This window comes from Salvia splendens, chromosome 3 (assembly GCF_004379255.2).
Source record: "Salvia splendens isolate huo1 chromosome 3, SspV2, whole genome shotgun sequence".
Lineage (NCBI taxonomy): Eukaryota > Viridiplantae > Streptophyta > Magnoliopsida > Lamiales > Lamiaceae > Salvia > Salvia splendens.
The window spans coordinates 41,836,506-41,907,768 of NC_056034.1; the positions used below are offsets into that span (position 1 = coordinate 41,836,506).

Genomic DNA, 71,263 nt, shown 5'->3' on the forward strand with positions numbered 1-71,263 from the left:
CGGTAATTTCAATAATTATAATGGGAACCGTCCTCATCCTAACCTCTCGTACTCTAATAATAATTTCTTGCAACTCCACGCAGGATTTAATGTTAGCAAAGATGGAGTAGTTGACCCTATCAAGAAGGAGGAAAAGTATGACCAATGCATCGTGAAGATTTTGGAGGTGCTAGTGCAAGATATGAAAGCCAGCGATACCAAGATTGGGGTCGTGGAAGCAAGGTTGAACAACCTCGAGGCCGGAATAACCACAATTGCCACTGCCGTCTCGAACATTAAAACTCAAATGGACCAAGTCCACAAGAAAATTGAAGAGGACAAGGAAAAGGCAGCAGCACGAGCGGCGGACATAAACAAGAAGTGGGTCGCCAAACAAAAGAAGGACGATAACAGCACCACCGGAGTGAAATCTGGGGACTGCGCGACATCCGGCGGATCTGCCCAACGCCTGGCGAACCGCCGCATACCCCGCAGCGGTCCGCCACTGAAGAGCAATTCAAGCATTTTCTAAATATGTTTTGCAAGTTGAGTTTATGGTGAGATCAAGAAACTCCAGTTTCTTGAACTCGCCAAACTGGTCCGTCAAGTGACCAGACAGTTTATTTTCCCTCATGAGCAATGTTACGACTGCTTCCAAGAAGCATTGAGATATATTTTCAAATAGATCAGATATATTCCCTTCTAGATTGTTACCAGACAAGACCAATATTCGTATCGCGCACAAGCTAGTGATCACTCGGTATTTCCCCAGAGATTTGGTTATAGCTTAAACCGAAAGTGTCTAGAGATGTTAGATTTCCTACCCTTTTGGAGATAGTACCATTCAAGAAGTTGTTGTCCAAATACACAAACTTCAAATCTTGGCATGAGTAAATCCAATCTGGGATTACCGAGCTGAGTTTATTCCAAGAGAGATCAGTGTGTTGCAGTTTCGTTGTATTGCTTGTATAAGGAACATGGCCTTCGATATAGTTTTGACTCATATCAAGAAACCCTAGGCTACCTTGTCTGAAAATCCAACCTGCAACAGAGAAAGAGGCGAGCTCGTTTCTAGAGAGATCAAGAAATGTTAGAGAAGTGGCATTAACATGATCAAGTGTGGAGAGAGGTGAGAGAAGCTTGCAGCCACGAAGATGGAGCTCAGTCAAACGAGGAAGAGCGTTGATGATTCCCAACCAGTTGGTTTCGTTTCCGAGGTCGATGAAGTTCGTGTTCAGATACTTCAAACTGACTAAACCAGACAGCCATCCAAGCCCATGCACTTTCTGGCCAGAACCTTCTAGAACCAAAGTGCGTAGGCTTGAGAGATTCCCAATCGACCGAGGAATCTCTCCATGGAATCCGGCGTTGGAGAGATTCAGATACTCTTGATTTTTTAGCATCGCTATGGGTGGAGGGATTGCTCCTTGGAATTGGTTGTGGCTGAGATCAAGATAGGTGAGGTGCTTGGAGAGTGGACAGATTGATCTTGCCGTGTAAGGAGTGAGAACTGAGATGGAGGAGGTGGACATGGCCGGTTGGAACGCTGCAAACGACGCCGTTCCATGTGCAGCAGTTGGAGTTGGTGGTGTTCCATGAGGAGAGGGTGGAGTTGTTTAAGTTTGAGGATTGCTTCAAGGTTAGGAGGGCTTGTTTTTCGATTTTGTGGCAGAGAGTGGTGTTGTTGGCATAAGTTGATGTGAAGGAATTGGAATTGGAATTGGAATTGGAATTGGAATTGGAATTGGAGGAGTCTTCCCAACATTAATGTAGTTTTTCACACACTGTTTTATGAGTTTTTTGTAGAAAATAATTATAACTATTTAATACTCCCTAAGTACCAATCTTTTACACCTATACATTTACAATTCTTTAACTACTTTTTCAATTATATTCGGTTTCCAGTATTATCTCCACAGATATGATTCTCTTTAAAAAGCTTCATCTGAATCAGTTAGTGTTCGCCCTCTCATAAAAATAACTAGGCCATTTGGACAAGAAAGTATAATTGTAAGGAAATTTTATTTTATGAAAATATGTTAGGATTCTAAAACTATAATTTTCCTATACTTGAAATAATCTAATAAATTGAAAAATACATAAAATACATAATAACATTATAAATTGTTTATATTTATTAAATTAGGGGGAAAATACAAATATAAAAATAGGCATTAAATAATCTATGTAGCTCATAACACGAAATAAAAAAAGTATCTTTTGACAAAAACTATTTAAACTAATTTATTCCAAGTGATTCTAATTATAAAAAAATTATCTCTCACGTGAAGAGAGAAAATGACCTTACAAATTAGGTTGTTGTCATCGCCACATGAAAATCTACTTTTTCTAGGGTTTAAAGACTAAAATCCTACTTTTTCAAAGGTCTACTATTTTCTTTTTTCTTCAACGATCAGTTTTTTGGTATTTAATTCAATTTCAAAATTGGTATTCGTTAGAGATGCACTATTTTCAACCCATATTAGAATAAACTCATATCGATCCATCTACCAAATGAAACAAGCAATCGAGGCTGAGAAAGTTGAAAGCTCGGCATAAACAAGAAACCATAAAATAAAGCTCAAGGAAACACCTCTAAATCAAGCTAATAAGAATTTTAATTCCCTTTGGAGCTGAACTTACACAGTCAAGAGATACAGATCAGTCTATGTTGTTGATATTTCTCTTCGATATTCCTATCCCTTCCTGTAATCTCTCCAATGTCAAAGTTGGCACCGACCTCACCCCTCTATTCTTTTGAAGTAATGACCAGCAACCCCAAGGCGCCTATCAATATATACTGCACCAAGCCAAATCAAATACAAACTTGCCTTTAGATAACGTAATGGCAAGCAACCTCATGACATAATATCCAAACAAATAAACAATAAGCATGAAAGAGTTCATTTGGTATTTCAAGAACTCATGGTTTGTATAGAGAGCTAACCTTGATGATCGGTTTCTCAGTCATGATAATCGTAACCCAGCCTACATATGGCAAGAATCTGCAAAAAGCAGTATTGAAAGTGTTGATCCTCTCATCAAATCTCAGAACATACAGTGTTGTTGGTAATCGGAATGCAATGGGACAAAATAAGCAAATTTAGTTAAGAAAGTAACAAGAACTCGCAGTAATTCAAGAGCGTCAAAGCAAATACTACCATATAACATGCCATTAACATGTAGTAGTATTGACTGAAGATCATAAATGTAAAGTGCTAGTAGTGTTCCACGGGATTGTGAAGGGGAAGATGAATAATTGGGAGAATATAATGAGTATGCGTTTATCGATGAAAGAAAACTATGACAAAAAATAAAGACTGGTTTATGCTGATAAGAATAATGCAAAATATAATTGAGCATTTAAGAAACTCCAAAATGTACAAACATCATTAGAAATTTAGCTGCAGAGTCCAAGAGGACCAGAATTCTCGAACTTCATACAGGGGACAAAGAAAGAAAGAAAGTGTGCAACAAAGTTAGGAATGGTAATTTATACATCTGTACAGCTCAAGAGTTCAACATGCACCCAGTCAAAGGAATTGGCGGACCTAATTCATGAAGGCCAAATAAGGCTCCAAAAGCCAGCATAATAGAAGAATTTGAAGCTAAGGAATCTCAGAACTGATTATATAGATTTATTATTCCACCAACAATTTTTGCAGATTCTCAATCCTTGGATTCAGAGAAGAACAAGGTAAATAAAGCTGTCCTTAGTCAGGCATATAATAACTCTAACAACGAGCCATGCCAAAGCGTATCACAAGTTATATAAATAATTCTGGAATTTAATTTTAACTAGGAACTCACCCAACAGCTCTTCCCATAATATGGTGCCTCTGCAACCAGAGCTGACCCTGAGCATAGAGAAGTCTGTCGTCTCCGAAATTGTTATCTCCTGGAAAGCAAAGAGCAGACTAACATGAATAACATCATTTTCTTGAGAAATATTGGCTCGTGTCTGTTTCTAGAAGAAGATAGAGTCATAAAATTATTTATGCAACTCCTGCTTAATCCCAATCATAAACATTTAGCAGATGCTTCAAAACTCAAACGTACTATAAGACACTAACATTTCAACTCAGTACTTACATATATTATTTTTATTATGACAAACAATAGTTCAAACAACATACCTTTCGTAAGGACATCAACTTCCCCAGTATCTTCACGTTCATGAACCTAAATAGCAACTTCTGGTTAATAAGAGAGCACAAGGAACAAGAGCATATAAAGATGAAGTTTTGTATATAAAGCAAGCACAACTGCACACACATCGTATGGACTTAGTTCTTTTGGCGCATGTACTACTTATACTGAAGCACAGAGTAGGATGAGATTTCCCAATACAAGTACTTTTTTAAGCTTGACAGGGACATGCAACTGTTTTTGAGCTACAGTAAAACTTGCATGCAATTGTTTTTGAGCTTTAAGGGACAGTAAAACGTACATGCAACTGTTTTTGAGCTAGAAAGGGACAGTAAAACGTACATGCATCTCCCAAGCTTAATCACAATAATTATTTCTATAGATACTACAGAAGACAATAAATCCTCCTATGCTGTACGAGGTAAAATAAGTACTACATATCACATATATCTCGTTCCCATTCAAATATATTCATGGTATAACATGAAATTGACTTTCCACCCTATCAATGCTCCCACTCCTACCTGAATTTTCAAGGTTCTCAGCTACCCAATGACTTGACAATTTCACCTTTTTTTTCCTTTTTTTTCTCCAATGTCCCAATGACAACAGGAATGCTACTTTCTTATTGATCTAGTTCCTCAGACCTCAGCTACTACTTAAGATGAAAACAAGTATTAACTTTCATACCTTAATAACTCGGTGGACAATAGGAATTTCACGCCCCTGTCAGAAAGTAAAGGAAACTAGTGAGCTTGGGACAAAATTACAACAATTTAATTTATATGCAAAGCCTGTGGCCTATACACCAAATTTGGAGACAAGACATGCTTCTCATTTTAGAAGCAAGAGCATGTCTCAAAATTCAAGAAATATATAAGTAATGAAATGAACATCTGCAATGTCTTTCCTTCATTGGATTTTTATAGATCTCAATGATCATGTACTACATTTCCATGAATCAATACAAATGCAAAGAAGACTACATCTTTAAATGATCACATATCTAAGAGGACATGCAAACTTTTGGGGTTAGATTTTAGTTAACACTGGCAGGGTAAAATTTAGTTTGGTGGACCAAAGACAAGCAAGGACAGCAACAATACTAAAATAACACATAATACTGATACCACGTACATCAACATTAAAGACAACAATTTCTCCAGCACGAATAGGGTCCTTGCTCATATGCAAGAACAATATGTCCCCCTGAAAAAGGTAAATGAACAAGTTAAAATCAAGGAAAATGGGAAGTAGAAAAGTACTATATTAATACGCTAGACATAATACAACACAGATACCAGGTTTGAGTAGCTCTCTGTGAACCAGACATGTAATAAGATATGATTCGTGCGAACCATGGAAAAAGTACTTAAGTTTATCAGATAGCTCAAGTGTAATTCAATTTGCTACTAGGATACATGAAATAGATATAGGAAAGGTTGCAGCACTACTATTTATGAGCATGCTAAAGTCTTAATATCTATCTTCTATCATCTAAAGCCCGTCCCTCCCTTGCTGAACCTTGAAGCCCCCGGAGCTTGAATAAAGATGTGTTTGGCAGCAAGGCAGAGTTGATAAAGGACCAAGAATTGGCTTAAGTGATACACACAATTCTAAACACCCTTTATTAGCAAGCTATAATACTTGTGCACAAGAAATAAATCCCATGGCCATGACACTAAGTAATGACATGGCGAATTCATCAACAATGTTGGTATTAACAACTGATGTAATGTAATCAAAGCACTCACCCTTTTAAAACCAGGCTCCATACTTCCAGAAAGCACAACAACTACCGGTGATTCACTGCCAGTAACACACATTAACCCTTTCCATATAATAAGTGCTGATGTGACGATCATACCTGGAGCAATTGGTTAAAATGAAAAACCAAATCAGACAAATTGCCCTTTAAAAACAAGAGAGAATAAAAATAAGGACACAAATAACAAAAGCCTAGCAACATTAGTATCAAACAATCTTCAGATGCGCGAATCATTGAATGTCATAACATCCAGACTTGGTACTCAAGCATAGAACATATATTACAAGGCCACAGCTAGTTTTAAATATGAACAGACAGCATATCCACATAAGCTTCATGTAACCAAGGAGAATAATCAGAGAACAAAAGAGGTACTAAATAGATAATCACCTCTAAAAATCCATTTGCATAAAATTGCAAACTTTAAATGAAGAAATTCCTCATATTAAGGTGTCAAAATTACATCTTAGTTGAAACAGTAATTCAGCTTTCATTCACTTTCTACAAGAATTATTCAATTAAATGAAGTGCACGATGAATAATCAACCAAAAATCACATCGAAATATACTCCGAATCTGAAGGGAAAGTTAACTAATAGAGAGCACAGACAGTCGAACATGAATTCACATATTCAAAAAAAAGTCAAGCACACAATCGAAAGCAACCAAAAAACCTCTTATCGTCATTCAGAAAATCACGAAGCAATTGTGCAATTATAAAAACTAAATTAAAAAGCAAGTCTATTGCTCGAACCTAGGCTGACGGCTTGAGTGAGAACTTGTCTGAAATTCAAGGATTTGATAGAATCGATCTGCTCTCCGATCCACCCCATCTTCGCGGCTGTGTGTGTGTGTGTGCGTGTGTGTTAGCAAATTAGCAATACAGCAGTTTAAGGTTCGGAGTCGAAACGCTCAATTTACTGAGAATTGGTAATGAAGGTCAAAGGGGAGTAACAGCAAAAGGGGAAAATGAATTTGCCTCAACATTAAATACAAATACTCCCAAATATTATCCTTTAATCAAATAATTTGTGAGTATTAGTACTAAATAAATAAATTAGAGAAATTATTAAAAAATCTTCTCTCTCGATTTGAAACGAAAATTTAGGAATTAGGATTTACTATGTAATGTGAGAATAGTAAATCCTATGATATACTATTAACCATTATATTCTTAATATTCAAATTATTTAGGGTTGACGAATCAAGCATCTACATCCAAAAATTGCCTCAACGGTTCATCCAATGATCCAAACCTAGTCTGATTTTTATTTCAGGTACCCGAATATCTGATGTTAGTATCCTTAGATTAATTGCTATAATCTTTTAATATTTTAATTTTGATAAAAAAAATTACTTCATAATTTTTAAATGAAAGAAAAATTATTAAGCCTTAAACCTGGGTAGGCTCGAATAGATGATAAAATAAAGGTTAAAGGTCAATTGGAATGAGACTTATAGATTATTCGAACATTTATCATTGAATTAATGAATTTTAAATAGCCGGATAGATTTCCAATTTGCCAGTTAGGCAAAACGAACTTAATTTTTCTAGCCAGGAGGACAAGGACATTATTAGGAAGTTCATGTAAAAGGTTAGAGCATCCACAGCCCCGGTCCGGATTCAGGTCCCAAGTCCTTTCTACGTCATCATTCTCCTAAATTTTTGCATTAGGCCACAACTCCTCTAACCCCTATCCAGACCACAACTATTAAATTGCAATATTCACAACTACAACAAATTTTACTCGTAAAATAGAAAACGTTGAACAATTAAAATACGGAAATTTCATTGTTCAGTCGAAAATAAAAAATTACAAACCCTAGAAATTGAAAAATACAAATCCTAGAAATAAAAATTACAAATTAGAGGATAGAAGTGATAAATTGGTGGAAGAATATTGAAGAAATGGGATATAAATAATCTAAAAAATCGAAAAGAAATACAATATAGGGGGTTCGGGTCCGGCCCCAGAGGCTCCAACACCGAGCCGAGCCGCAACGGGGCGCGGCCCCGGGCTGCTCCTCCGTCACTGGGCATGGCTCAGGCCGCGAAACGCCTCCCTCCAACACGTAGGCCGCGGGCCGGGACCCAAGTGCGGTCTGGCCTGCCTGCGTTCAGCGGCGGACCCAGGTGGGGTCGCGTGGGGTCGACCGACCCCACCGGCAGTCCACCGAGTGCTGCCGGAATACTTCATTTTCGACCTTTGACCCAGCGCAGCTCCGTCTCCGACCCCACGGCAATTTCAACTCCACCCGAAACCTTCTGCCTTTTTTTCTAAAAATAAGAGGAGAGATGAGAGGTATAGGAAAGGGGTTGCAGAAACTGTGTTGGAAGGCTGAAGGAGACGACCTTTGGGCCTATTTTGTGCAAATAAGTTGGGCCATTAGTGGGCAACTAATTAAATAGGTTGGCTCATTGTGGATTTATTAAGCATAACTATTTTTTATAATTTTCGTTTCAAGTTTCATTATATTTATATTTTATTTATTATTCCATAGGTTCCCAAAGAATATATATTTTGAGTTCACTATAGGTTTTAATATAAAGTTGGTAAAGTAAGAGAGATGTGGAAAAAAAATAATTAAAGGATTGTTAGTGGATAATGAATCTCACCTCATTAAAGAAAAATGATTTATCAAAATTAGAAAGTGCATATTCATATGGGACGGACTAAAAAAGAAAGAATGCATATTCTTGTGGGACGGGGGAGTAATATTTTAAAACTATTACTATTAAAATGTTTGGTTCTAAGAATTTTAAAATTGTTGTTTTACACTTTCACATACGGATATTCTGAAAATTAACTATTCCTCACAGAATATAACTATTAAAATATAATAATTTTAAATAATTATTTAAATATTATATTTATTATTAAATTTTTAACTATATCCGACCCCACTGGCTTCATTTTCTGGATTCTCCATTGCCTGCGTTAGTGATGCTCTTAGAGATATGATTGAATACAAATGTAAATATATGCAAACGTGAGAGTTAAATGGCTAAATATAGAATCACCTAGTACAATTTAATTATTTTAAATGAATATTGAGAAAATTACCGAATTAAATTGTTCTAACACTTGTAGGTTGTAGCTAGGGGCAAACTGTCCAACCAGCTCTAAACTAGAATCACCTTTAATTCAATCCTTTTTAATTAACATTAAGCATGTTTAAACCACATCCCAATTTAGCTGAGATCACCTATGCCATTTCCTACTTTATCTCCTACTACGTACGCACAAACATGATAAGTGATGGTGGGGTCTATCACTCGTATTTGTGTGTATGTAGTAGGAAATGGAGTAGGAAATGACATAGAAGATCCTCATTGTTCTTGGTAATAGTAATATAGGCGTGCCCGTGGCTAGTAGGGCTATGGGCAAAAAGTTTCCACACAAAGGCATTCACAATTGTGTGCTTAAAATGACCGTGTTAAATAAGTGAATGTGCACTTAGATGCTAAGCACGTAACAGTTGACACCCCACGTATATGCATGCTTGACTGCTTGAGCACGCAGTTTCACTAGCCAATGGGTCATGGGTGCCCGCCGACACATAGCCACCCACTTTCTCATTATAGACAAGTAGTCATAACAGAAATAAAGGAAGCGCGTCACTAGCTCCTCTACTTTTTTAAATAAAACATGTTTAGTTAATTTTACCCCTATGAAAATCATACTAATAAATTAAGAAGCCTGTTTTTAAATTGCTTTGTGTCATTCAACTTAATTTCTTTTTTCGTTATTTGGTTTAGTATAATTCAGAAATATTATTGTTTTCATAGCTTCCATATTTTTTTATTACTATATTTTTCAAAGAAAGTATTTTTGTAGAAGTTTTAACTCATAAAACTACATCAAAGCACAGACTAAAGCAAATATTTTTTTTTATCTTAAACATAAGACCATATACAAAATAATAAGTACTAGTACTCTATTATTTTTTTTTATCTTTTGCATGCTTTGATAATAACTCCATATATTTTGATACACTACATATTTAAATTTTGTTTTTGCCATCTTCCTTAAAGAAAAAATGTTGGGCTTGAAAATTCCATCCCTCCATTTGCCAATGGTGCAGCTGATGATATCCTCGGCGGCCTCAACTATGCCTCCGGTGGAGCTGGAATTCTTAATTAAAGTGGAACTCATTTTGTAAAATCTCTCTCTCTCTCAACAAAAGAATTCGAGAAAACTATGTAGCTTGGATTTATTTGCATGCAATTGATAAAAAAATATCATCTATTCATATAAAAACGACATTGTTTGGTTGAAAAATACTCCCCCGTCCCATTAATTACTATGAAACATTTACTATGAACCAGAAGCTTAGTCCTTACAGTCATACATCGGACGATCACCAGAAGTCTCGACAAGAGCATTCCCCATCCTTAAAATGATGGAACCTATTGACATCTCTTACAATGAGTTCCCTACCAACAACGTTGCTGATGAGCTTGAAGACAGTGTGGCAATCGCCACAAACACGAAGGTTCTTCATAATCCGTATGGATGCCCCAGGAGCTGATTTCAGCAGCCCGTAAGCAAGAGCCGATCTCTCACTATGCCAAAACAGCTGCCTTTCCTTCTCTTGGTGTTGCAAGTCGTGCAATACCAAGGAAGTGTCGGGTACATAGCCTCTCTTCCTAATCTCCGCATCCAACTCCTTCATAAGGGCAAAAATCTCATCCCTCATTGGATGTTCCGTCTCACCAGCATAGAATACTTGGATCTCCTTCCCGAGATCCACACAGCTATAACCAGGTTTCTTTCTCCACTCCATTGAATACATCAGTTTTCTCACTCTCGACACTTGCTCCCACATAGCAGCACGTGCATAGACGTTAGACAGAAGTATGCACGTGGATGTATCCTCTGGCCCTAACTCGAGTAAATGATCAGCAATCCGAACACCTATCTCCTTCTTCCCACCTTGACAACACGAGCTCAACAGAGAAGCCCAAGCAGCTTCATCGGGTGTGAATGGCATGGTATCAAGTATATCCTTAGCTTCTTCAATCAATCCAGAACGAGCATACAGATCCACCAAGCACGTATAATGGTGCAACGATGGTCTCAATCCATGATCTGCTACCATAGAATTGAAAATATGACGACCTTTCTCAACTAACCCAGCATGACTACAAGCATATATAATCCCGGTGAATGTCACCCCATTTGGCTTCACACCAGCCAAAGCCATCTTCTCATACAACGAAAGAGCCTCAAATGCGCGCCCGTGCTGTGCCATTCCAACTATAATTGAGGTCCAAGAAACAACATCCCTCTTACCCATGTTGCCAAAAATCATCTCTGCCGCTGAAACATCACTGCATTTAGCATACATATCAATCAATGAATTGCTAACGTACAAATTGGATTCATACCCGAATCCAATGACTAAGCGATGAACTTGCTTCCCGAGCTCCAACATAGCTAAAGTAGCCGAGCCAACAATTAAACTCGACAAAATAAATGGCTCATCTACATAAGCTCCCTCCAACCTCAACTCTTTAAATATCTTGAACGAGTCAAGACACAGTCCTCCCTGCATCAACCCCGATATCAAAGCTGTCCAAGTTTGCGAATTTTTACAAGGCGTATCGCGTAAAAGAGCAAGCGCTTCGCTCTTCCTTCCCGCCTTTGCATAGCCGTATATCAAGCTAGTCCAACAAACCACATTCTTCAACACAATTGAATTGAAAACACTGTGAGCTCTATCAGGTAGCCCGCATTTCGCGTAGAAATCAACCAGGCTCGACTTAACAACATCGTTATCTGCAAAACTCGATGCAATAAACTGCGCATGCAATTGCTCGCCGACTTTTAAAGCATTACAGCCAGCGCAAGCGTTAAACAAGGTGGCGTAGATGAAATCGTCGGGCTGGAGATTTCCCTTAGAGGCGGCGGTGGAATACAAGAAGAGAGTTTTTTGGGGGAGATTGGCGTGGTTGTGTGAGGTGAAAATTGAGGCCCAAGAAGCTAGGTCTCTGTGGGGCATTTCGTCGAACAGCTGGAGGGCGTCTTTCAGAAAGCCGCATTTTCCATACATGTAGAGTAGCGTATTGGAGAAGAGAGGGCCGTGAAGGTCGAAGCCGGATTTGACGACATGGGCGTGGAGTTTCTTGCCCTCCAGTGGGAGACGAAGCTTTATGCATTGCTTTATTTGATGCAAAATCTCAAAATGATGATTCATTCATTCCTCGCCGTTTTCAGGCAGTTCTGTATATGAACAACGGTTATTTTCTGATGCTTTTTAATATTGGTGGAAGAAATTTGGCCTTTTATACAAACTAGACAAATCGTTTAAGTTATTTCTTATTGTTTTAAACATTTAATTCATTGATTTCACATATTTAGTTTTTAAATTTAAGTCAGCAATTAAAATCTACGAATATTGTTAGTATTAAATTGAATTCGTAACTATTGTAATATGAATCACAAGAAAGCACATAACACGTTGGCCATGTTAATTTGACATAGATTATGCTCCTAAAAAGTAATCTGATTTCTAATAATTAAATTTGTTTTTTTAATTTAATTATAAAGTTTTTTGAATGTAAACTGATTTCTATTTATTAGTTGTATTTAGTTTAATTATAAGGAAAAAAATGTATGTCAACTGATACATAAAAATAGAAAATATTATATATAAAATTCGAGAATTCCTTTTCTCCATTCCAATCTAGGTATTTTCCCCCAATTATTCTCATCCCTATACAGGGTTTTTATTTTATTTTTTGAATTTATTTTTCACTGATAATTTGGAGAATTTTGGTCATTCTCGTCTCATGATGGGGATATGATAATATGTAGGGCTATTTGAAACAAAATTTTACTGAGCTTAAGACATAGACTTGTAAATAATCCAATATGAAGAACTACAAGGAAGAAACTGAAACACAAGTTTGCTTTCCTAGCAAACAAATAGGGGCATGATGGAATTAAAGTTAACATAAGCTGAAACACAAGTTTGCTCAACCATTTACATTGTTTTGCAATGAGCTCTGCAGTATCTTATCACAAAACAGACAGAGGGACAGACAGACACAGAAAGAGAGATGGAAGCCTTCATACCGGAATGAAGTAGTATGCAGTCAGGATTGTCTCAGCTGTTGATCCACCGAACACAGGAGGGGTGATGAAGCACGCGTTTGAAGAGAGCACAAGAGAAGTTTTGTTCTCGTCGCCCAAACGCAGTTGCAATTATTGAGTTTGAGAGTTGGACATATACTGATTAAACCAATCTTGGGTGTGGACAGCAGAATGATTATAGAGAGTTACCAGAAACTGATAAACAATTTTTCTCCAACCTATAAAAAAATACCAGAAACTAAATAAGCAGCAGAAAGGACTTCAAGCAGTATGTAAATGATCTTTAATTAGATTAAGTAATCATTTTCATGCATAACTAAAGTAAAGGAACCTGAGTTGAAAATTCAAGAAAATTAATGTGAAGGAAAACTAGCCTACCTCTCAGCTTCACTTCGTATGAGCTTTCCGTGACTTCCAATAACTTGGCAAATATGCTGTTGTCGTAGATGGGCAGCCAAAAAATCTTACAAGATTTTGGCAATCTCTTTCCATCACTTCTTCACTGTTTACTGCTCTTAGATGACTCAAGTAAGTCTTTCCAACGTATATGTAACGAAGCTGCTGCCACAACAGGACACTCAAACCAATGCTCACTGACAAACTAGAAAGAAATAGATAAACTAGAACAAGTCCTCTCACAGGCAGAAACACCGCTGCTCTCAAGAAGGCCAAAATTGTCTCTTTCAAAACTCCAACAATTAACTCTGGGTTAGCATATCCACTCAACCGGATCACAGGTTCATCCTCCGGATGCGGCCAGATTTGAAGTGCAGAATAGGAAGTCATAATAGTAACATAAAATGTACTTATGACTGTTGATAAAAGAAAGAGAATAAAACACCGATGATTTGCAGCACCAACACAGTTCCCAATCTGCATAAAGTCGACGAAATTTTTGATTATGCATATAAATAAATAAAAAATCATAAACAAAAAAAAGAATGCATCTGTGAAGCTCATTTCCAAAATAACTTCACTGAAGTATCCCAGGCAGAGCAGCAATACATCGTATTGCATTAGATGTAAACTTCAAAATTTGCTCAATGAACAGATGGTCACATAACTTCAAAGTTTAAATAGATTACAACAGATATGTCCCGTGGCATCCCAAGATGTTTGGTTTATTCTCAATGTCTTCAGACCATATCCAAACTTCATACACGAATGATATTATGATCAGGAGTAAAAGCAATCAGTTAACACTTCTAAAGTTTGAGTTCTCTAGACAGTTGCCACTCGATATATGAAACTGATTACGTAAATCATATGCTGTTGCAGCATGAGATCTAAATGATACTAATCCTGTAACCCATGCAAGAACTTACAAAAGGGCAATGATGATCCATGTCCAATACACACGTCCCACAGGAACGGCAATGATGGGTCATAGGTGACTTTGGCTTTGAGCAATAATGACAGAAGGTATAATTGTCTAGTCCACCTTGCCCCACTGCTGGAAAGCTACCCCAGATTATCAGTGGTGGAACGCCAGCAGGTTGAAATGCCGAGAGGCAAAATGACAATAACGTACATATAGACAATATCACTATAATGGCCAAGTGAAAAACACCACGGAAGTTACTAACAGAGAAGATGATAGGATAAACAGCCCAAACACCAGCACCTGTATCACCAATATTGTTAAACACAAAATTACAATCTAAAAGTCATGAAGAAAAAACTTGTTCACAGCCTAAGATAGATTATATAGTCAGCATTAGATGCGTGAAACAATCAATTCATCAGACAAAACACTAAATTATGATTGAGACTTTATTACTTCTCTCTGTCTGAAAATCATACTCTTAAATAGAATTAATATCAGCTAATAGTCAATATAACTTCAAGAGACATCCAAAAATGGAAAATATTATGTTCCAAATGAAACATTGCACATACAGTTGCACGGGTGCAACATCAGGAAATGCTTCCAAGTAATAAAGTTTTCAAAAGGTAACATCCATGCCTTTTATTATAGAGTCATGTGCCAGATCGTCGACATGCAGAAAGACGGAAAATAGCTACTTAGATAGCTTCAAACTGTCCACAACACCAGCTAGGAGATGCAATTGAATTTTCACTTCTTGTGTAACAGTTAAATAAATGCATAGGATGTTAACGTCCGTGATAGTGGATAAATTATTCAGCAACTCTAAATATAGTTACCAATATATAAGATTTAAGAGCATTTAGCAACTTGGGGTGGGAAGGTTGAAGGCTTTAATGATATTAATCAAGATATATCCATGCTTACATATAAAGAATAGCATGAATGAAATGACAATGGTAACAAAAAAATGGTCGAGGCAGCGTCTCAATCGGATGTTATCACTTTTCACCACATGTTCCTTAGTTATAGCTCCACACCAGCCGCATTTGAAAACTGATGCATAAGCAGCAACGCTAACACGAAGCCCACAACCCCAACAATTTGTTTCACGGTCCTCATTGGCAGATGTGGATTGATCACGGTCCTCATTAGTAGATGTGGATTGATCTTCCTCCTGCATTTCAGCATTAGCAACCTTGAGTCTATGGGGGGAGGATATAAGGTGTATGATGATGCTGAACATTGTGTATCTTGAGTAAATTATATTACAAGGTCACAATAATGAGCTAGAATATCCAAAAAACTTTAGAGCAGACATTAATTCATTTGCTCGGATGAAACAAAAATAAAAATACAATTTGAAGCCACATCGTCTATAAAACAGAATTTTCTTTTTTCCATCAACAAAAGCATTATTGGATTGGAATCAACACAATGTACAAACTAAAGTACTCAAATTTTCTTTCTCATTCTTCTTCAATTAGGATGAGAAAAGATGCCTGTAATGGTTAAGCAAGCACGTTACACGACATAACACGAGAAAGCTTACTAGATATCCTCGTATTTATTCCCTATGAAAGACTAAATTGCATAACAGCAAAACTAACCAGCAGATAAGTGATATACATCAAAATACAGAAATGAATTTTCATGAACTAAACATAAAAGCAAAACCAAAATATGAAGTCAACACAAAAATATACTGCAAATCCGTTATATTTTTGAAGCACAAAAACAGGAAGAACTCTAAAAGGATTAGAATTCAATTCAAACGATTAAGCATATTAACATCCTAAAACGATCACGAATAACCAGGCATGAAGATTGCTAAGGTTTCAATTAGGGACAGCAATAGCCCCTGAGCGAAAATCACTTCTTTCGGAACAGTACATACATGAGAAATTTCCGATTCAGGTTGAAAAATTACGCATTTCAAATTGAAACATAACTTTATTTCATCAGGCACTGGCAATACAGAAATAAATAGCTCTTCGTAACCATGAAAATTATCAATTCGTGAAAATTCGACGGACCTTCGAAGAAGATATCATCAGTTGCGACGTCTTATTCTATGGGATCAAAGCTCGAGGCAGCCAAAATCCGCAGCGATAGACGTGAAGGGTTTGATTACGAATTAGGGAGAGAGCTTCGACGACTTTTAGTCTGTTGAGGATTCAAAGTTCAAACAATAGTTGAAAATTAAGGGTGTTTGAATTTTTAATTTTGTGACTGAAATAGAAATAGAAATTGTGCAGGGCATTGTACAAGTTTAGATTATGACTATGGAGTGTATTGAAAATACAATGGGATTTTGAATCTATTATTGGCATGTTTGTTCTTCAGAAAAATAGTACTACTAGTACTATTTTGAAGATTATGATTCTTTATAATACTACTTATAATTTTAATAGATTAATAAGATTATTCGTCATATGTTTAAAATTATCAAAAAAATCAACTAAGTTCAGTCAACTATTTAACATAAAAACTGGATTACATAATACACGTAATAGTTAAATAAAAATTTTTTATTATTGAAATATTAATAGTATTTATAATTAATCATTTAAAATTTTTTGGCGCTTTAGTAGTCCTCAGATTTATGGAGCTTCAGTAGTCCTCAACTTACATGTTCTCGACTTATTGCATGAGATATCAATTTGGCTATACAATTCATTAATAATAATAATAATAATAATAATAATAATAATAAAATAGTACCACTAAAAACAACAACATTCGTTGAAAGATGATTTATACGACCAATTTATAAAAACAACATAAAACTCATATGTTTGTGGAGTACTATAGTAGGAGTAATATAAAAGCAAAGTAATACTCCTACTAAGTAAAAGAGATGCAAATTTTTTAGGCACAAATCAAAAAAATGATGATGATGCTTGATTAATTAAATGGGGAGATGATAAAAGAGATGCAAATTTTTTAGGAACAAATCAAGAAAATGGTGATGATGCTTGATTAATTAAATGGGGAGATAATAAAGTAGGGGAAAGAATAAAGTAGGAAAAATAATAAAGTAGAGAGGTGGAAAAATAATAAAGTAGAAGAAAATAAAATTAGAGAGACTAAATGTAAAAATTTATATGGATACCTTAAAGAAATACGAATCAGTTGTAATGGGACGGAGGGGAGTATTATTTAGTTTATGACTAGGTCTTCTGTATCAAAATTACTTAAGTGTGTGTATCAGAGTCGAAATTATTGCAGCAGATGCATCACAACATTTTATTAGCAACTCCAGTTATTGTGGAGAATGTTCTTAACTATGACAAACTCACAACATACTTTGTCAGTTTGAAGCAGAAGCATATATTTTATTTGTTACAAATTTCTCTGATCATGGCTGTAATCTTCTTCCCTCTTAGACCAGTCCAGAAGGCTGAAGAAGTCTCTGTCTCTCTCACTCTATCACACACACTCACACACACACAGCTATAAGTACATAGCAAAATCCAATTCTTTTAGGCAATTCCTTTGTACAAGTTGTCTATCTGCTCTTGGTACAAAGACACTACTCGATCTCTTCGAATTTTCATCGTAGGAGTCATTAAACCACTATCAATCTGCAATGGAGCCAGAAGTAACAAGCTATGATCAATAATGCATTCGACGGTAGATTTAAATCTCGATACTGATGCAAGTTTTACCGTGAACGGATCATCAACCACCAGGATTGGTCCAACTTGGAACGAACAGTCCAAGGTCCTGCAAGAAAACCAACATTACATACTTGCATGACTCAATTTCACACTATTAGGGGGTGTTTTACTTTGACAGCTTAGATAGACAAAACAATGTAGCCAAATCCACTCCATATTTGATGGAACGAACAATTATGGACTGTTTGATCATGTAATCCTTCATAGAATCCGTCGTATGTGTTCTAATCTATCCTCCAAAGTTAGGGCCATACAAGCAACCCTTTCAGTTGTGTGGAAAAGTGAAACTGTAGATAACTATTTTCTTTTAAATTTATAGTTTAAACAGAGTCCAAGGCTGTTGGAGCAGAAAATATTACTTTTAAAAAATACGAAAAAATATCTTATAGTAAAGAGAATCATTCTTAAAAACCTGGTACCCCAAAATGAAATTAGAACTTTGCTGAATCAATTTTCTCACCATTTTCTCAACTCCTCGTGCAGTAGATTAATCTGTTGCATCTTGCTAAGCTCTACAGCATCAGCTTCCACTATAGCCAGCTTTTTAGCTTGTGATAGGGTTTCTTCTTTGTTAGGGACAATGATAGCTCCAAGTCGTCGTCGATCCTACACAACATCGATATCATATGAAGTTCTTGAATACAAATCCTATTTGTATGCCGAGTTATGATGTTCTTAGATACAAATCCCATTTGCACGAATATTTATGTTTGATCAAGAGGGAATGAATGGCTAACATATCCTATCTGTATGAAATGATTGTCGTCACCTGGCCGATGACGACAATCTGTTGAATAAGGTTACTTCTCATAGCAGCTTCCTCAATCTCTGCCGGCTCCACATTCTCACCTGCCACAACCACTACTTATGAGTTTGAATGAATATGAAGTTATGAACTATGCAAGTGTTAAGCTATTAGATTGTTACAGAAGGAATAGTGAATAGTTTCAATTACATGCCTGATGAAAGATCAGTGAAAATTAAGGCTGTGCAAACTGACACATAACTAGCACATAAGTTTAGTAACTCTTGGAAACAAGGAAGGATTAGATTTTTATCTAATTACTCCTACAAGTTAAACTTGTTTGAGCAATCTTCCTTCCTGTTTTCTGGATATGGTATACTATATTTCACTGCAGTTTAATTTCAACGAAGCACGTCGACTGAAGGTAAACCAGATTCAACCTTCAAAATTTTACTGTTTACCTGTCAAAAGGACTATTGTATCTTTTGCACGTCCTTCTAGAACAATAACACCACTAGATCGACGACTCCGACCTATAGAATGAGGAGGACAAATCCAGCCAATATCCCCAGTATTAAGCCAGCCGTCGTCGTCTATAGCTTGTTTTGTGGCTGAGGGATTCTGATATCGAACATCAAAGAAATTCACTAGTTAAACTAATATTCTATTTTACTCAAGTATTAGACAACGAACTGAATAACACTAAAATCTGTAGATATATCTTATAATGTACCTTGTAATAACCCTTCATCACTTGCGGGCCCCTTACTTTGACAATGCCTTTTGATCCATTAGGGAGAATGACATCCGTTTCAGGATCAAAAACTTCTATTTCTGTTTGTTTAAGAGGATGTCCGATTGATCCTAGAACCTTTAAACATTAAGGCTGTGACATTGTCAAGAAATATGCCATGCAAGAAAATATATAAGCATATTGTAAAAATGTATTACAGAATTGAATTATAGTACTGCAAATCCAAGAGAGAACAAATATAGTAGCTCAAAACTAGATCAACAAGAGAAAATCCTCTATACACTAGAAAATCTTAACAGTTCAGTTGTTTATACAGTAAATCTGGGGAAAGAGTGGGGTCAAAGGATGAGAAACATATATGGTGTCACACAGGAAGAAGTAATACTACTACTAAATAATGAAATAAAAAAGGTTTGGTCACAGAAAGAAGTATACTAAATGGAACGGCACTTCACAGAATAATGAAACAAAAAAGGTTAAACTTCTTCATTTTATAATCTTCTAGTGCAAGAATCATGTTGCTTACGTTACAGTTTGGTCTTCGAGCTGCTACAACAGGTGACGCTTCTGTTAGGCCATATCCATTTTGAACTGTTACTCCAATTGCCTGGCTCAATAAAACTTAGCGAATTTAAAATCTGATCCAGATCCATGGTATCGTTGAGTAAACAACACACACACACACACACATCTCACCTCAAAGAACTTGTCAACATGTGGGGGCAAGCTGCCGCCTCCACTTATGCCAGCCTGCCAATGTTGAAGTTCTTATAGAAATGGAATTCGATGGTAACCTTCTTGATGGCATGTTAGAGAAAAGGTCTACAAAGTCATATATGAAACACAAACCTTTGAAATTCCAATCGCAGAATGAATCTTACTATAGACAATTTTCTTTGCTAATGTATGTAGTGGCCACAATATTAAAGCAATGATCCTTGCCCATAACCAGTCAAACACTGCAGAAACGTGGGAAGGTTGTTCAAGATTTCTGGTCAGACATTTCCCCTAGGAACAGACAACAAACAAAATAGTGCAGAACTGAAAATCAGAATGCAGCACTACAAATCAGAAAATTATATAACATACTTTATCAAGTAACAGAACCCCTGATAACTCCAAAACAAAAAAAAAAACAGAATCTCTCAGAACATTTGTAACAGCACAAAATACAAATCGAGTAACAACAATAGCAATAGAACAATTTCAATGAACAAACACATTTTGCAGAACAATAAAGGATTTTATGGGGTAGTGATTTGATAAGAAGGAATCAGCTGGAATTAAGTAATATGGAGGAAATGGACATGAAAATAAACCATTATAGAGTATTCCCTTCATTCAAGCTAACATTACTTTTTTGAGCAGGTATCACAGGAAAGTGAAAGACCAGTATATCAGCATTAGAAGCATATATGTATTAAAGCTTTACATCACCCACTTATAAGGCACATAATGCATGCTTAATTTGCGCTGAAAACAGATATTGCAGATTAACTCGAGAAAAAGAGGTATGTGGAGATTAAATAAAATATTAATAGCGGTCGAAAACACAAGCTTAGACAACTAATGTTTAAATCAGAAAACAAATCATATCTTTGGTCAAATCTTAAGCTAAATGATGGAAGACGCATATGAGAACATTGAGAAGATAGAAAAACTTCAGTTTAAGATCTTTTGCTTCTCAGAACATAGCTACCATCAATTTGTATTTCAGCTATCAGACAATATTGCAGTTTCAGATGTAGACCTTAAGGTGGGGAAAGAATAAGAATTTGAAAACAAGTAGTCATCACTTATCAGATATCATATTTGATGATACCATTAATCTTATAAGATCTAATATGCACATTTACAATTCTTAGAAAAATTTAAACAAAAGTAAGCAATACACGGCACACATGATTTGTAGCAACCCAGTTGGCTGAATTAGGAATATCAGATTGAGCAGCTGAAATAGATTCCCAAATTATGTGTACCAAAATGAGTTATCATTGACACACTTGCAACAAGTTATGAGAATTAATACCAGTTTAAGATACCTCATAAATTCTTCTTGCCTCCATGTATGTGAAACTGATCTTTAGGAATAAAAGAGCAACAACTTTACGAACAACCGAACTTGTTCTGATCTGCTTCTGGATTGCACTGCAGTATATGAAAGCAAAGATTGATCATCATTCATCAATGTAAAAGAGTGGGATTCATTATGCTAAAATGGCAGACGGTTGGAAAAATGCAGCATTATTATAGAAATATTGGTTAACCCAAACATTATCAGATTTTCCCTCATTTATGCTTACCAGAATCTTATTTGGTAGTGAAAATTATTATGCAGAAATGTACTAAGTTGAATAGGATATTCTAAATTAGCTAATGATTATTCATCAGTGTCGCAAACCAAAGTGAAAGCATCTACTTATGAGTCAAGACAGATATAAACAGAGGATACTGACAAAAACAACACAAGGAGGCAAATCCATATCACCATTTTTAGTAGATTTTCTCAAAGTCAAATGCTTCAAGAAACTCATGAATGTACATCTTCAATTATGACAACTTGGATTCAGCATGGGCTTATGACAACTTCAATGAGTCCAATACTGGATAAACTCACTGGAAAAGAAAAAAAAATGTGTGGTAGGATTCACCTGTAAAGTGTTTCATATACCAATGGAACAGAAATTACATAATGAGGTTGATAACGGTACAAATCATCCTGCGAAAAAAAAAATCAAATTATTCGCTTAAGAAAATAGATGTATAGTTAACCTGACGTAATCAGCAAATGGCCACATGATATTTCTATAGCATTTGTTGAAATGAAGGATAAATTGCATACCTTTAGGTTCTTGACTGTAGTATATACTTGCTCAATTCCAAGAGTAAATATGAAATACTCAGCAGCTCGTTCATATGCATGCCAAGGTGGCAGCATGCTCAGAAATCTATCCCCAGGAACAGCTGGCAGAATGTCCCAGAAGCTTCCAATCTGTGTAGCACAATCAAATATCTCATCAGAACAGATGGTATGATTTGAAAAAAAAAACTCCGGAATCTTAGTAAGAACCAGATACAGAAAATGAGAACATCAAACTGAACGACAAAATATCCGAAACCTGAAATCATTTAATTTGTATGATATATTACATGATGTCGTATCCTGTAGTTCACTCTATATACCACAATTGTGATGAAGTAGAAAAATAACAAAGTGCGAGCAACAAGTTTTTCAAAGACTTATAGCTTATGTCCATCAATGTCAAGGTACAAGGTGTACAATAATCACATGTAAAAATAATTAATTCTAATTGAGAAATGGAACTCCATATACGTCAACTAACAAGGCACTGCCACACAATAGAGCAGAAATACTAATGTGCCCATTTCAAGATAGATGATCATCACCGGAATTACATTAAAATCAGGGTTTATTGCGCAAATAAACTCAATAACTGTAACCTTATTTACATCTTGCAATAATATTATCATCTTTCTATCTGTATAAAATAGACATCCAAAAAATTTCAACTGAACAAGTGACCTGGGCACGCTTTTTCCATGTTGCCAAGATATATGTTTGAGAAACTAGGGAATTGTCAAAAAATTTCACATCATTTATGGGTTCTTTTTTAGGAATCAACCCTAAAATTTATTACTACTAAAGCGACTTGATTTTGTTATTAGGAAACGGAGTGGGGCATAATTGACTAGAGAAATTTATGTGATAATACATAAGAATGAATTCATTATGGTTTGTCTCTAATCTGTTTGCTGTTCCCAAGTAGCAGAAATAGTTTTCTCCAATGTAATAGAAGCCTGTTTTAGCAGAATGGTAACTAACATATTTCTTAATTGGTGATTGACAGGGCTAATTCTTGATTCACTATGAATATACTAAACCTATCTTTGGCTGAACTTAAGTTCCGAAACAGTTTTGACTTTGAAATTTACTTGCATGGTCTGTGGAAGCATACTGGGTCCAGTTTATGGCACCTTTGATGAAACTAGAAGGATAACCAGAAGTACTTTAACCACATAAAGATATCTATTAGCTGACAGAAAGTTAATAGACAACAAAGCAGCCTACCTGGTGCAGCAGATTATTGTGCGTAAGTATAACACCTTTAGGATTCCCAGTTGTCCCACTTGTATATATAAGTGTAGCAATATCATCAGACCTTATAGTTTCATAAGTAAATTTTATCCCTGAAACCAATGATCCCAAATCAGGAACAGTAGAAGTAAGCAATAAATTCACATACTAAATCCTGAATCAACTTCTTCCAATCTCATTACAACCCCTGGCCTTCACAAACTGGGGAAGTTCAAACATTTCTTTTCGGGATACAAAGATAGATAATCTATAAACCAACGTAGCATTGGTTTATAGATTATATTTTTGTATCTATGTTTCCTTGTGTATCTGTTGTTATTTTAGGTTTGGAACTTTAGATTACCCTAGTTGTAACCCTAGTTTTATACTCTAGTTGTAACCCTCGTTTTCTACTCCCCATGGAATATACTGTATACTTTTCCATACTTGTCTCTATACTTTTCTGCATTACACAATAATTTATTTGTACAAATTTGATTTACCGTATGGTTAATTTATTTTTAAATGTAAAAAGGAACTATTTCCCGCGTCAAGAACAGTTGTATATAAATGGAGACCAATTTAATCCATGTTGATATAGCTTATTTGCAGAACAATGAAAAAGAAAAATTTATCACATATTAATGCTTTTCATAAAACAGTAAACTTAACACCCGGTTACATTCTATTAAGGAAATAACAAGGAAAATATAAATTAATTAGGATTATGTAATGGCAGATAAAACAGGCTTACTAGCATCTCCAGAATGGCGTAAAGCTTCACGACTTTGACAACCCATATCTATTATCTCCTGATAAGTATAAATAGGAACCTCCGGTGCAGCTTCACTGATTATGTTTGTCTTCTCTCCCCAAAGCAAAATGATAAACCTTACAGTGGCTCGGGAGCGGAAGGCCTCTGAAATCCGTTTATACAGTTCAGGAGTATCCACCACAAGAGCAACACTGCAGTTAACAAACAAAAGGCCAGAGTTTAACTCAAGAAAAGATGTCATGTCCAATGGATAGTGATGTAACATCTACTAATACGTGATACCAGACAAATTAAAGCAAAAGCAATTTTTGGCATATGATATTAGTGATGTAGCATTTGCAAATCAATATAGCCGTATGAAAACCAGAATGCACCCCAAGCAGAGCCCCGTCCAAAATTATTGTTGTTACTTTGATAAGAACCAAAAAACATCATTAATGATATTAGAACTGAACAATGTTATGAGTGGTCCCAGAAGGAATAAGTCATAATACAGCACAATGATTTAACTTTAACAAGCTCAAATATAAGGAAGCTTCAGTTTTTTTAAAGACTAAAGTTCAAAAGTGGTCCTCTACATTTGCCCTCTAAAAAATTTTTGGTCCTCCATATTCAGTGTGATAGCTTCCTGTTTAGGACCAGAAGCTATCACACTTAATGTGTAGAACCAAAAAGTTTTTTCAGGCAGATGTAGACCAATTTTGGATTATAGCCTTTTTAAAAATACTGACCACAACCTTAATCCCATCTCGTGTCTGCTCAAAGTTACCAGCACACTGCTTAACGAATAAATTCCATAATAAAACTTGACCATTCTTGCTTATACAGCTACTAGCTCAAAAATTTAAAGGATAAAAAACAAGCAGAGGATGGCTTGAATCATAATAATCAGGATTCATTTAGCATCCTATACCATAACTTAAACTAAAAGGGGCACTGCAAATGATGAGGTTCAAGTCTTCTGCATCACAGCTGCACCATATACACCAATTTTGGGCACAACTGAGTGTTCGGAAAGCGGGGAGTTTAACCTAAAACCACCAATAATAAAAACAATCAAGCCTTCCTATGCTAGGGGCTTTCCAAACATCTTTAAACAATGGGAAGGAAATTTGGATCCCTAAGGGTAAAAAAAATGTAAACTAGCTTGACAAGAAAACACCTCACCCTAAACACATCTTTTAACATCCTCAAGTCTTGCCTCAATGTAACTCCTCCACCTGACCTAGTACAGTGAAAAACCACTAATTTTGGATTCTCTAAAATTTCATAAAATTGCAAGTCCAATGAAAAAGAGGACTCACGTGAAGGGTTGGAATTGGAATAGCCAAAAAACCATAGGATCATTATGAAGATGAAATCCCCCAATATGAACAGATATGAGATTTTACAGAAGAAGGGTTCCCAACCCAAATATTTTTCAAAATCCCCACATCACTCCCTCCTCTATTGAAGAAAGAAAATCGGGTAAAATCATGTGATAAATTTCCAAGGGACTTCAAATAGCACTATCATTTCATTTCAAGTACTACCACAGTCCACAAAAAGTAGTCTTGGTTGTGGACGGCATGAGTTTTAATGTAAAATTGATAAAGTAAGAGAGAGAGAGAAAGAAAACGTAGTTGAAATACTATTAGTGGAAAATGGGACCCACCTAGAGAAAACACTGACTAGAAATAACTAATTTGGTAGACGGCCCAAAATGGAAAAACAAGATTATTTTCCGTGGACGGATGTAGTATTAAAATCTAGAGACCTCCATTGACAAAATTGATATACAGAATAGTCATTTTCCATGTTTTGCCTGGGCTGCTGACAACTACCATATGATTTGAATATGCCTTATTGTTTTTGTCAAATTCATTATTTGTGAAAGCATCTGAGGTGGTCAGTCACCCCTACAATAGGTATTTTTTCAGATTTTCATCAGGCAGTCCCTCTCTTTTCTATGATTAATGAGTTGTATTAAATAACCGAGTTTTATAATAACTATATAAACCAAATACCGAAATATACCAAAATAGAAGATAAAAAGAAATTGATGCATGTGTGAGCCCTCTTGCGATAAAGATGAAGACTTGCAGTAGGAGTTTTTCTTTTAGTTGTTTTCTAGTTTTGAATTTAATGTTAATTACTTTTTGTTCGTGTCAAGTTCTATCCCCTTAAAAGGGATTGAATTTATTTGCATTCGTTTCCAAATAGGATTAGAAGTTGAGTTTATCTTCTCGTTTCCAATTAGTATTAGGATTTTTTGTTGCCTATATGAAGGCCTTATTTTTAGTGTTAATGGTAGGTTTATTGGAAAATTTAATAAACAAGAGTTAGAAACTTGAGTTTCTCTATCGGTTGGTTTCGTTTCACTCATATGTTTTAATCATTCTCAAGAGCAATTCGGCATCAGAAAAAAAAAGATCTCCCAATTATACAGCTCAAATAAAGTCCTTTTGGCTAGTATAGATGTCATGGAAAATAGAAGATCAAATCCTTTAAATGATTTTTTCACCTATCAGAGTGGTTGTATATCTGCAAAAGCTCTTCAACGGATGACCTTGTACCTCTGACAACATTGATTGCTCCAGTCGCCATAATACCTGAGGTTAACTTAACATATTATAAAAAGAGTGATTGAGTCAAGAAGTATAAGATTATGCCATGAGATGAGATATGCTGCAATGCATTGAAATATGAAATGAAATATACAGCAAGTAGTCTTGATCTGATTTACAATTTTACATAGAGAAAAAATTGTTTGCTGTCATCTTTAATGGAAGCACAATCAGACTGTCATGCAAAATTAGATCTGGAGTTCTTAATCATTGCATGCTTGATTATGAAAAATCCAGCATTCTCCAGGTCATCACATCCAAATGGAGTTTCTCAACAGCATACCTTGGTCTGAAACAAGCCACCGGCATGAATTATCAGCAAAGAGGGCGAGCTTTTCCTCTGCTTTCAATCCAATGACCCTTAAGCCTTCACAGAAATTCAAAATTTCTTGCTCTAGCTGATATATATCAAGGATATACTTCAGAAGAAGTTGGTCCAAGAAAGTACGAAGAAACCAGATTTCCTCAAATTAATTAGATCTCACAGACATCACGTTAATTTGTTCGCAGCACAGAAGAAGTAAAACATCTAGCACCTTTCTCATACTCTTACATCTGTCCCTACTAAACAGCAAAAATCCAATTCAATTTAGACAATTCCTTTTTCAGTGTTCTACAAGTTCACAGCCTCATAGCTGTTATATACAGATTACCATATTTTACTCTATGATTGGTTGACGGAGGACGAAGACGACGATAGAATACCGGCGGAGAGGGAAAATGGAGAAATTACTATGTAGCTGAATCAACGCCGTCAACGTCGATGTCAATGCCTCTCAAAGGCATTAAATCAAGTATTAAATCAAACATCATCTGTGCATTCTTTCAAACCTCGCCGCCAGCGAGGAGCGAGCAGGATCTGGTCCTATTTGAGGCATTGCCTCCGGAATTGCAAACTCCAGGAAAATAAACTGAAAATTCTTTTTACACTAGAAGTGTTCCTTTTCCGTCAATCCATCCATTTTTCTGCAGGATTCCTTATTATAAATGTCCTTAGTTCATTTTGAAATCAAGATTGTTACAATTGTATCATCAATGTCATTGAAAAATTGATGAACTTTTGGTTTCGAAACCAGACATTTTCAAATTATGGGTGTTTTTTCTGTCCTTAGCACTGACTAAATTGATCTTTTTGGTCCTCAACATATGAATAAATTGAAAAGGGCAAAAAATGGCCCGAATCATGTTGTACAAGACCCAGCAGCACGAACATATTGTTTAGAATTTAAATAGAAAAATGGTCATATGTAGAGGACCAAAAATGAACTTTAGACTTTTCTTAATAGTACAACATGCACATGTCTACTTCAAGACAAGGCTAAGTTACATTCGTAGGGCATACATGCATTTTGAACAAAGAAGTCTTAACAGCTGTCAGATGCACTATTATTTACGATTTATTCAGCATACAATTAAAGAACTGACTGTTTGGTGAATTAAAACTTAAATCAGTAATAAACGTAGCTGGGGAACAATCTTAATGTCCGATGCATAAATGAAGATGCAGTTCAATTAATAGATTGATGGTGAAGTACATCACAGTAAAGGCTAATGGCTCGAATCCAGCACTTCAGTGATATAATGGAAAAGTTAGAAGCATTACAAGGAAGTTCGTTTCAAAGTTATTCAAGGAGCACATGATACATGCAATTACATAAACCTGAAATATCGAAAGAGAAAAAACAATAAGAAATACGGACCAAACTAACCTGTTTATAAGTCATATTTGTTGGAGGGTCATGATAGTGGTCCATCAGTGCTACACGATCACCAAATTTTTCAGCACATGTCCTCCAAATATCAGGAACTGTTTTCCACTCATTAGATTGTAAGATCTCATTTCCTGATGCTATTTCACGTTCCAAAACAGGAGCAAACTTTCTGATCCGCACATCATTTATCTTCAAAATCATTGAAAAGGAATCAAGATGTTAAAATATTTTTCCTCGGCTTCCGTGGAAATTTCCACTTTGAGACATCTTGGCGATTGAAGAAAAATAGCCTGATAAACTGTTATAAGCTCCACTGCGTCTTATTTAACACATATTTTTCAACACATAAGTGGAAATTACTAGCAGCAGCAAGCACATAAATTCTCATTTTATTCTGCATTTATCAAATCAAAAATCTTTTCTTGAAAGTACTTTTGCAAGTTTGTAAGACAGCTTTAGACAAAACAGTACACCAAGGTCAATGTCTTCTAGAAAAACTTTATAAGTCATGCAGCTGTTTACTATCGACAGGCTAATACCGGCCAACAATCAGCTTTGAATGTGAATTTATAAGTAAATCATCATAAAGGTAAGAGAAAGATGCAGATATAAGTCCTTAATCAAAGAAGCTTATCTGAACCATGCAATACATCTTTTCAGAGGCATGATATTATAGTTTTCACTACAATGTTTTTTGGTGTGATATGATAGATTATGTGAACTCATCACTTAAATTTCTATATCAAAAGGCATGTGCTACATTTGTTGCTTTTGTAACTAACAACTTGAAATCACAATACTCTTGTGAGGTTACTTTTAGCACAGATCTTGTAACACCTTGGTCGAGCCCATATATTTTCTCTATATTACCACAAGTCTGACAATGAACCTCAATAGTACTTTAACAGAGTGTTGCACAGCAAATACTTAAGAAGTTTGAAATTTTCAGCTGAGCCAACCATACAGTTCCACATAAACTAGTTGACCATATGTAATGGACATAGATCCTACTCTAACCTCCCTTTGCAATATGATAATCAATTTACAATTTTATCATAGAGAAGTTTCTAGTGATTGTGTATGCCATGCCACTGACACCCTATTCATTTACAAAAGTTAATTTTGATAATCAATTTGAAAAGTTATATTACAATGCAAGAGATGCTTCTTTTAGAGCTTCTAGCCTCTTCCATTATCCTCTATTAAATAGTAAATCACATTGATAAATACATTCCTTGTTGTAATTCACTCCATTGCTACATACTCATCACAAAGTGATGAAAATCATCTCCGTACTTTTGTATCACTGGTCAGATCAACATCAATCTTATATGCCCTAAATCCAAGCAGCCATGATCCATCAACTTCAATCTATATGTTCTCAGCTCCGAGCATCCATGATCGATCAACCAAATTCAATTTTACTCAAATCAACTTGATTCGACATTATACATTTCTTCACTGGAGCAATAAAAACTCTTCCATACGTGAAACAAAATGCACAGAAACTGCTATTTATCAGCCAATTCTGCTGAAATAGAAGATACTGATAACGAAATTGACAAAAAGAGGAACTACAATCATCAGTTCCAAAACCAATAGCAAAAAGTTCCAACTAAACAACATCAACCAAACAAGCAAATACAATTCTTAACTAGTGCAGGAAAATCGCGACACGCACACACACGCATGAAAAATACCTGAGACCCGCAGTAAACTCGTTGACTGCTGCTAACGAATCTACCACCTCTCTCGAAGAAAAACCGGCAGCTGATCAACCTATGCTGGTTAAATTGCGAATAACTCGAAGCAAGCCTTAAATTGCAGGAAATTGGTGCGGAAAAAGAGCTCGCAATCATCTTCAAAGTTCAAAGTAGAAAACCAGATTTCTTAGTATGTCTTGCTGTGAATTTTCAGCATTGGAGAAGTAAGAGAAACGACATTGAAATATCCGGTTAATTAATCATTCCAACTTTTGACCATTAAATTATGCAGAATTCAGAGGTGTCTGTTGATTTGGTGGATACAATATTCCATCTTTTGACAATTATAAAAGTTAATGACCGATTGTTAGGTTCACAATTTATAGCGGTAGCTTAAACTCTGTGATTAAGCAAGTATGTTTTGTCTTTTGTTAAATAATGAATGCATCCCTTTAAAGAAGGCTTAATTAATGGATAGCATTTTGTAATTTGCGGTTTTAAAAGAAAATTACTATTCAAGTGTCAAGTAGTAGTAGTTATTTATACTCCATTAGTAAAAAAATAGACTAATTCTACCATTTTAGATTATCCCCTAAAATTAGAAAAAGTCTAAATATGAAATGTTTTTAAACATATAATAATCATACACATGAGATATAACATAGACCATGCAATCCAACAACACTTAATTCATTATCTTTTTTCTCATTTCTCTCTTACTTACCAATTGCATATTAAAAAATACGTGTCATTTTCAAGTTTATCAAATTTTTAAGACGGAGGGAATAGTTTTATGGTAGGTGTTATGAGTTACCCATTCGTCCACCAAATGTTGTCCATATTTAACTCGGTGCAGGTTTTAAGAAAATATGAAAAAAAAATTGAAAAAGTTAGTGAAATATGGATCTCACTTTTATATTCTCCATCCGTCCCATAAAAATATGTGTACTTTTCATTTCGCTCGTCCCATAAAAGTATGAGCATTTTCATTTATGGAAAGTTGTCTCAAACTCATTAGCTACATACATCAATTTATTTAAGTACAATTTATACTACTATGACCCACCATTACAACTCAATAAACACTAATAATATTGTGGGTAATACTATCCAGTAACACTACTTTAACTACTTTTCATATCTTCTTTACTTTACCAATTGTGCATTACTTCCCGTGCCATTTTTATTGCCTATATTTTTATTAGACGATGGACTATTAATTTTTTAATAGAATATGAGTGTAATGAGTTAGTGAACAGTGAAGTGCACTTACCAAAGCTAGAAAAAAAGCAAAATGAATAATATTTTGGGAAAGAACTGAAATGACAAAAATATGGACAACATTTAGTGGATAGATGGAGAAATAAAAGGTCCAAAATGACAAACGTGATTAAGTAAAATTAGATGTTTACTTTTGAGAATGAGTCTTAGGTAAATAAAAATAGTGTAGATACTTATTCGTTGTTTATTGACATGGATTAGAATTTTGAGATATTTCGATGATTTTCGTAATTTTTATTATTTTATCTTATTTATAATAGAATTAAATCAATCTTGTTGTGGCGTACCGGAGGTCAGATGGCGTCGCCGAAGGCTACGGAGGGTGATGAACAACAACTTGGATTTGGAATCCGCCGGTGATTTTATCATGCAAAACACATAGGATTAGTACAAACAAAGAAGCAATGAAGTGAAAGATGGAAAGAAGAAAATGATGAAAATGTCCCATGCCAAAAATCACAACAGGAACAAAGGTAAGAAAAAAATACTAACATTACTAGTTGGCTTAAGGTGTGACCATGTGAAGTAGCTTGTCGTTTTGCCGAATCGGATTGTTGCTCATATTATGGGTATTCGGTTTGCAAGATTGTTTCCCGAATTAAATATGTAGTTTGTTTAGTTCATGAGATTCAATCCTACATGGATAATCATTGGATAATTAATCATAGCTAATCTCCTATGACTAAAACAATCTCACCACCCAATCTTGAGAAATAGGTGAAAAATGGATGAAAAATTATGTTAAATATGAAATGGAGTTGGAGACAGGAGCCCCGAGCGGTCCGCTTAGTCGAGGAACAAACCCTAAGCGGCCCGCTCCACTCCAGCCCAACATCCCAAGCGGCCCTCTCTGGAGTGCACTCAAGGCAGTACCAGGCAGAAACTTTGAGCAGCCTTCACTCCAGCGCGAATTCGTAAATAATTTGAGTATATCACAAATTAAATGACTAATACTAATATATAACGAAATGTACTGTTATGCATTCAGGGTCATTTTAGTTCTGGCAACACAAATGTCATTTTAGTGGAGAGTAAATGTACAAAAATGACCTATTATGCATTTAGGTTCAATTTAGTCTAAAAATTGATGAAAATGTGCAAAAAAACACGTGAAACGAGCAAAATGGATAGTATAGTTGCATTTAAAAGTAGAGAGCGTAAATGTGTATCATGGATAATATATGGCATAGATATGTAGTTCAGTTTCAGTCTATTAAAACCATACTTAGTATATGTAAAAATAGATTAAATATCACTTTACACCCAAATTATATCCATTTTATTTAAAAGATTTTGAATTTTAAGAAATATTAAATTAAAAGTGAAACTATTGCTTTTGTATAAAAAATGTCTTGCCTTTAATTTTTTATGCCTGATTTCTTAACATGGTACAAAAATGATACAGTTTCGGTGATCCAAAGCTCTAATTCATAAACTCTCTACAACGTGGTAGAAAATAAAATTGGAGTTTCATAGATAACAACATAGTTCGAAATTCATATTGGAGATATTGTTTTGCATTTTTTTGTGGTTCAACTTCCCTATACTTTGGACTAATTCATAAGATAAATTTGAAAGTATAAATTAAATACAAAAAGTCTCGATCTTTTCCTTTCTTAGTTCGATTCTCTTTGTGGAAGATACATTCTTGATTAATTCTTGCATTGTGTCTTGCTCTTTTTATTCCAACATAATCTTCCTTAAATTATTGTAGCTAGACCCACCATCTTTGACAGCTTCCATGGCCATGCCTCTCAACATTAAAGCATTTTTTCTAATCTCTTCACCTCTTTCTCCTTCACCCATCACAACATCCAAACACTCCCTTAATTCTTCTCTATTTAGCACTACTTCTCCATTCGCCCTCGCTCTGACCCCATTCCCCCACACCTTCTCCACAAGCATAGCGTTCGTGGTCTGGTCAGAAATATGTGGGCACCCGATCATCGGAACCCCACAGACCAGACCTTCAAGAGTCGAATTCCATCCACAGTGCGTCACAAAGCAACCGATGGACTTATGGCTTAACACCTCCATTTGGGAACACCATGCCACTATCATACCATCACAATTCTTCATTTCTTCTTCAACCAATTTTGTCATCCCCTCGTCCTCGTCCTCGTCCTTGTCCTTGGTATCCGATGATCTAACTACCCACAAAAATGGCCTCTTGCTCCGCAAAAGTCCATGCAAAATCTCAACCTTTTGCTCTTTGTTGATCACCATCAAACTACCAAATGCAACGTACACAACCGATTTCTTCGGCTTCGAGTCCAACCACTCCATGTAATTCTCCTCACCACATGAGTAGCTTGTTGCGATCAAGGGCCCGATTGCAAGGACATTTAGCTTGCTCTCGAGCTCCTCGATCGCCTCTTGCTCGAGTTCTTGAAATGTGTTTAGAAGAACAAGTGGTTTTGGAAGGGTTTCAAGCTCCTTCATGTGCTCTATCATCATAGGCCCCATGACCGGATTGATGGCGTTTTCAGGCAATACAAATGTTGGCAAATCACAACTAGAGAAAGTAGGCAAATCTTGTATCTTCACACAAACTGATGAATCAATCCCTCCTCCATCCGATTCAACGCCGCCGCCGCCAAAGAAACGGCTATAAATGGCGAAGGCGGCGGCGCACTGTATCGCGAGAAAGGCGGAGGGGACGTGCATGTCACGCGCCACCGTGGAAGCCCACGGGATGAGGAGGCTGTAGACCAGGCAGGTCACCGGCCGGCCGTCGTTGAGGGACTTTTGGATAATCTTGGTGAGATTTTGGGGACCATTTTTCCTCAAGTTTGCGAGGTAGGCCGCAGTGAGGGAGAAGTTCTCGTCGGAGAAGGAGGCGTAGGACAAGCCGTCGGGGGCGGGCTGTAGGGATTCGAGGACGCTGGCGGCGGTGGAGAACGTGACGGTGGCGCCGAGGGCGGCGAGGTTCTTGGCTAGCTGGAGAGTAGGGTTGATGTGGCCTTGGAGAGGGAAGCAAGTGATCAGATAGTGATGCTGCTTCATTTCTGGTTTTGATTATATGTGTCTCTTCTTTCTTTGATATAGTGGAGTAATATATATGCAGAATGCTATTCTTAAAGGAAATTTTGTTATGCGCTCTGATTAAATGCTATGTATTTGGTATTTATATACTCCTCTATGATTAATTTTAGGATCTCTATATAATAAATTATTGAACATGCCACGAGACTGATTTACTACCTTGACTAGGAACATAGGACTATGCTATAAATGTACCCTGCCGGCCGTAATCTGAGATTCTAAATTATGTATGTTCATAAATATAGTCCAAGAGAAAATGGCCAAACAGTTAAATCATGACGAGAGAACTAAAGAAACCTTAGAATTAGCTGTGTGTTAATTACGACTTAACGTTATTCCGTTGGATTATATTACGTTGCTGCTGATGAAAAAAAAATGAAAAATCTATATATATGTTGGGACGGCTTGTCTAAAATTTCATATTTTAATAAACACTAGCTAGTTATAAGAGTTCATTTTTTGAAGAATCATAGTGCGGCTCATGACCAATTTTGTTTTTAAAATCTTTTCACAAGAAGATACCATTATCATCCCTTATAAATAACAAATCCCATTCTCTTCTAAAAATAGTCTTATTGATGGAGGACAAGTATAAGGAATAAGTGGGTAAAATAGTTAAAAATGAGGCACAATATTTTTATTGAAAATAGTACCATAGCAAATTTCGGTATGTTAAAGATATGGTTTTATCTATATCGAATTTTTAGTATATAATTTACAGTATGAAACTTTTCATACGATATACTATACCAACGTCACATCCTAGTTTCAATACAAGCTAGATATATATGATTAATCATATACTTTTCTATTTATTGCTTAAAATAATACCAATAAAATATTTAAGCTATACCAAAACTAATCATTACCATAAAGTCACGAATAATTATTATAAATTCCAAAAAACTAACAAATAATCAGAATAATAAATTATATTGTCGACGCTTCTCTTCTAATTAAACATTAAGGCCATGTTTGGTTGTCAGGATTGTGTCTGGAAAAGTAATCTGATTCCTTAAATTTTAAATTACTGTGTTTGTTTCGATTTTAATCAAATTGGAAAAGTAATCAGAATCACGAGAACAAGGAAAGTTAGTTCAACTTTCCAGGATTCTGAATTCTAACTTTTTTTAGGTATTCTTTTTCCCAGTTTTAGGATTCTTACAGATTAAATACAATAATAATAATAATAATAATTATTATTATTATTACAATGTTTTAAAAATAATTTAAAAATATTAATTTAAAATTATAAATCATACTACACTTCAGTATAATAAATAACTATAACTAAAATTATTATATTTATAAATAAAATATAATTATAAAATATAAATTATATGATAATAAATAATTATTATTTATAAATTAATAATTAATAAATAAAATCATAGTGAAATTTAAAATTATAAAATTATTTAATTATAATATCCATAAAATATTATAATTATAATAATAATAACAATCATATTTATTATTTATTATTATAATCATTTATGATTATAATACACCATGTAACTAACAATTATATTATTATATATTATGGTGGATGATCCATATTCAAACTATCCATCGAAATAATAAATATAATAATATACTCCCTCCGTCCCAGTTTATGAGTTAGATTTAGCTATGGCACGGGTTTTAAGAATTTGATGGAGTGTATAATAAATGCAGTGAGTTGGTGGAGTGTGTAATAAATAAAGTCAGTTGGTTGAAAATGGGTCCATTTTGACTTTTTGGAATTAAAAGATGTTTCTTTTTGAATTGTAAGTCAAATTCATTAAATTATTTAAACTTATGGTTTTTAATCTTACAATTTGATTAATCTTTCTTCCCTAAATTATTAAACCTGCTACCAACCTTAAAAAAATTGATTAACACATGTAAAGTGAGTACAGCCGGCCATCACATCTCAAACAAATTTAAAGAGGGAAACCAACAACTTTTTCACTAACTTAAACTCCGAAATAAGGAGGGAAACATTACAATCCCATGGAGGGAAAAATCCAAAACCATTCAAAACCTAAACTACACCTATAAATACATTCACTCCACCATTACTATCAAACACTTCAATTCTACCTACCAAAAACAAAGCAAACATATTTATAGCTGAAAAACCCTCATAAATTTCTCATCATAGGGCAATGGAGATGGACCAAGAGATGGAGCAGGAGCAGAATCAAGAGGCGGAGCAAGAGCAAGGGCCGAGGGCATCTCTGAGTTTGAGCAGCCAAGAGAAGAACCTTATTGTGCAGTTCCTTCAATACCAATGCCGTGCTGGAGCACTTCCACATGGTTTATTTGAAGAGGCAGCCAAAAAATTCAAAGTGCATGCAAGGACAGCCAGCCGCTTATGGAGGATAGCCAAGCAGCAAATTGAAAATGGGGAACCTGTTGTCATGACAGGCAAAACATCAGGATATAGTAAGAAAAAAGGTAAAGTAATTCTTGATGAAGATAAGTTTAGAAACTTGTCTGTGCTTGAGAGATCATCAATAAGAAAACTTGCTATTACGATGGAAGTTAGCAAGTCCACAATTGGTAGATGGGTGGAGGATAACCAGATAAGACCACATACAAATGTCATAAAGCCAGCACTCACCGAAGCAAACAAAATTGCTAAAATGAGATGATGTCTTACTCATATTCAACCAACTATAGCTGAAGGTAAGCTTCTTTATCATGCAATGCACAACACAGTCATATCGATGAGAAATGGTTCTACATGACAAAGGCTTCAGACAGATGCTACCTGTTGCCGAATGAGAATGAGCCTTACAGGTCTTGTAAGTCAAAAAGATTCATCACTAAAGTGATGTTCATGTGTGCTGTAAGTAGGCCACAATTTGACAGTGATGGGCAGACCATCTTTGATGGTAAAATAGGCATATTTTCATTCACACAACAAGTTCCAGCCAAAAGGAAGTCAAAGAATAGGCCAAGAGGGACACTTGAGACAAAGCCTATTCCATCATTTAACAAGAAAGCCATGAGAGAATGTCTCTTGAATCAGGTATGTACATTTTTTTGTTTCACATTACTATCAAACATTGGTGATGTCAGCACTTAGTCATTCATTCATTCTAAGGCTAAGTGGCCAGTCAATGCAAGCAAGGAGATATATATCCAACAAGATAATGCCAAACCCTACCTGAAATCCTCTGACTTACAATTTGAGGCACTTGCAAATTTAGATGGTTTTCAATTCCATCTAATTAGTCAACCAGCCAACTCCCCAGACACCAATGTATTAGACCTTGGCTTTTTTAGGGCCATACAATCACTACAAGATTACAAACTAGCCACAAATATTTATGAATTGTTGGGTAATGTTTGGAGTTCTTTTGAGGAACTCACACCACAAACTCTGAACAATGTTTTCTTAACATTGCAAAGCTATTTCAGCAAGATCCTAGAAGTCCATGGGGGCAACAACTACAAAATCCACCACTTGAACAAAGATAGGTTGAGTAGGACAGTGGGGAGAATCTGGTAACAACTACAAAATCCCCCACTATAAAATCCCTCACTTGAAGTTGAAGAGAATCTGGTAAGGGAAAGCTTGGAGTATCTACTACTCCCTGAGAATGATGTGTGTGCCTCATATTGAAGGGGTTGGCAGTGGAAGCGTGCATGAAATAAATCACATAATAATCAGATCTATTAAGCAGATTATTTAGACAAATTCTATTCACGTAACAGAAAAATCGATCTCATGGAGGATAGCTGAGGGAGAAAAAAATCGTCCCCTACTGTATGTGGGAGTGGACGAAAATTTTAGTAAAGATTAAAGTGTATTTTCTGTCTCATTTATTCTCCTATTTATATTAAGTTCCTTTGAGGTCCAGACAGGGATCTATGGAAGGTTTTGGATATAGGCTCCTTCAATTAGCTTTTTACTAATTAAATTGAACCCACAATTTAATATAAGCTTTAATTGGAATATTACGAGCAGCCACTACAGAAGTAATATTGAACTCCCCATCCAAATCCGAAATAACAAGTAATCCGGGTTTTCGTTTTAACTTCTATTTCCCGCGCTTAAGATATAAATGTCCATTAATTTATTAATGTGCTATGGACTTAATTAATTAACTTCTTATTAATTCAAAGAGTGGACTTAGCATTAAACACTTATTTATTATTCATAGAGTAATCAAACTCCAACTAGCTAGGTTGCGAATAATAAAACCTTGTTTATCGCTCCTCTTGAGGACATTATCAAACGAGACTTACCTCGCGCACGATTCATCATAATAGCAATCCTAGCACCGCTATATATTAATCACCACTGCCCAATATATCAGGATTATTGGGTTGCGAAAAATCTGCACCATTTGACAAGTCAAAGTAATACATAATCAATATTGTATGCTCAATGCTAACGTACATTGATTAAGAAATAAACATTTATCAAGACCTCGTCTTTCAGTAGATAGCATAAAGACTCGTCTCGCTGTTAGATCCGCTCAATGCTTTACCACACCAATGTCATCTTATTTCAGTAAGGCTTAGAAATATGCGGACTGCCATTGCAACCTTTCACAATGGGTAGTCTAATTCCATCTAGGTTGTGAAATTCTCTTTTTTCTTTGTTCAGAACTGACTGTGTTACCTTAAAGTGGACGTCGCCCACAACCGGTTTACTAAAACAAAGACTTAGACTTTGTTAAGTTACTTATACATTTAAACATGCAATAAACATCCATTAAATGTAAAACATAACAAAATTATGACAAAAATAATCTGTTTTATTCCTTGGAAAATAAAATGAGACTTTTACAGTATTCAATCACCCGAAATGTGATTTCTAGTATACAAACTCTAACACATATGACATAGGGCATCTAAGCAATGTTTTAGGTTTCTAGATAGGCCACTTGGGTCATGGGGTTTACAGTATAAGCATCAAAATAGGTTGGTGTTTAGGATGTAAACTTTTTTTGGGTTATAGCCTGCATTTTGGGTTAGGGTAACTAGGCTGTATTACAGCTCTATAAGCTGCATTTTGTATGAACACCCGATGTAAGTGATGTAGGTGTGTGTTTTTATTTAAAAACCATCAGAAAAGCTTCATCATATGGCTTAAGCCTCCAAACCTATTACAGGGGTGGCTTAACATCAGAAAAACTTCATCACAGAGGAGTAATAACACAACATCAGAGCTAACAAACCATTCAAAGGCTGAAAAAATTGCAAATCAGAGCCTCCAAACCATCACAGGGGTGGTTAAATTTACAATAATCCAACCAATGCAGATAATACATAGATTAGCAGGCTTATCATCAGAAAAACTTCATCACAGGGGAGTAATAACACAACATCAGAGCCAACAAACCATTCAAAGGCCACAAAAATTGCAAATCAGAGCCTCCAAACCATCACAGGGGTGGCTAAATTCACAATAATCCAACCAATGCAGAGAATACATAGATTATCATGCTTTACTCTAAAAAAAACTTCATCAGAGAGGAGCAATAACACAAAATCAGAGCCAACAAACCATTCAAAGGCCACAAAAATTGCAAATCAGAGCCTCCAAACCATCACAGTGGTGGCTAAATTCACAATAATCCAACCAATGCAGAGAATACATAGATTAACATGTTTTACTCTCAGAAAAACTTCATAATAGAGGAGCATACAAACCAACATAGCCAAGGCAACAATCATACTCAATCAATTCCCTAAAAACAACCTTCAAACCCTACATAGGGGTGGCTTAGAATTGAAAATATACTCACAGATTAGATGAGATCCTTGAGACTAGGCAACAAGATCAACAACATTGTTTTTTCATTCTCGGTGTACTCCACCTTTGATGAAGACAGTGGTTGAGTTTCAGAGTCATCAAAGGGGTGGGACGGTGGCTGAGTTTCAGAGTCGTCAAAGGGAAAGGACGGTGCCTGCGTTTCAGAGTCGTCATAGGGCTGGAACGGTGGCTGACTTTCAGATCAGTCAAAGCCCTCGCACGGTGGAACACATGTAGATCCGTCAAAGTCCTCAGACGGTGGTTGGGTTTCAGATCCTTCGAAGACCTCAGACAGTGGAAGAGTTTCAGATCCGTTGAAGACCTCAGACGGTGGAAGAGTTTCAGACCCGTCAACGCCCGCAAACGGTCGTGGATTTTCCGATCAGTGGTACCAATCGACCGCTCGTTCGAATTCCCTGCTGTCAATGACCTCCGGTGGTGTATTAGGGACGACGGTATCCAAAGATGGCAACGATTCAAAGTCCGGCGTTGCATCCCATTTGTCGTCCATGAGAATCGAACGGTGATGGACGTAGGCGGAGATAGAGACGAGATAATAAGCGGCGCAGATTAGGGTTTCGATCGGAAGGGATTGACCAAAGTGAGGAGAGACGGGAGTGAAGAGGGAGTGAGAAAGTCAAATGAGGGGTCGGCGTATGGGGGGAGGTTAATTTTCTTTTTTTTGGTTTATTTTTATTGATTTAATGACATTTGAGTGTAAATAGAAGGGAATAATGGGGTTAAATTTTATGTCTAAATAGGGTAAATTCTAAATATGACTCTTAAACTGAGACGGACTTAAATGGCAAAATGTGACTCTTAATCTAGGACGCAGAGAGTAATTATTATCATTTGTAATTACTAATTTATTAAAAAATTTTATATTATTATTCTTTTTTATAAATAAAAATAAATAATAAGTATGTTTTTAGTTTGGTGTTTAAATTAAATATAAAATTTAAAGTCTTGATATTTCCCAAACACAGGAAAGTAAAGTTATTAGTAATCATATTCCCGGGATTCATTTTCCCAAGAATCATTTTCCTTGTCAACTTTACTTTAATATGAATCAAACATTGCCTAAATCTAAACCCTCGTAGTGATATTAAGATTTAGGATGCATGTGAACATGTCTAATAAACAAACGAACACTATTACGGAGTACAACTATATATTAATTATTCAAACCTCTCGTTCAAAAAGTGTCCATAACCTTCCTCAAATTATTGTAGGTAGACCCACCATCTTTGACAGCATCCATGGCCATGCCTCTCAACAACCAAGCCCTTTTTCTAATCTCTTTACCTCTTTCTCCCTCACCCATCACAACATCCAAACATTTCCCTAATTCTTCTCTTTTCATGACAACTTCTCCATTCATTCTTGCTCTAACCCCATTCCCCCACACCTCTTCCACAAGCTTAGCATTCGTCGTCTGGTCAGAATAATGTGGGCACCCGATCAACGGGACCCCACTGACCAGAGCTTCAAGAGTCGAATTCCACCCACAGTGCGTCACAAAACACCCTATGGACTTATGACCCAACACTTCCGTTTGTGAACACCATGTCACTATCATACCATCACAATTTCTAATTTCTTCTTCAAACATATTCTTCACTTCATCCTCCTCACTATCTAGTGATCTAACAACCCATAAAAAGGGCCTCTTGCTCTCCACAAGTCCTTGCAAAATCTCAACCTTTTGCTCATTGCTCAACACCACCAAACTACCAAATGCAATGTACACAACCGAGTCCAACCTTTTGCTTCGAGTCCAACCATTGAAGATAATTCTTCTCCTCATTATCCAAGTCACCACCAAACGAGTCCAACCAGTGTCAAGCGAGTTTCGGAGAATTTTGATAAGGTTTTCAGTGCCACACCGCCTAATGTTTGTCATGTAGGTCGTGGTGTCGCTGGCGGGGGTGTTCTCATCAGAGAAGGGAGCGTAGGTTAGGCCATCCGGGGAAGGGAGGCGGTCGTGCACGCGTTTGAGGCCGCTGGCGGAGGTGGCGAACGTGACGGTGGCGCCGAGGGTGGCGAGGGTTTTGGCTAACTGGAGAGTAGGGTTGATGTGGCCTTGGATAGGGAAGCATGTGATGAGGTAGTGATGGTGCTTCATTTTCCTTGATAATTAAGCATGTCATGCACTTTGATGCATTTGATATTTATATAGAATTATAGATGTTAGTCCATTTTTGTAGAAATTTATCTTTTTTTTACAAGATTTATGTTGGTTTAGTAATGTTACTACTATGCATGCCGCCGTATCAGACTATAGTCCAATGGAAATGGACAGATTAAGTCATAGAAGTAACTCCATGTGACAAGAGAAATAAAGAAATCTTTGCATTGTGTATATAAGTACAGCTTTCTTTGCGCGTTATTCTGTTCGGGTATACTTTGTAGCTGATGAAACAAGAGTTTCTTTTGTTTTCTTCAAAGAAGAAGAGAGTTGCTTTTGTTGTTATGTGCAATGGCGAATTTTTCACTTGGAACTATCACAACTACTCCCTCGATCCATAAATTAAAGTCCCACTTTAACTCATTGATAAGTCGCATTCTAGGCCTTGGTTACTGGTCAGTATAAGGTGCTTTATTGGATAATATCTGCAAAATAGTTTTTAAAGTGTGCAGGTTGAAGTACTAAATCAGGAGGGAAGGTTCAGAAAGAATTCGAGTGAAAAAGCTGCGAAGAGTGTGCAAACTGGTCAGTATGAGCAGAAAATACGCAAACTGGTCAGGATGGATGCTACAGAGCTGGACACGAGAAGGAAGGACTTGCTTGGAATAATCACCTATCTAAAGAAGGGCAAAATTGTCATTCCACATGAAGAGAAAGCCCTAGAAATTAGGGCAAGCCACCCTATAAATAGGAGCTGAACATAAAGAAAAGGAAAAATCTACACACCACTTTACTTAGGACTTATCATCACTACTACATCACTTTTGAGGAGAATAGCTCCACTAGCTCTTAGTTCCATCTAAATCCAGCATCCTGACTTGAAGATTCCGGCCACCTGCCGGCGAGGAGCATCATGCCTGATTCATTCCAGCCGCCGTAGTTCCAGAAATTCCTCCAGTTTCAGTTTCCGATGAGCCAAACAATCTTTTACTTGCTTTGTTTTTTAAGATTTCTTAGTTTAAGAACTTGTTTTTGCCTGCCTTTGACTTGGATTCCAGTAGCTACTTAGTTGAAACATCTTTTGGGTGATAATCTTGAATGCAATGAAGTTTATTGTTGTTTTATTTTATGTTTCAGCTTGCTTATTATTTCTTTCTGCCAAGTAGCTAGATCTGGTAGTTTTACGTTGATTTCCGTGGTTTAAGTGCTTGAATCTGCTTTGCTTAGTTAGATCTAGGTTTTCTTGGAGTGTTTACAAGTTTTAATCAAGTTAAGTTTCTAAAAAATGCATGGGAATCGTTTCTGCTTGCTTCTGTCACCTTGTCTCGCTGACCAGTTTGCGTAGATCTCAGTTTTCTTAGCTTTCGTTCTCGATTTCAAGTTAAATATTGCATTTACGAATTTTCAAGCTTGATCATTCATCAATGGAGTTTTTTAGATCTTGTTGTTTAGCTTGGTGAAGAAGATAATGTCACAATCAAAGAATGGGACCACTTGTGTTGCTTTTGTTGCTTTTTGCTTTTGTACTTGCACTTTTTCAGCTTTTCTGCACACCCAGGAGGCAGTCTGCCAGCATGTCCTTTGATTCTGTTTACCTTTTGTCTAGTCATTTTTAGTAAGTTTTGTCTAGTAGCTTCTCACATACACACTCGTACCCTAATTTACACACGCACTTTAATTTCTCTTAGCACGCAGCATTTAGAGCCCACTCTGACCTACTGGTCAGGAGGGGTATAGGTTCCATTTCATTTTCCGACTAGGTAAAACTCAACCCCAAAAAAGCGTGGTAGCTAACCAACCGCTCTCAGAATGTCATCGCAAGTGTATCTCGCCTACATCCATCTCTGTGGGATTCGACCCTTACTCCACTATACTAGCCAGTAGAAGTGGGTTGAGGTATTTTTTGTTGATAGGGAAGATAGACACAGACCCAACGACACAGCTAGGTCTAGGTACCCTCCTGGCCAGTTGACACACACACACAGAGTCATAGTCTCATCTTTTCCCTCCTATCAAATGGCGCCGTTGCCGGGGATGGATGGCGTTTTTGCATACATTTGTTGCATGACACTTTGGTGTACATATAGTTAATTATTTTTCTTTTCTTTTGTTTATTAGTTTATGAGGAGTTTTGTTAAGAATTTTGGTGTAAATATTGTAGATAAACTTTTCTTTATTTTTTGTGTTCCGCAGTTAAATGAAACTGAGTCCAACTGGCCAAAGGAAGAAGGGGTGAATCCAGTCACAACTCATTCAGAATTAACCATTGCCTTGCCTGTTGACTTGGATGCGAGCGATGAGGAGGATCGCGGCACAGCCATCAAGAGTGAACCGGAATCAATATCCGCAGCTGAAGATGAGAAAGCCAACATGGCTGACGACCAGGAAGATGATCCCGAGATAAGCTCATTGTACGCCCACTTGGATGGTGAACCACCGCAAGCAATCGTCATGACCCTAGGACAAGAAGCAGTCTACGTGAAGCCTCGTATTATGGCCGTCCTGCCAGTGTTCTTGGGGAGGAGTTGTGACAACCCATACGAGTTCTTGCATGAATTTTGCAAAATCTGCAAGGCTCAAAAGCGGCCAGCGGGGTCGAGCGAAAATGATTACAGACTGAAGGCCCTTCCCCTTGCCCTTAAAGGGGAGGCGAATACTTGGTTCAAGAGGCTGCCACCAAATTGTATCAGAACCTGGTCTGACTTCAAGATGATGTTCTTGGATCAGTTCTTCCCAGCGGCCAGGACAAGCGCACTAAGAGAAAGAATTCGAGGAGTTACACAAAGTTATGATGAGACCCTTACTCAGTACTGGTCAAGATACATGGGTCTGTTGGATGCATGTCCGAACCATCGCATGACGGATATTGAGATACACCATACCTTCTATGAGGGGATGAACAAGGCAACCAAGGATCTTGTAAACTCATCGTCCGGAGGAAGCTTCACGCAACTACGGGTCAGCGAAGCGAAGAGGGTCCTAGGGAAGCTACTGAGTGCAAAGAAGGAGTACGACAATTCAAGGGATGAATACAGCCGAGAAAGGGTTGCAAGTGCCTCGTTTACTGATCAGGAGCAGAAGCTTGAACAGAAGATGGATTTGAAGATGGAGGAGTTGAAGAAGACACTTCTGAGTGCAATTGAGAAAAACACTCCACCACCTTCCTCAACTGGGAGCTACAAGGGTGCAAAACAAGGGAATCAAGGGTTGACCTATGATCAGCCAAACGACTTGGCCAGTATGGAGCAGGTCAATGCTGTCGGCTACTTTAATTCAAGTGGGAATTGGATCCAGGGTAGGCAACGGGATGCACCATGGAGGGATCACCCGAACTTTCATTGGGGAGATGGGAACCAGAATCAAAACCAAGGTCAAGGTCAGAACCAATATAACTCCCATCCGAACCAAAACCCAAACCGTGGCCTAGCAAACCCTGACCACCAGTTTAACTGGTCAGGAAGGAACTAACAACCCCAAAACCAAAACCCACAAAACCAAAACTCTAACCCTAACCAGCATCACTACCCCAACCAGTTCAGTCAGTACCCTTCATACCGAAATCAGCCAAACTACCCCTACAACCAAAACCATCCATACTACCAGTCGTATCCCAACGGCCAGTATAACTCCCATCACCAGCAATATCCCTACCAACACCACCTGAATCCCAATCACAGTCAATCCCACAACTCTAACCAATTCGGCTAGTACCCCTCTCATCAAAATCAACCAAACTATTCCTACCACCCATACCTTAACACCCAGTATAATCCCCACCATCAGCAAAACCCTAACCATTTCCCACACCAAAACAAGTCAGAAAGATCAATGGAAGAGATGATGGGAGAGATGCTTGCTTACCAACAAACCATGAGGAGTGAATTTCAGTCAAATAATGAAGTGGTGCAAGGCATGCAAAACGCCCAGAAAGAGCATAAAGAAAATATGGACATGTTGAATAAGCAACTGTCCTACCTGGCCAGTTCGATGAACGCGATTTGTGGGAATGCGGAAAGGCTCCCAGTTATGGTGCACATACATGACAAGCCTAATGTTAGCAAGGTGACATTGTGGTCAAGAACATCCTACAAGGAGCTTGAAGGGAATGAGTCATTTGGGGAATCAAGCAAGACGAAGGATATGGAGGACATACTGATCAAGAGGAGTGGTCCTGATAAAACTGAACCAGTTGTTGAACCTCAAATCAACCAGGGTCTGGAAGAGAGTTCAAGGGAAGCCACCAAAGAACCTGATGAAGAGGATATTGAAGAGACTATTTGTCGGAAGTCAAGATTCGCTAGAGTCACTTGGGCTCACCTACTGGCAGAGAAGAATGCACAGAGAAAACAAGGGATGAAGCGCGCATCGAGGCGAATCATCGGGCGTAGGATTGGGAAAAAGAAGGGGCCCAGCAAGGTTCATGATCTTGTAGAGATCTCAAGTGAGGAGGACAAGACTCCTTGCAACAAAAAGAAGAGAAAGGACACTGATACTGACCAGGAAGATAGTGGACCTCCTACAAAACCTGGGGAGGATCCAAAACATAATACAACCAAGTCAGAGACCCCTGCTGTTACTGGACATCCGTCATCGACCCTTACTATCCAGGAAGGGGGTTCTCCTACAAAACCTGGGGAGAACCCGACTGCAACTTTCTCCCAGCCAGTACAGAAGGCCAACATCGACAATCCACTTACCATCCCTGCTGCCCAGAAAGAGACACCAGTATCAGAAACTGACTTACAGGAAAATCAAGACAAAGAAAGAAAATGCAACCAAGAAAGAAAGAGGAAAGGCTATGGGGCAGCAAAGCAAAAGAAGGAGACGAAGAAGCCCAGGGTGGTCCTATCGGCCATTATGATCAAGAAGCTGGGACAAGTGCCCAAACTGATCGGGAGCAAGGTCCCCAGCAACCATCATCTGCGGCCCATGGAAAAGAGGAAAATCAAGGGGACTTTCAAGAATCATAAGAAAAAGAGTGGCACCCCTGATGTGTACCAACAAAGGAACTCAAGAAGGAAACTGCACAAGGCTCCTGACCAAAGAGGATTCAGAAGAGAAGATGACCAACCCTACCAACTGACCAGTTAGCTTTCTTTTTATTTTCAGTAAACTTGAGTTTTTTTTTTTTTCTAGCTGTGTTGTTTTTTTTGTACATGTTTTAGCATGCGTATACCCTCATTCATAACACTTAGTCTATTCCATAGTCTAAGAGTGAGAAGACGAGGGTTTACAACATTATATGTGTTAGGATGTTTAGAAGTTGTCTTTGTTTTGTGTTTTTTTTATGTGAATCCTATACCTTCTCCCACTTAGCCTATTGCATAGTCTAAGTGTGAGAAGTTTTTGTTGACATAGTATGTTTTGCATATTAGTTCTTTTTCCACATTGTTTATGTGTTCTCTATGTTCGTTATTCTTCTCCCACTTAGCCTATTGCATAGTCTAAGTGTGAGAAGTTTCATACATAATATGTTTTCCATGTGTTATGTGTTTTCTGGTCTTTTGTGCTTCTATGTGTTGGATACTGGTCATCCTGTTTTCCACTTCACTAAACTTGCGTGAAGGCAAGCAAGGATGAAGTGGGAGGAGGAGATAATGGCCAGTATAATTGTATATATGTGTTGTCATGTGTTGTGTCAGTCCCTAGTAAGTCAGTTTAGGTTAAGTTTTGTTTTTTTAGGACATGTGTTAAAACACGGGCTTAAAACTCAACTGCCTCAAACTGACGGTGAGGGGAATTGAGGGAGATAAGGCATGCTGGACAATGGAAACCACCCCCCTTAGTATCTCCTAGTCAGTATAGATGACGCAAGTATGAGAGAAAAACTCATCCTTAGAGCCAGATACAAAAGCCCTCTTAATTGTGAGTTATAAGCCTAAGTGGAACCACTTTCCACCAATTTAGAAAAGAAAAGAGTGCCTGCCACATGATGCCTAGGGTAAGGTGACTGCGTGTAGCAAGTCCTGAAGGCAGTAGGAAACCCCCCATCTTAAAAAAAAAAAAAACCATCCTTTAGAACCCCTCTTTCTAGCCAAATCTATACCCAGATATATAACCCACTAGCCACTGGGACTGTGTGTGCGAGGCATAAGGCAAGAAGGCGACTGGCCAGGAGGATATACAAGAAAAAAAACAACTAGAAAAAGAAATCGAGAAGGAAGGAGAAAATCGATCAGGAGAAATTCCAGGTCCAAAAAATATAAGAAGGAATAAGGGTGGCGAAGCCACATAAAGAAATGTTGAAGAAAATGGTCAAAAACACTTGACCACAAAAAGAAAGAAGAAGGAATAAGGGTGGCGAAGCCACAAAGAAGCTACTGACCAGTTGGAGTCCAATATCAGAAAACGTCCAGCCAAAGAGAAGCAACAGCCAAGAGCTCAAATGCACACAGTTCCCCCACATCGAAATAAAGTAGTAGTTTTTGAACCTTAGAGCCTTAGGAACATCTACCCCATACACTACAAACCAATAGCCCCGTTACAAACCTTAAAGCCCTTCAGGAGCCGCACGTGAGATCTGAGTCCGAAGCATCTGTGGTTCAGCATTTTGAGAGAAAACAGTCCTAATATCCCTAGTGAGGAATGAGCGACTGAGCGAATCTGGTGTTTGGCCGAGAGTTGGGGTGATCTTGACGAGCAGATATACTGACTGGGAAGGAAAAGGGGGGCGGCAGAAGTTCAAGGCTGTCTAAGGCCGGATTGCACCTAATCCCAAGGGGAGGGATGGTTGAAAATATAGCCCGTTCAATGTGTTTAAGTGCTTGTGAGTCTGTTTATGTGTGTTGTCCGTCGTTTATGTGTTTTTCTTTGCATCCAAGTGTTAGAGTCTTAGGTGGGTCAGGGGTGTAACCAGGCTAGAATTCGACTTATTTCTTTTTGTTTGTTCTTCACGCTTGAGGACAAGCATGTGGTAAGTGTGAGCACTCATAGTACATGAGTTTTAAGAAATGTGAAGGAAAATGAGTTGAAAAATGTTACTGAAGCGTGGGTCCCACTTTATATATTAGTTTTATAATAGAATGCGAGTTTAATGAGTTAATGGAAAGTAGGATCCACTTATCAAAAATAGAAAAAGTAAATGTGTATTATTTTATGAACGGACCAAAATGACAAATGTGGACTTTATTTCGTGGACGGAGGGAGTAATCACTACCCCAATATTTTGGTGTTCCATGGACCACACTATCGATTTTTGTTTCTTTCGATTTTTATCTGTTGACTATTAGTCCATTAGTATTAACTTCAGTGTAGGGTGATTCATATGGAGTACTATTTATTTATTTATTTGTTAGTAATTTTCATAATATAGCTAAAAAACAATCGATTTATTTTGATTTCTTTCACAAAAAAAATATTTGGAATCGACATAGTATATAGTTATGAAATCACACAAATTTATAGGCAACTATGTATTTTTTTTAATCTCAACAAAAGCGTAACTTTTTATAACGTCCGCCGGGTCCACCTCTTTGGATATTTGGAATCGACATAGTTATGAAATCGCACAAATTTATAGAACAATATTCCAATGAAAATATTATCCATATATAAATATAGAAAAAATCGTCAAAAGAGGAGGAAGTCTTGTTTAGCAAACAACTTTTGAAAATGAACAAACTACACATATTTTAAAATTTAAATCTTCTAAATATATACTCTCTTCATCCCATCACAAGTGATCAATATCCATTTTGAGTTATCCCATTACAAGTGATCATCAATTTCCTTTTTAGCTAAAAACAAAACTTCAACTCTCTCTTACTTTATTCTTTCTTTCTTACTTTATTATCTTTTTATCTCTCTTACATTTTCATATCTCATACTCCCTCCGTCCCACTTCAAGTGATCAACTTTCCATTTTGGGTTGTTCCATCTCAAGTGATTGATTTCCTTTTTTAGCTAAAAATAAAACTTCAATCATCTCTTATTTTATTCAATCTCTCTAACTTTTTTCTCTCTTTCTTATTTTATTCTCTCTTTATCTCTCTTACTTTTTCCTCTCTCATACTTTACTCTCTCCACTTTAACTCAATACATATCAGTTTCTTAATTCTCGGCCTGAAAAGAAATCCATCACATGAGATGGGACGGAGGGAGTATATACTTCCTCCGTCCCTGAAATTTTGTCACATTTTTCTATTTCCGTTCGTCCCACAAAATTTGTCACATTTCACTTTTTATCATTTTTGGTAATGGATCCCACATTTCACTAACTTATTCACATTCACATTTTATTATAAAACTAATACTATTTTAAAAGTAGAACCCACAACCAACAATTTTTTAACTCACTTTTAAATACGTTTTTTAAAAACCTATGTCCGGTCAAACTGTGACAATGTTTAAGGGATGGAGGGAGTATCATTTTCTTAAATTCCATGTCCAAATGAAATTATCACTTATAATGAGACAGAGGGAGTTTTTGTACGAAAGAATAGCTCCAACGAGCAAATAGATGAAAGTACCGAAAATTCTGGCAAATGGAGTGTATAGAAGAATTCAGTCACAATTAAAAATTAAAAATATAATTAAAGATTAGAACACATATAATGAGTGGATATCGATACTAGATTAGATTCGGGATATAGATAACGTGATACAAGGCCCATAAAAATTTGGATTTATTCCCAGCCTTTTGTTTTAAACAAGTTGTACATATTTGGCGTTTATTTATAATGTGAGACAATACAAGGCCTACATAAATTGGCATTTATCGCTCTTGTTTTGTAATAAGTTGTATCGTAAGATTATTTGCCAAACAATCATAAAATTCAGTGAAAATGTAAAATGAGCTATTATCCAAAGACTAAATAAAAATTTAATTTAATATAAGGAGTGTATGCAAAAGAAAATTATCGAACTGCAATAAGAAACTACTTCCTTCGTCCCACCATAATTATAAAAACATTATTCAATTAGGTTGCATCCGATACAACCAGTGGCGTATCTAGGTGGGAATAAGGGGTACAACTATACCCCCAAAACTCATTGTATTAATACTAGTTTTAGTGCAAATTTAAGTAAGTTATGTTTGGTCCAGTGACAACTCAGGTCATTACTATCTAATGTCTCGTGTTCGATTTCTCAAAGCAGCAAACTTAATTCTTCTCATTCTTAATTTTCCTTTTGTTATGTGTTTTTTAGTTATGTTTGTACTTCCCTGAAGTGCGCTACTATTTTTTATTTTTGCACTCACATTTTTTTTCTTTTTGTTATGTAATTATTTGCACTCCTATTTTCTTTTCTGGATATTAGATAATATAGTAAGTATGTTTTAATTATTTTTATTTTTCATATTATGCTACTATTTTTTTATTGTTTTGATCCCTAATATTATACCCTATTTCTTTTATCATTTATGTAATATAATTTGTAGTGAAACTCATAATTCAAATAAAAATATATTTTTTTAATTGCTTTATTTTTTATATTTCTATTATTTTTATTATTACAATTCGTACCTCAAATAAAAATTATTGGTATTTTAAATTATTTATATATTTAATGTTATTTTATTTATGTCGTAATTATTTATTATAAAATTCGTATCCCCAAATCATAAATCTTGGATATGCCACTGGATACAACGTGATGCAACACAGTCCTTGCACGTTTCACATGCACAGTCGAATTAGAATGCACGTTTCAAATGTTGAATAAACAAACAAGTGTTGCTATACATGAACATCATTCGTTTCATAAAAAACATAAAAGCAGAGCCCTCTAACTACTTCTTAGTACTTATATCTCTGCAAATATAAACGATATGCAAGGTGGTGTGCAAATAATCTCTAAGGAGGTGATGAAGCCCTCACCTCATACCTTCAAAACCCTCAAATTGTCATACATAGATATATCATTACCATCTATTTACATTCCTTTCATCTTCTTCTACAAAGCCGATGAACCAACCGGCCTCAACACCTCCAACCATATCCAAATACCTCAAATCTTGAAGCACTCTCTCTTAGCTACTCTGCCTTCTTTCTACCCTTTAGCCGGCGAGCTCAAACACGATATATATGTAGACTACACCGACGGTGCCTCTGGCTTTGAGTTCGTTGAAGCCAAGGTTCACGCTCAACTCAAAACCGCCTTGCAAGGATCCACCGTGAAAGATATGAAGCTTCTCCTCCCTTCGTATTGTACGACTTTCGACCATGCTGGATGGCCACTTCTTGTCGTGCAGGTACACCGACGTGGGATATTTGTTATATTTATTTATTTCATTTGCCTACTCACCCCCGAACTCATTTGGTTGGATCAGTCCTTTGATGAACTGAAACCACTGTATATATAAGTCTATGAGCCCCTCCTCCTGTCACCAATTAGTTTTAGGATGAAAACACATGGATTTCTATCACGGTCCTTTAATGAGCTGAGTGGGATATATATATATAGGGGAGTGTTATATTGCTAACTCAATACTTAATTGCTAACTACAACTAAATAATAGTCATTAGATATTCAAATTATGAGCTGAGTGGGATATATCACTAAAACGATGAGTAGAGAGTGTTACATGAAGGAACTGGCGATGCTCGCCGTGTTGATGGTGACCGGGAAAATGGAGTGGTGCTATTTCACGAGCTGGCGGGGGTTCTCTACGTACATGGTGGATTACGGGTGGGGCCAGCCGTGCCGGTTCGCGACGCCGTCCATGCCGATCAAGAATATGGTGATTTTGGTCAACAGCGGCGGAGATGATGTTGAGGCAATAGTCACTATGCTGCCGGCGGTGGTGCAGTCGGTTGGGACACAAATCAAACTCATTTCCCTAAATGTCAATTGAGGTTGATTATGAAATAATTAATTTATTAGGCTGCATAGCTTACTTTCCATAATTTCCGATGCAAAATCCAATTATAATTTAGTCATGGTTTGTGAGGGCGTTCAATTATTTGGTATTATGTTATGGATTCGCTTCCTCAACGTCGAATTCCAAGCGAAATCAAGAAACGGGATGACGTCTAATGTCGAGCGCCCAACGCGGGTCGTGACTTGGACGTCAAAAAGGTTGCAGCTGATCGCGGGAGATTCCGTCGACAGCTTGGGAGTTGTTTCTTGAGGCAAAAGCAATTGAGCCAAGTATTGATAATTTTATTCATGAATCGTGTGATAATACATTGGCTCTATTTATAACTAAACCCTAGGGTTGGTTCGACCTATCCTAATACGTTCGGGAAAGAACCAACTAAGAAAACCCAAACGGGGCCAGTGAAAAAGGCCCGACTCAATTGTAAACCAAAAATAATAATATTCTAAAATAAACCAAAAAGGAAAAGGGACGTAAAAAACAAGAGTGCTGCTATTCTACTCCCGTAGCCGCTGAGGCTGCTTGATTCGGTTTCGTGGCCTCAAAGTCCTTGTCGTCGCTGGCGCGCTCTGTTTCTCGGCCGCAGCCGCTGGTGCGCTCTGCTTCTCGGGCGCAGCCACCCGTTCCACCTCCTCGGCGAGCTCCGTCTCGCTGCTGCTAGGGATACTTGTATCAACTCCCCCTCCCTTAACAACATCCTTGGCCTCAAGGTGGAGGTTTGGAAATCGCTCGCGAACTATGTCCAACGGTTCCCACGACGGGGAGTCCGTGCCATCCGACCAATGCACCAAGACATGTTCTCGTGCCTTGCCATCATGCCACATAATCTGGCTATCGATAAAAGCCACCGGATACACCACCGGCCGACCCTCCACGAAGTCCGTCGGTAGAGGGACGTGTGCCACTGACTCCTCCCCTGCCACAAACTCGCGCAGGAGGCTGACATGGAAGACATCGTGGATCCGGCTTCCCTCCGGCAGCCGCAACCGGTAAGCTACCGGCCCTACCCGTTGCACCACTTCAAACGGCCCATAATAGCGCCTTGCGAGCTTGGCCGAAAGCGGTTTGGCCACTGAATATTGTCGATAAGGCTGAAGTTTTAGCCACACCATATCTCCCTCCTCAAACTCCACATGACGTCTGTGTTTGTTGGCAGAGTCTCGCATCCTCTGCTGCGCGCGTTCGAGATTATTGCGCAATTCGCGAAGTAGCGCCCCTCGTTGACGTATCAACTCTGCAACCTTAGGCGGCGTGGCCGCCGACGGTGGTGCTGCGACCAAAAGCGGAGGGTCACGGCCATAAAGGGCTCAAAATGGCGACGTGCCGAGGGCCGCGTGATGGAAACAGTTAAGGGATAATTCCGCCCATGGTAGCAGATTACACCACTTAGAAGGTCGATCCGCTACGAAAGCCCGCAGATATTGTTCCAAGCCTCTGTTTCGGACCTCCATCTGTCCATCGGATTGGGGATGGTAAGCTGTGGAAAAGTGTAATTTTGTACCACTCAGACGGAGCATTTCTCCCCATGTCGCGTTCAAGAACACCGAATCGCGATCCGAAACTAGCGTCTTTGGAAACCCATGGTGTCGGACCACCGTGTTAACGAATAAATGTGCCACGCGTAATGCATCAAATTTGGCGGGTAATGGGACAAAATGGGCGTACTTCTAGAGGCGGTCCACCACCACCATGATCACCGTGTACCCTCGCGAGGGAGGGAGGCCCGTGATGAAGTCCATGGGCACGTCCTCCCATACCTGTGATGGAATTGGTAAAGGTTGTAACAATCCCGCAGGTTTCTGAGTCGAGTATTTCGTCGATTGGCACACGGCACAAGAGTCCACAAATTTCTTCACATCTTTGCGCATATTTGGCCAATAAAACCCTGCCGACAGTAGGCGAAACGTACGCTCGTGGCCCGGGTGACCCGCAAGTGGCGTGCAGTGGTTTTCTGTCAAGAGAATCCGTTTGAACTTGGAGTTGGGACTGAGCAAGATTCGGCGCTTGAAATAAACAAGGCCATCGCTGCAGGATAAATGAACTGGAGCTGTACCCATCGCAATCTGGGCGACGAGCTCGCGTAAGTCAGGCAACCGTGACGTCTCCTCACGCAGCGAGTCCACTATCTTGGGTATCGGGTGAGCCACGGCGGCAAACAAGGCCGCCTCTGTCTGTGATAATTTCTCCCCGACCCCATCCGCTGCCACCGCCGTCCCCACGGGTGCGTCGCCACTGGGCGAGAAGTCGCTTTTGTCCCGCCGGGATAAGGCATCTGCGGCTTTGTTCGTGATCCCCTTCTTATATTCGATGCTGAACCTATACCCCATTAGCTTTCGCAAATAGAGATGCTGATCCGGGGTCTGGACAATTTGTTGCAAAAGATCCTTTAGGCTCTTTTGATCGCTTCGAATGATGAAGTCTCTCCCCAAGAGGTATTGTCGCCATTTCTGTACTGCCTCCACGATGGCGTACAATTCCCTATGATAAGTCGACGCGGCACGTCGTCGAGGGCCCAACTTCTTACTGAAATAGGCAATCGGGTGCCTATCCTGGATGAGAACCGCCCCGACGCCCAGGTCCGAGGCGTCAGTCTCAATGCAGAACTGTTTGTCAAAATCCGGCAGGCTCAAGACCGGCGCCGTTGTCATTGCGTGCTTGAGTGCTGAGAACGCAGCGTCCGCCGCCGGGGACCACACGAAAGCCTCTTTTTTAAGGAGGTCCGTGAGCGGGGCGGTTGTTTCTTGAGGCAAAAGCAATTGAGCCAAGTATTGATAATTTTATTCATGAATCGTGTGATAATACATTGGCTCTATTTATAACTAAACCCTAGGGTTGGTTCGACCTATCCTAATACGTTCGGGAAAGAACCAACTAAGAAAACCCAAACGGGGCCCGTGAAAAAGGCCCGACTCAATTGTAAACCAAAAATAATAATATTCTAAAATAAACCAAAAAGGAAAAGGGACGTAAAAAACAAGAGTGCTGCTATTCTACTCCCGTAGCCGCTGAGGCTGCTTGATTCGGTTCCGTGGCCTCAAAGTCCTTGTCGTCACTGGCGCGCTCTGTTTCTCGGCCGCAGCCGCTGGTGCGCTCTGCTTCTCGAGCGCAGCCACCCATTCCACCTCCTCGGCGAGCTCCGTCTCGCTGCTGCTAGGGATACTCGTATCATATTATTAAACTGGTTCAAGATTATATACGATTGAATTGGCCAAAAATTATCGAGATTGAATTAGGAGTCTCGGTTGATTTTAGTATCAATAACATGTAGACCTCACATTCTACTAACTCATTTCACTTATATTTTGTTATGAAACTAATACTCATAAAAATAGGTCATTTGGAGATGGCACAAGTTTTAATGAGTTTCCTTTTTCGCATCCCGTGAGTCCTCGTTTGGCTTTCTCGCTCTAGCCATATCCTTTATTTACGAGCCATGTACCTGAATGAATCGAAATTAGTTCATCTTCATTTTCAGACAATGCATAAAATAAACTAGAACTGAATTTGATTCACATCATTATTCTTATTAAAGGATTTCAACCTAAAATCCATACCAGTTCTATATCCTTCTTCTCCTTATTCTCACTGAAGACAACCCCAATCTGCTGGGCTCTTTCACATCACAGCCAATACCGAGCCCACGCCCCCACAAAACCTAAAAACTAGGGATGTCAGTGTAGCCCGCAACCCGTGGGATGACCCGAATAGCCCGCTATATTTATAGGGTTAGGGCTGAAAATTTCTAGCCCTATAAAATTAAAACCCGATTAGCCCGCACCCGATTAAACCGCAACCCCTTAGGGCCGGTCCGAGAGCCCGATAAAATTTCTATTATTCTATTCTTTTTACTCCTAATTTGACACTTCATCGATTAATTTTATAATATAGATAATTAAAAAAATAACTTTCAATTTTATGTTAAAGATACAAATTATTTATTAAATTTTATTAATATAATAATTGATATATAAATTAAAAAATTGTAAATTCACTGAAAAAATATTTAAATTTCTAAAACAAGTATTAAAATTTCACGAAATATCTCAAATATTAGTATTTGATCGTGTTTATGATTGAGTTTAAGCACATATCTCAAATTTATCATAATTAAATGTTTTACATTTTAAGAATATAACTAATTTTCAGCATTATTTATTAGATTGATCGCGTGCTAATCTTTTCGGTAGCAACCCGATTAACCCGCTGGGCTAGCCCGATACCTGAGCTTTTAGGGTTAGGGTTGAACTTTTACAACCCGAAAGAAAGAACAACCAGATTTGCCCGAACACGATTGACCCGCAACCCGAATAGGGATGACCCTAAACCCGATGGGCCGACCCGATTGACATCCCTACTAAAAATAGCTTGGGTAACCTTGTCACAACCTTCGTCTCGGCCACGCCACAACTCGCCAACGCGTCAAATAGATTATATTTGATCTAATACATTAGCTAGGTATTTTATTTCATAATATGTACTATAATTAATTTATTTTATTGCTTGTTAATAAGCTCTTTTCTGATTTTTTTTGTTGATTCGACTTGAAAATTAAATAAATTCAGAGTACACTACCTATTTTTTCCAGTATTTCTAACACATTAAGGCCTCAAGAGTGTGACTTTTTACTAGTGATATCAATGCTCAATAGCGAAGACTTTTCTGCTGCAAATGCTGTACATAGGTAAGATTTATGTTAAACCTAGCTAGGGAGATTAGACAAGGCACGAGATCCTCATCCTACTCCTATGAGTCCTATCTCTTATCTTGCTTTAAATTTATAGGCACTACTATCATTTATTAAAGCCTATATCCTCTTACTTCCTCTATAATTGGTTTGTAAAAATATTACAATACGAAAGAACTAATAATATCTTGCTTTAAATTTATAGGTACTACTATCATTTATTAAAGCCTATATCCTCTTACTTCCTCTCTAATTGGTTTGTAAAAAGATTACAATACGAAAGAACTAATAATACTCCCTCTGTCCCGTGCTACTCGCACGTTTGCTTTTCGGCTCGTCACAAAGTCCTTACACTATTTATAATTTAAGTTAGAATTAATGCATTTAATTAATATGTTAGTTTAAGTTAAGAGCCCTTTTATTAAGTGATGTCTCATTACACCTAAAATTCTTTTTTAATTACACAAAAAAATCAATCCCAAATTTACGGCCTAAAATGAAAAGTGCGAGTAGCATGGGACGGAGGGAGTATTTCACTATGGCTCTTAATTAAATTAAATACTCTCTTTGTTTCATTCAAGATGTTCACATTTCATTTTTAGTTTGTCACACTTAATTAAGATATCCATTTTCTATATTTGAAAATAAATTCTTCTCTTCTCTCTACTCATTAAAATATTTAACTATTTTTTTCTTTGTACTACTCCACCTAAGAATTCCTTCTAAAATCTTGTGTCGATATCTCGAGTGAGAAATCTTTAGTGAGAAGATGAGAATACTGGATAAGGGTATATATTACAGATTCACCAATTTCCTGCTGAATAATCATAGCTTTCCGACGTAAGGAATAATTAAAATCAATCCAATGCTAAACAAGTTAATGGTCCATCAAGCCCATCCAATACACTACTAATAAAAGGAATTATAGCTCGATATAAAAAAAATGGAACTAATATTCAATTTCAGTGTAATGTATTAATATACCCTTAGTATAATGTCAAAATAATTCAATAAAAAAGGAAAACAATGTAGTAACTGTGAATATTTTTACTTTAATAATTCCATGAATTCTCGGGTTTGATTTGATATTATTTTGTTTTAAGGATAAATATTCAATTTTATCACCATGTTTTAGTGTTTCAAAGAAAACGCCAAGCATTATGATAATTGTAAAAATCACCTAACATTTCAATTTTCACTCAAAAATGTCATGCAAAAATTTCAGAACAAATAGATTTTCGATTTTATCCAAACTAAACTTGAAATTTGTTGAAATAAAGAAGCCAAATTTTAGTGCTGATCTGCTGACAAAGTTTGTCTCTGGTATATGTCTTGTTATCAATCAGAAAACACATGGGAAACTTCGTCCAAGTTTTTGTGGGACATGTTCTAAAAAATTCAAAATATTGGGTATCTTTTTGCAATCACCCTCTAAAGTTAAACATTTTGGGACATATGGAATATTTATCCTCTTTTTTCTTTTTAATTTTTTTTCATGTTTTTTTCCTATGATTTTATAATTAATTCTAATTTATTTAATTAATTAAAAAAATATTATTTACAAAGAGTGAATTTCAAATTTGATCATTGAAAAATAAGGTTTGTACTCCCTCCGTCCCAAGGAAGATGACTGCTTCCTTGGGCGGCACGGGATTTTATGTAACATTATTTTGTGTGTTAAGTGGAGAGAGTAATGTAAGAGATGAGAAAGAAAGTAGAGATAAATGTGTTTTCATTTTTAGTAATGAGTCATTTTGACTGGAACAAACCAAAAAAGAAATTGGATCATCTTCAATGGGACGGAGGGAGTACTTTCTAAGTTCTTAAATTAGAAAAAAAAATCACCATATATCTCTGCTTCTCTAGAAAATGAAAAATATTTCTCCATATATATGAAGTCTTTACATTCCTATTGTGCTCTTTGCGTCTAAAAGGTCAAACTGTTGTCCTTACTTTCTTATTTTGAAATAAGTTGATCATGTCATAAGCCCAAAGGATTGAGATCATCTGCGGTGTACAAATGCACAATAACCCATGCTATTCCACACAAGTGATTAAAATAATCAAATAATTAAATTAAATTAAATAAATAAATATATATTATTTTATTAAATGGTGAGAAACAGCAGGTCCAGCTATGCATTTGTGTATAGGAGGATCCTTCCCTAAGAGCATTCACGATAGAAAGTGGACAAGCAATAGCCCAGTTATAGCCCAGCCACAAATTCCTCTGCCACATCATCAGCACTAAAATCTTCCCTGTCACATCATCAGGACAAGCAACTGGACAAGCAATAGCCCAGCCATAGCCTAGCCGCATCATCAGCACTAAAAATAAATAATTAACAATCACACAAAATACGGAATTAAATTTACGACACAGATACGGAAAAATTCAATAATAATATTAAAATTTTAAAAAGTACATTAATTAAAAAAACACACTTCATTAAAATTAAAATAACATTACAACATCCTCATTAATGAGTTTGTCCCACATCGAAAGTGGAACATAAAACATTCACGGATGTCTCTATAAAAGAGAAACAACCAAGAATGAGTTTCTCCCACATCGAAAGTAGAACATAAAACATTCAAGGATGTCTCTATAAAAGAGAAACAACCAAGAATGAGTTTGTCCCACATCGAAAGTGGAACATAAAACATTCACGGATGTCTCTATAAAAGAGAAACAACCAAGAATGAGTTTGTCCCACATCGAAAGTGGAACATAAAACATTCAAGGATGTCTCTATAAAAGAGAAACAACCAAGAATGAGTTTGTCCCACATCGAAAGTGGAACATAAAACATTCAATGATGTCTCTATAAAAGAGAAACAACCAAGAATGAGTTTGTCCCACATCGAAAGTGGAACATAAAACATTCACGGATGTCTCTATAAAAGAGAAACAACCAAGAATGAATTTGTCCCACATCGAAAGTGGAACATAAAACATTCAAGGATGTCTCTATAAAAGAGAAACAACCAAGAATGAGTTTGTCCCACATCGAAAGTGGAACATAAAACATTCACGGATGTCTCTATAAAAGAGAAACGACTAAGAATGAGTTTCATAAAAAAAACATTAAATAAAAAAAAATAAAATTTCCGCTCGCCGATCGGGAGGTTGCAATAGGGCGAGCCGATCGGCGAGGGAATCGACGAGCGCCCGGGAATCGGCGTGCGCTCGCCGAAATTCTCGCCGATTTGGCGCTCGCCGGCTGCAATAGTTCGGCGAACGGACCGGAGAGCGCAAAAAATCGGTGAGCCTGTCGCTCGCCTATTATTGGAGATGCTCTAAGCCCTACTAGTTAATATATTGCCCTACGGACACGCAGTAGACTCTAGATTAACTTTTATAACATAGAAACGCTATATATGATCCATCCTCTTTCTAAATTCTAGCATCTATCACATGATCAGTTTCATATCTAGATCTAGTTTCTCATCCATGTTTACACCTAAGGTCTATACAGTTCACTTCACGCTGAAGGCATGTTCATTAACAATAAAATGAGTCTTTGAATCACTCAAAAAGAAATGCATAAACCTAAAGGGAAAAAAAATGTAGTAGTAAAAGTGATTCACATTATTGTCACAGTTGGTGGCCATTAAATGAGGATTCTTAACTACACCATTGGGTACTTTGATATTTTGACGAAGGGAGTGTGTTTAGTGACCAATTTGATCACTGTACATGGATATTAAGGGGTTGGTGCCTCAATTTAAAGAATGGTAACCAATTTCACCTACAAAATGCCATGTGAATGGTCAAATTTTAAGAAAATGAAAGCCTTTTTTTGTTCAATCAGTTCGTATGAGATGTCCTAACTGCAAAGGGACACAAAACACCACTTTTATGGATAAACGTGCTAATATAGATTGACATTTTACTGCAACAAAAAAACTGTTAAGATATTTTCTAAAGTAATTAAGGATGTTAATTTTTGTTTCTATATATAATATCAACGCTTTAAAAAGTCTCCCTATTACAAATGTCCCAACTAAAATTATAGGACACAAATGAAAGCATCCTAAAAAAATAAAAACTTAAGTTAATTTGTCCTTAATTTATGGACTCTTTCTTTTGCGTTCTAAATTGTTGTTATTTTTAATAACTTTCCAACGCAAGCAATTGCGTCTCAATTTTTGTGTCCTTAGTAAGTTTTTTTTAGCGTGGTTTTAGTTTAAAATGAGTAGGGCTATAAATGATACTAGAATTTATCCTGATTTTAGTGATTTGTCAATTTTACTTGGATAGTTAAAATTTATCTGATTAATCTCGAATCTTTAATAATTATATCAGTCACTCATTTTTTAATTTTACTAATTTTTTAGCTTTTATCATTTCTGTAAAAGTTTTACACTAATGATGAATCGTGCAATGATATTTTCAAAGTTGACTTGTTAGTTTTCTCTACTAATAGTAGTAAGTTGAAATATAAGATAATATTACTATTTTATTTTAGTTTTTATTTAAGAACTAATTAATTGAAAATAAGTTATTAAATTGATATAAATGAAAAGATTGAGATAGAAATTGTAGATTAGAAAACATTAAATAAAATTGATATATTATTAAAGATTGGAAATAAATTTGATAAATTTCAAAATTTAGGATATAAGAGCATCCACATCGGCGAGCTGCAGCTCGTCCGTCCGTCCGTGCCAGCTGCGCGGCACCGCTGTCCGCCGCTGGCACGGCGTTGCTCGATGCATCGAGCACGTCACGTCCGTGTCAGCGAGCAGCATACGTGGCAGGCGGGTGATTGGCCAACGGCATAGCCGTTGGCAATTTGATTTTTTTTAAAAATCAAATTTTAATTAAAAAAATCCGATTAAAAATAAAGAATATTTTCCCACTTTTCAAAAAATTATATCCGTTTTCTACCCACTTTTAATTTATTTTTCAATTTTTTCCCCCCAAAAATACACATTTTCATCTATAAATACTCCCACTTTCACACCCAAAAATTCACAACACACTACACAATTCTCATCTACTTTCTCTCATTTTCATTCTCAATTCTCAATCTTTCTTCCACTCCTACAACATAACAATGTCCGGCCACGGCGATCACCCCCCCGGCTCCCACGGTTGGAACCCCGAGTGGTTCGGTTCACAACCGTTTCCTAGTCCGGAAACGGAATATTCAGCCCCTCCTCAAACCCAAGGTTCGGAAGTTCTGGGTGGCTACCGGCCTTACCCGAGCGACGACCAAGATGCCCCCGAAGAGCAATACGGGTGGACACCCGAGCCTAGAGCGAGGTCTAGCGGCCCCTCCCAAACCCCGACTCCTCCTACTCGCGGTGTCCGCACACCGTACACTCCGGCGGAGATGGAGCAATTGTTCAAAGCGTTCTTGTCAATCTCCGAAGATCCGAAGGTTGGCACGAACCAATCCGGCGATCATTATTGGTGGCGCATCTGTCGCCGGTACAATGAAAACCGGCCGGCTGGAACAATCGAGCGCAACGAGAGTATGGTGCGCAACGCCATATACAGAGCCAACGAAGAAATCCAAAAGTTCCAGGGGTATTATCTCCAGGAAGAGCGGTCGGCGGGGAGCGGCCTGAGCGAGGTCGACATCATCAGTTCCGCCTTGTCGACCTACCAATCCAAGAACTACAAGCCATTCAAGTACCTCAACATTTTGCAGGAGACGCGGTCACATCCGAAGTATAGGGGAGGCGTAACATCCTCTTCTAGCGGTTCCTCCAAACGGTCAAGGTCGGTATCCCTATCTGACGACGGCTCCGAAGACGTGGCTAGCCAACTTGTCGGAGCTAACTTGAGTAGCCCCGACGCCGGCCCGAGCGGTTCCCAACGCCGACCGCAAGGAAGGAAGAAGGCGGCTGCCAACCGCCGTCGCTCTGCGACTCCATCCGCTCCCGATCCCGAACCCGCTCCCGCTCCCTATGTGCCACCTCAACCCCCCACCAACTCGTTGTGGGGGGGTTTTGGCCCAACTCAATTTGGCCAATAGGTCAAATATGACCCTCAAGCAACTTCGATCGCATGTGGCGATGATACAGGGTCTCCAAAGAACGTTGGGGGTATTGCCGGATGATGACTAGTCTTCCCCGGATGTAATTTTTACGCTTAAATTGTGTAATTTTTATTTTTTAGTAGTTTAATTATGTAATTTTCATTTTTAGGATTTTAATTATGTAATTTTTATTTTTTAGGAATTTAGTTATGTAATTTTTAGTTTTATTGTAATTTGTAATATTATTTCGGGTATTTTTAAAGAATTTTAATTTTGTGAAAATGTTTTTATTTAAATTGAATAATAGAATGGTGGAACCCTTGTGCTCGTCCTTACTGAAGAGCACGGATGTGGGTGTTGTGCTATTGCCTAAGAGCAGACAGAAAAAGTGGGGTCAGGCCCATATCCATGCTCGCCAGCGAGCACGGATGTGGACGCTCAAAAGAGTCGATATTGTAGCTGCCACAGGCGCCGGAAATCGCAGGTGCGTCGATTATCCGGTCTTGTTGCAGGGTTTACAACTGAAATCTAGTACTTTTTTTAAAATTTAATAGAGTACATTATTATATCTCTAAATACTTCCAGTCTTCTTACCTATATCACGTTTAATGTAAGAATTTTAATCAAATTAAAATATTACTATCAGTGTAATGTTTTGAAATTGTACGTATTGATATTTTAATCTATGTTAATCCCGTTGTCCCATTACAAATATGAATATTTTTGGCAATAAGATTTATTGAGTTATAATCTATGTTAATCCCGTTGTCCCATTACAAATATGAATATTTTGGGCAATAAGATTTATTGAGTTAAATAATGAGAATAAAGTAAGAGAATGTGAATGTGTTGCTTTATTTTGCAAAAATGGAAATTGATAATTTGTAGTGGAACAAATAAATAAAGAATATCAATTACTTGTAGTGGAATATAGAGAGCACATTTTTTAATTCAAATAATTTAAAAATGAAAAATATTGAAATACGTTGTATCTAAAATTAGAGTTGAATTTAAGGTTGCCTTATTGCAAGTGTTTCAGTTGAAATTAAACAATGTTAACATGACAGTGATAAAAGGGATCGTTGCTAAAAATAACGTACTTAATGACAATGTTGATGCCCTAAATGGCTAAATAGTATTACTAGTAAAATCATTCCTCACTTAAGCCGAAGCTACGTGCATCTCTTGAGCTTATTTTAGGGAGTAACAAATAGCAATTGAATATGTACAACAAGAACTGTTTTATTAGAACATGTTGTAGGTGCTAATATAAATAGAAGTTGAATACTCCGCTACAAAATTTATTACCTCTTCAGCTTCTGACACACATATATATCAATCCCTAAATTATATCATCAATCATTCAAAATCCCTTAATTATCACTCAGTCTCCCATTATAAATTACTCTTATGGACTGCACTACATTAATTACCTTTACTCATTTCCACCCAAACTTTTTAGCTCCAACAGTATATTTTAGTCACCCATTATAAACTATCCACACACTATTAATAACCTTTACCCATTTCTTTCCTTTTTCTTATTTAATAAGTGTAATTTGTACTGGTGAACATTTATACAATATCCTAATTATAACCATCCATGCCCAACTAATTGAAAATTATGAATTTTATTAGTAAATTTAAAAATAGTACTCCCTCTGTCACAAGGAAGATGACTCATTCCTCAGGCGGCACGAGATTTTAGTAGCTTTATTTTGTGTGTTAAATAGAGAGTGTAAAGTAAGAAAGAGGGGATAAAGTATAGATAAAAGTGTTTCCATTTTTAATAACGAGCCATCTTGATTATGACAAACTAAAAAGAAAGCGTGACATCTTCAAGGGGACACAGAGGGAGTATAATTAAAATAAAAATATGACACAATTCGAACAAAAAGCTTACATAAGTAATTAAAATTATTAATCATTTATCGAGTGGACTGAAGCGCATCCTACTCAGGAGTATTTATAAAATGAAAATTAATAAAAAAGATGACAATTTTCCCAGAAATCACCTGATTAAATTCTAGTCGATTATGCAACTTTAAAAAAATGACCAATTATATCATAATTGCGACATTTCTTTAATTATCTCCTAGCAAAAACCTCTTTTGCATGCTAGGTATGTGTTTGTTATTAACATTACCTAAAAGCTGCTTTAACTCGCTTTTGCTTCTGTCTATATAAACGTCCTACGCTATGACAAAAAATATAAAAAGTAGATCACTCATATCAACTATAGTAAAACCCAAGAAGCTAAAAGAAATGCAAGGTGGTGTGCAAGTAATCTCCAAGGAAGTGATGAAGCCAACACCTCATCCCTTCAAAAACCTAAGACTTTCATACATAGACAGATCATTACCATCTATGTACATTCCTCTCATCTTCTTCTACAACGCCGATGAATCAAGCGGCCTCAACACCTCCAACCATATCCAAATATCTCAAATCTTGAAAAACTCTCTCTTAGCTACTTTGCCTTCTTTCTACCCATTAGCCGGTAACCTCAAACACAATACATGCGTAGATTGCAACAACGCCTCCGCTGGCTCCGAATTCGTCGAAGCCAAGGTTCATGCTCAACTCAAAACCGCCTTGCAAGGATCCACCGTGAAAGATATGAAGCTTCTCCTCCCTTCTGAATGTTGGTCGTTCGACAATGCTCGACGCCCACTTCTCGTCGTGCAGGTACACCGATGTGGATATTTTTTTATATTTATTTTTTCGTTTGCCAACACCTCCTCAAAACCATCGGGCTGGACCAGTCCTCTAATGAAATGTACCAAATACATAAAGCTACATATATTTTTCTATTTTGGTCTAGATATATATTGTTCAAGTCTGGTCAATTAAAGTTTTAAGTTCAAGTGACATATTCAATTTGATACTAGGATAAAAATGTACTTCCTTCATCCCTAAAATTTTGTCACATTTTTTCATTTTCTTCAGTTTTTCAAAATTTGTCACATTTTACTTTTTACTATTTTTGGTAATAGACCTCACGTTCCACTAACTTGTTCAAACTCACATTTTATTATAAAACTAATATTTTATAAGTACGACCCACATCCTATCAATTTTTCAACCTACTTTCCATCATATTTCTTAAAATTCGTGTTTGGTCAAACTATGATAAAATTTGGGGGACGAAGGAGTACATGTTTCCATCTTAAAATCAATTCATTTTAAGCGAAGTAGTCCATAAAACTTATAGATCAAACTTTCTAGTAACGTGAGATATTGTTATATTTATTTATTTCATTTGTCAACACAGGTCACCTTCTTTGACTGCGGAGGGATCGCCGTCGCTATCTGCGTCTCCCACAAGATCGCAGATTTCGCCTCGGCAATGTCGTTCGTGGCCGCGTGGGCAGCGAAATGCCGAGGCGACAAAACGGAACTCCCTCATCCCATAATGGGCTCATACCCGTATTTCGGGCCCATGAGGTACATCCCTTTTTCGCTGTTCACCAACTATTTCAAGGCAAGTGACGACTTCTTGACCGACCGATTCGTTTTCGATAAGGAGAAGATCGAGATTCTCCGGCGCGCGGCCACGGCCTCGCCGGAATGCGCCACGAAAGACCCGACGCGAGTGGAGCTGGTGTCGGCGTTCATATGGAAGCATTTCATGGCGGCGAAGTCGAAGAACAAGCTGTTCGCCGCTATCATGGCAGTGAGCCTGAGGCAGAGAACGAACCCGCCCGGGATTCTGGAAAACGTGTTCGGAAACTGCTTCATGTCGCCGCTGGCGTTCGCGGATCCTTCTAGAGAGTTCCACCAGCTGGTGAGCAGGCTGAGGAGGGCGATACGGAGAGTGAGAGATGGATACATCACTAATGTGATGAGTAGAGATTGTTATATGAAGGAGCTGGTGATGCTGGCTGTGCTGATGGTGACCCGGAAAATGGAGTGGTGCTACTTCACGAGCTGGCGGGGGTTCTCCGCGTACAAGGTGGATTACGGGTGGGGCCAGGCGTGCCGGTTCGCGACGCCGTCCATGCCGGTCAAGAATATTGTGATTTTGGTTAATAGCGGCGGAGATGATGTTGAGGCCGTAGTTACTATGCAGCCGGAGGTGGTGAAGGCGGTTGGGGCACAGCTTAAGCTCATTTCCCTAAATAATTATTTAGGTTGATGTTTTTGGATCATTAATTTGGTAGCTACATATCTTAATACATTCCATAATGTCCACGGATCATTGTCAAGTAGTAACTATTTTATCATGTACGCTGAAAGTGTTACATTTGAATAATACAATTACTATACTGTCCTTTTAATTAAGGCGTGTGCAGACAGCCCAATTATAACATTAAAGTGCTGTTAGGTTCCATTCATAGATAATAATGTGTGATAAACTAAAATGAGATTTTTCTATGATTAAATTAGTTATAAGGGTTGAAGTGAGATGGTTAATAAGCGAGAGTAAGAAACTTGAGTTTTTCTATCCGTTGATTTCATTTCTCTAGTAGGTTCCGTAAATAAATTGATGTGTATGGACAATGATTTGGTATAACTTTTCATAAATGAAAATCTCCATATTTTTATGAAATAAATTAAAATAGAAAATGCCCATAATTTTATAAGACAGATATAGTAAATATATTTTAACCAAAAAGGTAGTGGCAAAGCGCCACCGCCAACAGCCTCATGTGTGCGGCGTGTTCGATTCAATGCGCCTAGGATGCCATCACCATCAACAGGGTTAAATTCTAAGAATTTTCAACCAATTCTTAGCAAAAAATTTCGCCGATAGTCAAGCAGATTGTGAAATTGGTTAACAACTTTCAAACAAAATAGGCCCAAAAATTCAACCAATGTTTGAAATTGAATATCAAATTCGACAGCCTAAAAGCTGAATTACCAAAATTAGATAATGCGTCAATCCGGCAATTTTACCTAACCAAACTCGCAAGTAACAAGAGTTCAAATTCCTAAATCAAGAATCAATGATACTTCATTCGGTTCATATTCATTGTATCATAATTGATTGATGTGAATTTTAAGAAAGTATTTAATTTAATTTTATAAAGAAAAGTAGAAGAAAAAAGTAAACAGAATGTAAGTCATCCTTTTATATACTCCCTCCGTCCGCGAATAGGAGTCTCATTTCATTCCGGTACGAGTTTTAAAAAATGTTAAGAAAAGTGAATGGAAGAAAGTTAGTGGAATATGAAGTCCAACTAAAAGTAAGTTATTTTCTTTTTCGTCAAAAATATAAATGAGTTTAATAGAAACCTAACAAAATTGACAAAAATAAGACATTTAATATGGACCTTATGAAGTACTCCCTCCGTTTGTTCATAGTTGATGCGAAACTTTTCGGCACGGAGTTTTAGAAAGAAATTTTGGGTGTGTTAAATACATAGATAAAAAAAAGTAAGAGAAAGGAAAAGGTAGAGATAATACAGTATAAAGTGAATAAAGTAGAGAGAATAAAACAAGAGAAAAAAGTAAGAGAGAGAAAAAGTTACCATGTATGAAAATGACTCAACTATGAAGAAACTTCTCGAAATGAAAAAATAACTCAACGGAGGGAGTACCAATATACATGGCTGAATATGTATTTAAAGCTACTAAATATGATGGGTCGAACCCTAGGAGCCCGTTTTTATGGGCATCATAATTCTAGCTCGAAATATGATGGGCCGAACTGTTTTGGGCCTATTTTGACAGCTTTATCCCTACTAGAATTAAGACTAGAAGCAATCATACAAAAAAAATATTGAAAGTGGCAACAATTCTTCGCAAATTTTTATTTACTTAACACTAGAAGTCTATAACTCTTAGATGCACTTAGAAAAGTTGGGATGATACCAACCCAGATTTCAATTTCGAGAAAAAAAAATACAACTAAAATTCATTCATATTTTATAAAGAAATTTGGGTTTTCGGTAATTGGGCTTCTGTGTGCGAAGCGTAGTTATTGTGTATCATTATTTAAATACGTTCAAGACTAGCGTAGTTTTTTTATACACCAGAGAGAGATATAATGACATTTTTGGACTTCATATTTCACCCCAAAAAAGAAATATAAACATTGTTTTTGTTAATTTGATTCATTTCTATAAAATAAAAGGCAAATTTATTGTTGATTTAGAGTTATATTTTTATAAACTTATTGTAACATTTTTTCCAAAGTTATAATAAAGGCTGAATTAGAAGCTAATTATAACATGTTGTTGATTTAGAGTTATATTTCTACATACTTATTGTAATACTTTGTCCAAACTTATAATAAAGGCTGGATTGGAATCTAAGAACATTGTATTTATCGCTCATTTTATTTGGTATGTTGTTTAATCTTCTCAACTTTGATACTATTTAAATTGGGTTTGTGTGCTCTCTTGCTGCTATAGAGCTGCCGTTTTTTTATTTTTTGAAAAATAATCTTGTTGTAATGTTTTTTTGCTTGCTAGTGTTTAGTGCTTATTTATTTTCTATAGGACTATACATGTGGTTGTTGCAGACTCTTGCTTGCTTTTTTTGAACTAAGAATTTTCTTCTTTTCTAAAAAGACCTATTAGTTCATGCTATATATATTTTCAAATTAATCACCATATTTCATTTTCTCTTTTAATTTTATTTTCTTTCTCTCTTTCTTGGAAGGGATAGTTACCACTTCATTCAATTATTAGTTGTAGTTCATCATTCACCAATCACCATCATCCAATGATGTTTTATTTTATCATTTAAGCACCATGTTGGTACAAAATCTTTGCAAATTCAAATTTCTTAATCATGCCACGCGGGATAGCATAATACGTGTGTTTCTTTATCAAGAATCAATAATAAAAGTATTATTTTAATGGTTGAGATCTGAGACGAGGAAATTGGGATGGATATCTTAAAACAAATTATTAGTTGCATGTTCGGAATAAGATAAGATAGTTGGCAATTATTTGTATCATTTATTAAAATTTAATTAGGAAATACTAAAAAAGATAAATAATTGCCGACAAATTCCAATACCCTCGGGAATTATATAGACAAGGTTGAAACATATTTTGGACAATAATTTAATGCAAGTAACACCTACACCGGATATCTGTTCAGTAATTAATTATACGATGAAATTAGAAGGTCAATTCAAATCTATGCATGTGTCATTTTGTGTATGGAATCGAACGAATCACTTTATAAGAAATGGGAGGCAGA

General features: G+C 37.0%; 7 protein-coding genes and 1 pseudogene across 9 annotated transcripts; 2 read left to right on the top strand and 6 right to left on the bottom strand.

Moving 5' to 3' along the window:
- Positions 1-2,535: 2,535 nt before the first annotated feature.
- Positions 2,536-6,863, bottom strand: LOC121796108 (signal peptidase complex catalytic subunit SEC11A-like). Its single transcript, XM_042194848.1, has 8 exons — positions 6,651-6,863; positions 5,883-5,995; positions 5,266-5,337; positions 4,819-4,854; positions 4,116-4,161; positions 3,790-3,877; positions 2,927-2,984; positions 2,536-2,779 (listed from the first exon to the last, which is right to left on the bottom strand). The coding sequence occupies exons 1-8, from the start codon at positions 6,727-6,729 to the stop codon at positions 2,729-2,731; spliced, it is 543 nt and encodes a 180-aa protein (XP_042050782.1). The 5' UTR covers positions 6,730-6,863; the 3' UTR covers positions 2,536-2,728.
- A 3,308-nt stretch (positions 6,864-10,171) lies between these two features.
- On the bottom strand, positions 10,172-13,110 carry LOC121796109 (pentatricopeptide repeat-containing protein At4g14050, mitochondrial-like). Its single transcript, XM_042194849.1, has 2 exons — positions 12,979-13,110; positions 10,172-12,123 (listed from the first exon to the last, which is right to left on the bottom strand). The coding sequence occupies exon 2, from the start codon at positions 12,095-12,097 to the stop codon at positions 10,259-10,261; it is 1,839 nt and encodes a 612-aa protein (XP_042050783.1). The 5' UTR covers positions 12,098-12,123; positions 12,979-13,110; the 3' UTR covers positions 10,172-10,258.
- On the bottom strand, positions 12,754-16,598 carry LOC121796110 (protein S-acyltransferase 11-like). Of its 2 annotated transcripts, XM_042194851.1 has the most exons (6): positions 16,360-16,598; positions 15,251-15,500; positions 14,322-14,620; positions 13,636-13,869; positions 13,375-13,554; positions 12,754-13,214 (listed from the first exon to the last, which is right to left on the bottom strand). In XM_042194851.1, exons 1-5 carry the CDS (start codon positions 16,375-16,377, stop codon positions 13,384-13,386), a joined length of 972 nt encoding a protein of 323 aa, XP_042050785.1. In that variant the 5' UTR covers positions 16,378-16,598; the 3' UTR covers positions 12,754-13,214; positions 13,375-13,383. The 2 variants fall into 2 exon arrangements, with proteins under 2 accessions (XP_042050785.1, XP_042050784.1); XM_042194850.1 differs by having other exon boundaries at positions 13,375-13,869; positions 16,360-16,597.
- A 947-nt stretch (positions 16,599-17,545) lies between these two features.
- LOC121796111 (probable acyl-activating enzyme 16, chloroplastic) lies at positions 17,546-30,723 on the bottom strand. The gene is made up of 18 exons (XM_042194853.1): positions 30,395-30,723; positions 28,692-28,883; positions 27,266-27,380; positions 26,880-26,967; positions 24,356-24,567; positions 23,596-23,714; positions 22,348-22,497; positions 22,157-22,224; positions 21,548-21,653; positions 20,355-20,513; positions 20,202-20,255; positions 20,032-20,112; positions 19,485-19,622; positions 19,213-19,372; positions 18,776-18,855; positions 18,467-18,612; positions 17,995-18,052; positions 17,546-17,910 (listed from the first exon to the last, which is right to left on the bottom strand). The coding sequence occupies exons 1-18, from the start codon at positions 30,551-30,553 to the stop codon at positions 17,809-17,811; spliced, it is 2,187 nt and encodes a 728-aa protein (XP_042050787.1). The 5' UTR covers positions 30,554-30,723; the 3' UTR covers positions 17,546-17,808.
- A 2,405-nt stretch (positions 30,724-33,128) lies between these two features.
- On the bottom strand, positions 33,129-34,689 carry LOC121795275 (UDP-glycosyltransferase 75C1-like). Its single transcript, XM_042193779.1, has one exon. The coding sequence runs from the start codon at positions 34,682-34,684 to the stop codon at positions 33,359-33,361; it is 1,326 nt and encodes a 441-aa protein (XP_042049713.1). The 5' UTR covers positions 34,685-34,689; the 3' UTR covers positions 33,129-33,358.
- A 6,987-nt stretch (positions 34,690-41,676) lies between these two features.
- On the bottom strand, positions 41,677-42,606 carry LOC121797053 (annotated as a pseudogene).
- A 9,738-nt stretch (positions 42,607-52,344) lies between these two features.
- Positions 52,345-58,229, top strand: LOC121796450 (stemmadenine O-acetyltransferase-like). 2 transcript variants are annotated; one of them, XM_042195305.1, is made up of 2 exons: positions 52,345-52,801; positions 57,588-58,229. In XM_042195305.1, exons 1-2 carry the CDS (start codon positions 52,379-52,381, stop codon positions 57,864-57,866), a joined length of 702 nt encoding a protein of 233 aa, XP_042051239.1. In that variant the 5' UTR covers positions 52,345-52,378; the 3' UTR covers positions 57,867-58,229. The 2 variants fall into 2 exon arrangements, with proteins under 2 accessions (XP_042051239.1, XP_042051240.1); XM_042195306.1 differs by lacking the exon at positions 57,588-58,229 and adding an exon at positions 53,125-53,402.
- An 8,108-nt stretch (positions 58,230-66,337) lies between these two features.
- LOC121793874 (stemmadenine O-acetyltransferase-like) lies at positions 66,338-68,385 on the top strand. The gene is made up of 2 exons (XM_042191899.1): positions 66,338-66,793; positions 67,380-68,385. Exons 1-2 carry the CDS (start codon positions 66,371-66,373, stop codon positions 68,241-68,243), a joined length of 1,287 nt encoding a protein of 428 aa, XP_042047833.1. The 5' UTR covers positions 66,338-66,370; the 3' UTR covers positions 68,244-68,385.
- Positions 68,386-71,263: the final 2,878 nt, after the last annotated feature.

Excerpts from the sequence above, each read along its gene's own strand:
- LOC121796108 (XM_042194848.1), bottom strand. The coding sequence starts at position 6,729 with ATGGGGTGGATCGGAGAGCAGATCGATTCTATCAAATCCTTGAATTTC. Across the intron at positions 4,855-5,265 it reads TTGTTGTCTTTAATGTTGAT|GGGCGTGAAATTCCTATTGT; the intron begins GTACGTGGTATC and ends ACTTTCTGACAG. Across the intron at positions 2,780-2,926 it reads CTGAGAAACCGATCATCAAG|TATATATTGATAGGCGCCTT; the intron begins GTTAGCTCTCTA and ends GGCTTGGTGCAG.
- LOC121796109 (XM_042194849.1), bottom strand. The coding sequence starts at position 12,097 with ATGAATCATCATTTTGAGATTTTGCATCAAATAAAGCAATGCATAAAG.
- LOC121796110 (XM_042194850.1), bottom strand. Across the intron at positions 14,621-15,250 it reads ATTCATGCTATTCTTTATAT|GTGCTGGTGTTTGGGCTGTT; the intron begins GTAAGCATGGAT and ends TTGGTGATACAG. Across the intron at positions 13,870-14,321 it reads TGGATCATCATTGCCCTTTT|ATTGGGAACTGTGTTGGTGC; the intron begins GTAAGTTCTTGC and ends GACTTTATGCAG.
- LOC121796111 (XM_042194853.1), bottom strand. The coding sequence starts at position 30,553 with ATGATTGCGAGCTCTTTTTCCGCACCAATTTCCTGCAATTTAAGGCTT. Across the intron at positions 26,968-27,265 it reads GTGGCTTGTTTCAGACCAAG|GTATTATGGCGACTGGAGCA; the intron begins GTATGCTGTTGA and ends AGTTAACCTCAG. Across the intron at positions 21,654-22,156 it reads GTATATGAAACACTTTACAG|TGCAATCCAGAAGCAGATCA; the intron begins GTGAATCCTACC and ends CATATACTGCAG.
- LOC121795275 (XM_042193779.1), bottom strand. The coding sequence starts at position 34,684 with ATGAAGCAGCATCACTATCTGATCACTTGCTTCCCTCTCCAAGGCCAC.
- LOC121796450 (XM_042195305.1), top strand. The coding sequence starts at position 52,379 with ATGCAAGGTGGTGTGCAAATAATCTCTAAGGAGGTGATGAAGCCCTCA. Across the intron at positions 52,802-57,587 it reads GGCCACTTCTTGTCGTGCAG|ATTGATCGCGTGCTAATCTT; the intron begins GTACACCGACGT and ends ATTATTTATTAG.
- LOC121793874 (XM_042191899.1), top strand. The coding sequence starts at position 66,371 with ATGCAAGGTGGTGTGCAAGTAATCTCCAAGGAAGTGATGAAGCCAACA. Across the intron at positions 66,794-67,379 it reads GCCCACTTCTCGTCGTGCAG|GTCACCTTCTTTGACTGCGG; the intron begins GTACACCGATGT and ends TTGTCAACACAG.